Source organism: Carcharodon carcharias, chromosome 32 (genome assembly GCF_017639515.1).
Source record: "Carcharodon carcharias isolate sCarCar2 chromosome 32, sCarCar2.pri, whole genome shotgun sequence".
Classification (NCBI taxonomy): domain Eukaryota; kingdom Metazoa; phylum Chordata; class Chondrichthyes; order Lamniformes; family Lamnidae; genus Carcharodon; species Carcharodon carcharias.
The window spans coordinates 18,829,578-18,892,647 of NC_054498.1; the positions used below are offsets into that span (position 1 = coordinate 18,829,578).

Consider the following 63,070-nt stretch of genomic DNA (forward strand, 5'->3'; position numbering starts at 1 on the left):
CTTACCCCAGGGCTTATTATAGCACAATCATTTATTTTCCTTTCAGTTTTATGTAACAGCATGAGGGAATTGGACATAAGGAGGGGGCAGGAGTAATGTCCTGGTCTGGATTTGGAGGCAGTGCGGTTATTTCTGCATGAGTGAGACAGCAGGCTGAAAATAACAATTGCAATTACTTGTAAAGCCACATTAAATTGTAATATTACTTGGGCTGTCGGAATGAGTAGGCAGCTTTAATGACCTCTTACAGCATCTTTATTTATTCATTCACGGAATGTGGGTGTCACTGGCAAGGCCAGCAATTATTGCCTATCCCTAATTACCCTTCAGAAGGGAGTGGTGGTGAGCTGCATTTGAACTACTGCAGTCCATGTAGTGTAGGTACACCCACAGTCCGGGTTAGAAAGGGAATTCCAGGTTCCTGACCCAGCGACAGTGAAGGAATGGAGGTATAGTTCCAATCAGGGTCATGGATTAGGTATTCAAGGCTGAGTTAGACAAATTTTTGATCGACAAGGGAGTCATGGGTTATGGGGTGCAGCAGGAAAGTGGAATTAAGGCCACAGTCAGATCAGCTACAATCGCACTGAATGGCAGAGAGGCCTTGATGGGCTGAATGGCCTACTCCTGCTTCTATTTCTTATGATATTTTGATTTACAACAATCGCTGCTAGTTTCATGGTCACCATTACTGACGCTAGCGTTCAATTCCAGATTTATTAATTAATTGATTTTATTAATTGAACGAATTTAAATTGCACCAACTGCCGTGGTGATTTGAAATGGTGGTTTGACATTATTAGCATAGGCCCCAGGATTACTAGGACAGTGACATAATTGCGCACAGAGTTATTTTTAGAGCCTCTTCCTCCAGTTAGTTGTTTAATTGGAGTCGTAGAGTTATACAGCACAAAAACAGGCCATTCAGCCCATCGTGTCCATGCTGGCGATCAAGCATCTATCTAGTCTAATCCCATTTTCCAGCACTTGGCCCGCAGTCCGGTATGCTATGGCATTTCAAGTGCTCATCTAAATATCTCTTAATTAGAAAATACTTCTTAATTGTCCATCATCATTCATTGGATAGCAATGCTGCAGGGCTCTGATCTTATCTGTTGGTTGTGGGATCGCTTAGCTCTGTCAATAGTATTATTCATGGAATGTTGCTGTGTGCAAGATGGGCTGCTGCATTTCTCCACATTACACTACACTTCAAAAGTACAGAACTTCATTAACTTTAAAGCCAATGTTCTGGAATATTGTTGAACCATGGCTGAGTTTCAAATTCTCCTGCCTGATGGTAATGGCAAGGTAGCAACGTGAAAGTGCCATGAAAAAACTTTCCACTCCCTTTGTCATTGACCCTTTGTCATTGAAGGGCAAGGGCAACAGATACAGGGGAGCACCACCATCTGCAAGTTCCCCTCCAAGTCACATACCATCCTGACCTGGAACTATATCGCCGTTCCTTCACTGTCGCTGGGTCAAAATCCTGGAACTACCCCCGCCCCCCCCCACCCCCCCAACCCCCGAACCTACCCTGACAACTACAATAGCACTGTGGGTTGATCTACACCACAAAACTGCAGCGGTTCAAGAAGGCAGCTCAACAGAACTTCCTCAAGGGTAATTAGGGATGGGTAGTAAGTGTTCGCTTTGCCAGTAATGCATTTACCCCAAGAAGGAATAAAAAAAATTCTGAAGGGATAAGTGAGCAGAACATATGTTTTTGGCATCAGTTGAAGTTAGACTGAAAAGATGGCAAGTCAATGCACAGCATATGTCTGTAGAGGATCACTATAGCGTGCTTGATGCCTGGCTTGCACATGTTTATATTTAAATTCACTTTTTTACTCCAAACTGGAGGCTTGGTATTACTGTTTGGGAAGCATGGTTCCTTTTATACCTTTGAGATCCCAAGTTGTCAGAATAGAGACAAATATTTAGTAGGGCTGAAACATCTTGATAGATATTTAGTTCTGAAAATGTGGGTGAAAGGTTGTGTATGCAGAAACCTATAGATAGTTTCAGATTAGGTGTAGGGATTGATTTAGGGTTAGGGTTTGGTTTAAGGTTAGGATTATGCTTAGGGTTAGGGCTATGTTAGGGCTAGCGATAGGTCTAAGATGAGGTCTAGAGTTAGGGTTATAGTTAGGGTCAGAGTTAAAATTAGGGTTAGTGGTTGTTTTAATGGTAGTATTAGGGATAGAGAATCTGTGTTACTCTGCGTTAGTGTTATGGTTACGGTTAGAGTTGTGTTTAGTAATATGGTAGAATAATGTTTGGACAAATGTTTAGAATTGCATTTAAATTCAGTTTAGGTTAGTGTTAGTGTTAGGTAGTGGCTGTGATTCTGCATTAAGTTTTGGGTTCATCTTAGGGGTAGGATCAAGATTAGTGTTAAAGTTTGCATTAGGGTTAGATTTGGGGTTAGAATTAGGAATATGGTCAAAGCTAACGTTTGGGTTAGCGTTCATATTAGTATTAGGCTTAAGGTCAGTGAGAAGGTTAGCATTAGGCTTAGCATTAGGGTTGCACTGCATTAGGGTTTGGGTTAGGGCTAGGAGTTTGGTTAAGGGTTAGGGCTATGGTTAGAGTTAGATTAGGGTTAGGTTTATATTTAGGATTAGAATTAGGGCTAGACTGCATTAGAGTTAGTGTTGTGTTTAGGGTTAATGAGTAGGGTTCATATTAGGTTTGTGTTAGGAGTAGGATTAGGATTAATGCATAGGTTAAGGTTAGGGTTATAGCCCCAATTAAATTCATTTCAGGGGGTGGGTGTTAAGGTTAGTGTTAGGGGTTAGTGGTTTGGGTTAGTATTAGGGTTTGGTGTTAACAGTTAGGGTTGGGGGAAAGGGTTTTGGGTAAGGTGTTAGTTTTAGGGTAAGGGTTAGTGTTGCATTTAGGTATTATGTATTTAGGCTAGGGTTAGAGTTATAATTGTCATTAGTGTTAGCATTAGGGATAGGGGGTAGGGTTAGGGATTCAGTGTGACAGTGCATTAGAGTTACAGTTGTGTTATGCTATGGTTAGGGTCAGGGTTAGAATTAGGGTTAGGGTCAAGATTAGCGCTAGAGTTTGTTAGGTTAGGATTTTGATTAACATTAGGTTTGGGCTGCTGTTGCATTTAGGTTTAGGGTGGGGGCTAGGGTTGGGATTAGATTATGATTATCATTAAGGTTGGGGTGAGTTTAGGCTTGAGCTGCTGTTACTGTTAGGTTTAGGTCAAGGGTTAGCATTAATGTTACTTTAAGGTTAGGGTTATGGGTAGGATTAAGGCTAGGATTAGGATCACAATTTAGGTGAGGGTTAACACTGGAGAGTTAAGTTGGGGCTAGTGTTACAGATAGGTTTAGGGATAGGGCCAGCATTAGTGTTACATTATGGTTAGGGTTAGGGTTAGGGTTAGGGTTATGGATACAATTAGGGTTAGTGTCAGGATTTGGGTTAGGGTTACTTTTAGGATTACATTATGGTTAAGGCTAGGCTTTAGTGTTAGGGTTTGGCTTAGGGCTTGAGTTAGGGCATTCCCTTTTTGGGCAGCAGGTGGACCCTCCTCTCTTGTGTTTACTCCCTCACTTCTTGAGCTTCATTCAACCGATATCTGCCACATTACTTGTCTCACTCTTTGTGTTGGTGTCTGCCTAGTTATTCTTGCCATTATCCATACCCATCTGAATTATAATTGAACTTCAAGGCATGTATTGATTATTTTCAAGAGAATGTATTCAACTGAAAGAACACTTACATCCAGGGCCAAGATTTTAAGGGTGAAGGCATTAGAGAGGATTTCGGAGCGTAGTGCGAAGATATGTTAAGTTAGCTGCACAGGGCTTTATTAAAGTTCTTTGGGCTATGTTGGAGTGTGCAGAATACATTTAAAATTAGGATTAGAGCTGGGGACAGCATCAGGGTTAGGATATAATGTGCAGGTTAGGGACTTTTAGCTTAAGACTGTTAAGGTTTATTCAAAACTCTTAGATGTAGCCCATTATGGTTTGTTCGGATCTCTTAGGCTCTTAGGTTTAGGTTATTAAGGCTTTATTATGAATTATTAGATTCTGCCTTTTAGGGTCCGTTAGGGACTCCTAGCTTTAGGCTATTAAAGATTTATTAGGAGCTATTAGGTTTTGCCCATTAGGGATTCTTAAGAACATTTAGGTTTAGGCTATTAGGGTTTGTTAGGGACTATTAGGTTCAGACTATTAAGGGGCTTTTGGAGCTATTAGGTTTAGCCTAATTGGGTTTTTGACGACTTCAGTTTACACTATTAAGTGTTTGTTAGGGGCTATCAGTGTTCTGGCTAGGAAAAGGGTTAGGGTATTGTTTTGGGTTTGGGTGGGAATTCTCCCTTGCTATAAAAATTTAACCTATCGTGGAGGTGACATTTAGATAGGTTCAAAACCTCCCTGATCAATCTTGTCTTCTCTCCAGCCCATTGATTCGATCAGTATTCCAGCTCTGAGTGTGATCTCCTCAATTTCACTGATAACACAGCTTCATCAGGGAGAATGCTGCATGGTGCTCCTGGGAGATGCTGTAAAATACTACAAAGGCAGGCTGACCCCACCCATTTTAGATTTGATTGAAGACAAATTATTACCTGACACTCAAACTGTTACTTATAACAGTGTTGTGGGCCATTTGAAAGTTTTGTTGACACATTTAATCTGCATTATAACCTGCTTTTCTTGGTAAGTGCAACACTGACATCTAGTGAGTTTGTATGGTGTCTATACAGATTATATAAAAATCTATTTTCAAATCTAGAAATAAATGGAGGTTTGAATGAAATTAGCCTGCTTCTCTGAGAGCAATCTCCCAATGCTGCTGCGAGCCTACCACATTTATGTTTAAAATTTTATATTTTATTTACTGCATTTTTCTATTTAAGAGTTACGTAGAGATTGAAAATGCGCCGACTGGTGAAGGTCCTACAGGGTTGAAACAGGGATGTGAATCTAAGCACAACTGCCTCCCCCCCCCAACTTTCACAGAATCTCACAGTGCAGAAGAGGCCCTTCGGCCCATCGAGTCTGCACCGACACGTGAGAAGCACCTGATCTACCTACCTAATCCCATTTACCAGCACTTGGCCCACAGCTTTGAAAGTTACGACGTGCCAAGTGCTCATCCAGGTACTTTTTAAAGGATGTGAGGCAACCCGCTTCCACCACCCTCCCAGACAGCATATTCCAGACCATTACCACTCTCTGGGTATAAAAAGTTTTTCCTCACATCCCCCCTAAACCTCCTGCCCCTCACCTTGAACTTATGTGCCCTCGTGACTGACCCTTCAACTAAGGGGAACAGCTGCTCCCTGTCCACCCTGTCCATGCCCCTCATAATCTTGTACAGGTCAATCAGGTCGCCCCCTCGGTCTTCTCTGCTCCAACGAAAACAACTCAAGTCTATCCAACCTCTCTTCATAACTTAAATGTTTCATCCCAGGCAACACACTGGTGAATCTCCTCTGCACCCCCTCCAGTGCAATCACATCCTTCCTATAATGTGATGACCAGAACTGCACACAGTACTCCAGCTATGGCCTCACCAAGGTTCTACACAACTCCAACACGATCTCCGTACTTTAGTAATCTGTGCCTCGATTGATAAAGGCAAGTGTCCCATATGCCTTTTTCACCACCCCACTAACATGCCCCTCCGCCTTCAAAGATCTGTGGACACACACACCAACGTCCCTTTGTTCCTCAGAACTTCCTAGTGTCATGCCGTTCATTGAATACTGCCTTGTCAAATTACTCCTTCCAAAGTGTATCACCTCACACTTTTCAGGGTTAAATTCCGTCTGCCACTTATCTGCCCATTTTACCATCCCGTCTACATCTTCCTGTAGCCAAAGACACTCAACCTCACTGTTAACCACCCAGCCAATCTTTGTGTCACCCGCAAACTTACTAATCCTCCCCCACATCGTCATCTATGTCATTTATATAAATAATGAATAATAGGAGGCCCAGCACAGATCCCTGTGGTACGCCACTAGACACTGGCTTCCAGTCACTAAAGCATCCTTCTGTCATCACCCTCTGTCTCCTACAACTAAGCTAATTTTGAATTCACCTTATCAAATTTCCCTGTATCCCATGTGCATTTGCCTTCTTTATAAGTCTCCCATGTGGGACCTTGTCAAAGGCTTTGCTGAAATCCATATAAACTACATCAACTGCACTACCCTCATCTACACACCTGGTCACCTCCTCAAAAAACTCAATCAAATTTGTTAGGCATGACCTCCCTCTGACAAAGCCATGCTGACTATCCCTGGTCAAACCTTGCCTCTCCAAATGGAGACAGATTCTCTCCTTCAGAATTTTCTTCAATAGTTTCCCTACCACTGACGTGACACCCACTGGCCTGTAGTTCCCCGGCTTATCTCTACAACCCTTCTCAAATAGCGGAACCACATTGGCTGTTCTCCAGTCCTCTGGCACCTCCCCCATGGCCAGAGAGGAATTAAAAATTTGGGTCAGAGCCCCTGCGATCTCCTCCCTTGCCTCACTCAGCAGTCTGGGACACAAATCATCCGGACCTGGAGATTTGTCCAATTTTAAGCCTGCCAACACCTCCGATACCTTGTCACTTCCTATATCAATTTGCTCAAGAACCTCGCAGTCTCTATTTCATAATGAATATATCCATACTATAAAGAAATATTCTAAGGGGAGGACCCACCATACTTGGTTAACTAAAAAGTTAAGGAAAGCATCAAACTTCAGGAAAAAGCATATAACTATGCAAAGATGAGTGACAGGTCAGATGATTGATCAGAATATAAAGAATGGCAGAGAGCAACTAAAAGGTTAATCAGGAGAAAGAAATTGGAGTATAAGAGGAAGCTATCTAGAAATAGCAAGAGCTTCTGCAGATATTTAAAAAGGGTAAGTAAAATGAGTGTTGGTCCTCTACAGATTGAGAATGAGGAATTAATAATAGATAATAAGGAAATCACAGATGAAATGAACAACTTTTTTTCTTCTGTCATCACTACAGAAGATACAAAAAACATTTCAGTAATAGCTGTAAATCAAGAGGTGGAAGGGAGAGGGGAACTTGGTGAAATTACAATCACCAGGGAAGTGGTACTGAGCAAACTGATGGAGCTGTGGGCTGACAAGTGTCCAGGTCCTGGTGGACTTCATCTTAGGGTCTTAAAAGAGATGGCTAATGAGATAGTAGATGCATCGGTGTTAATTTTTCAAAATAGATTCTGGAAAGGTTGCATCAGACTGGAAAGTGGCAAATATAACCCCTCTATTCAAGAAGGGAGGGAGGCAGAAAACAAGAAACTATAGGCCAGTTAGCCTGACATCTGTCATGGGGAAGGTGCTGGAATGGATCATTAAAGAGGTTATAGTTGGGCATTTAGAAAATCTCAAGGTAATTAGGAAGAGTCAGCATGGTTTTGTGAAAGGGATATCATGTTTAACTAATTTATTGGAGTTCTTTGAAGGAGTAACTTGCGCTTTGGATAAAGGGGAGCCTGTAGACATATTTGGATTTCCAAGAAGGCATTTGATAAGGTTATTGCGGAAAATAAAAGCTCATGGTGTAGGGGGTAACATATCAGCATGGATAGAAGATTGGCTGATTGGCAGAAAACAGAGAGTATGCAATAAATGGGTTATTTTCTGATTGGCAGGATGTAATGAGTAGGGTTCCACAGAGGTGTGTGCTGGGGCCTCAACTTTTTACAATTTGTATCAATGACTTAGATGAAGCGAACAAAGGTATAGTAGCTAAATTTGCACATGACACAAGGATCAGTAGGAAAATATGTTGTGAAGAGGACATAAGGAGGCTGCAGACAGATATGGATAAGTTGAGCAAGTGGGCAAAAATCTGGCAGATGGAGTATAATGTGGGAAAATGTGAAGCTGTTCACTTTGGCAGGAAGAATAAAATAGCAGAGTATTGCTTAAATAGGGAACGACTGCAGAATTCTGAGGTGCAGAGGGATCTAGGTGTTTGAGTGCCTGAGTCACAAAAAGTTAGTATGCAGGTACAACAAGTAATTAAGAACGCTAATGGAATACTATCCTTTATTATGGGAGGAATTGAACATAAGGATAAGGAACGTAAGGATAAGGAACATAAGGATGTTATGCTTCAATTATACAGGGCACTGGTGAGACCACATCTCCAATACTCGGTGCAGTTTTGGTCTCCTTGTTTAAGGAAGGATGTAAATGCGTTGCAGGCGGTTCAAAGGAGGTTTACTAGATTGATATCTGGAATGAGTGGGTTGTCTTATGAGGAAAGGTCGGACAGACTGGGCTTGTTTCCACTGGAGTTTAGAAGAGTGAGGGATGACTTGATTGAAGTAAATAAGATCCTGAATGGTCTTGACCAGGTGGACGCAGAAATGATGTCTCCTCTTGTGAGTGAGTCCAGAACAAGGAGTCACTGTTTTAAAATTCGGGGTCTCCCTTTTAGGACAGAGATGAGAGAATTTTTTCACTCAGAAGGTTGTGCAACTTTGGTACTCTCTGCCTCAGAAAGTGGTGGAGGCGGGGTCATTGAATATCTTTATGGAGTAGGTAGATAGATTCTTGTTAGGGAGGGAAATCAAAGGTTTTCAAGGGTAGATGGGAATGTGGAATTAGAAATACAAACAGATCAGCCATGATCTTATTGAATGGTGGAGAAGGCTCGAGAGGTCGAATGGCCTTCTTCTGCTCCTTTTTCATACGTTCGTATTTCACTGGAGTTTGCCATTTTGAATCAGCTCACTCTTTGCATTGGTGACTCCCCAGATTTTCTTGCCATCATCCAGCCCCAGCTGGGGTTACCATTAAAGGTCAAGGCATGCAATTTTTACTTTCAAGAGAATGGTTGGAGTTGGCATAAGGGTTGGAGCTAGGGATAGCATTGGGGTTAGGGCTGGGGCCAGGGTTTGCGTTCAGTTCAGAGTTAGAATTAGGTTTAGGGACAGGGTTAGGTTATAGTTGGTTAAGGCTAGGGTTAAGGTTAGGGACCCAGTTAAAGTTAGGCTTTGTGTTAAGGAAGGTTTAGGTTGGAGGATTGGTTCTGGTTAGGGTTTGGACTAGTATTAGACCAAGGGCTAGCATTGTGATTAGGACTAGTATTACAGTTAATTTTAGGGTTAGGATTAGGTTTAGTATTAAGTTTGTGGTTAGGATTAATTTTAGGGTTTGGGATAGACTAAGAAATAGCACTAGCATTAGGTCTAGTGTTAGGCTTGGGTCCAGCATCTGGGTTAGGGTTAGCATTGAGTTTATGGCTTGCATTAGGGCTATGGTTATGGTTAGCATTAGGGTTGGGGCTAGTGTTACAGTCAGGGTTAGTGCTATGTTTATAGTTAGGGTTAGGGCTAGGGCCAGTGCTAAGGTGAGTGCTAAGTTTAGGGTTGAGGTTATGGGTTAGGTTAGGGTTAGGCATTGGGCTAGTGTCAGACTTAGGCTTAGGGTTCTGGCTAGGGATAGGTTTATGTTAGGGTTAAGGCTAGGGGCACAGTTAGCACTAGAATTAGCATTAATCAAGGTTTATAGCTGGGTTATGGTTCAGGCTCTGATTAGTGTTAGGTCCAGTATTAGGGTTAGATTAGCCTTAGGTTTAGGGCTTGGGTTAAGGGTTGTGTCTAGCATTAGGTTTAGTTGTTAGGGTTAGGACTAGGTTTATTTTTAGGCTTCAGTTTGGAGTTAGTTTTTGGATTCAGGCTAGGGTCAGGGTTAGGGTTGGTATTAGGGTTAAGGTTAGGGCTGGCGTTAGGGTTAGGTTTAAGCTTAGAATTACGTATAGTGTTGGGGATAGGGTCAAAGCTAGTGTTACACTGAGTTTTAGGGTTAGAGCTGGGGTGGGGTTAGGGCTAGGACAAAGGTTCAGGCTAGAGTTACGGGTAAGGCTGGGATAGGGTGAGGTTCAGGGTTAGGGGTAAGTTTAAGGATAGTGGCATGGTTAGTGATAGGGTTACAGATGGGGAAAGTTTAGAGCTGAAGTCATAGTTTGTATTATGATTAGTGTTGGGGCTAGTGTTATTGTTAAGACTAGGGTTAGGTTGGAATTAGTGTTTATGTTAGGGTTAGGTTTGAGTTAAGGTTAGGAATAGGGTTTGGGGTTTCGGGTTAGGGTTTGTGTTAGGGTTAGGGTTAGGGTTTGTGTTAGGGTTAGGTTTGAGTTAAGGTTAGGAATAGGGTTTGGGGTTTAGGATAGGGTTTGTGTTAGGGTTAGGTTTGAGTTAAGGTTAGGAATAGGGTTTGCGTTAGGGTTAAGGCTAGTTGTTTTGAATCACCTGAATGTTCCTGTTTAGTTCCCCAATGTAAATTCAAACCAATCTCAGCTTGCTCCTGAGTCTAATCAACACTAACTCAGTCTAAATTCCAGGATATCTTGGACCTGAGCGCCTCTACTCTCAAATAGTATATTTTTTTCAAAGTAATAATTATTTGCCTTGACCTTTAATGGTAAATCCCATTTAGGGGTGTTTCCCAGTTAGGGGTGGATGATGGCAAGAAAAACTGGGCAGAGATCAATGCAAAACTTGAGCTGATTCCAAGTGGCGTATGCCAATGAAATAAAACTCAAGAAACGTAGGAGTGAACACAGGAGGAGAAGATCCCCGACTGCCCAAATGCCCTTCCTTAACCCATCCCTCTGACAAGAAAAGATGAAGGTGAGTAAACATTCTAGGTGGAGGATGTGAGCCAAAAAAGGTGGCAAAAACATACTGCCCAAACACCCTCCCCTAACTAAATACTGTAGTGACAAATAGTACCGAAGAACAAAAACCTAGTGGACAATATAACCGAGGTGAAAATCCTCAGAAGTGTTAGGAAATAAAGATAGTTTAAGTATTTGTATTTGGATGTATAAGGAATAAGGTTTATCTTTAAGTTTGAGCTTTAGCTTTAATGTTTCAGTTTTATTTGTATTTCTGTATTTGTGTATTAAGAAAAGGAGAAATTGAGTTTTAGTTTCACTTTAAAAGATGCCTGCATTTCTAATGAGATTTTTATGACTCTTGAAGGGGAGTTAAAGCAGACAAGGGTTGAAAAAAACAGTGCTGTTGCCTAGCAACAAGGGTCCAGAGAGGGAAGCTCCACACACACACACACACACACACACACACACACACACACACACACACACACACACACACACACAAAGACAGAGAAACCAAAAGCAATTTGAGTTCAGTTGGTCATTATGCTATAACTTGAAGGGAGCGGTCTAAGTCTCTCTATAGTTGACATACTCACAGAATGCTGAGGGAAATAAGTCTAAGAATCTTACATGAGAGGTGCTCTAAAATTAAAGTAAGTGAATGTTAAGTGAGTTCTGGATCTTGAAGCAGATACCAAGTTGTCAGCAGTCAACTGGGAAAATTTCCCAAAAAACTGAAAGGTCCCAAAACCAAGGAGTGAAACAGAAAGGACAGGTCAAAGGAAGAACAGGATTCCGGAAAAGATCCTGTTCTGTGGAAGAGAAAATAAGGAGCAGAGAGGAAGACTCCGAGCTTCAAGCTTAAAAAGAAGAAAAGCTGCAGGAAGCAGACTTAAAGCAAAAATGGCTTGTGAGAAGTCAGAAGATCCAAAGAGACAGCTGAAGGTCTGTAAGTCTTTACTGTGGGCACATGTACACAGCAACAGTGTTGACACAGCTGAGTCAGTGAGAGAGAGTGCGTGGAAGGAAGATTGAATACACATGGTGATCCAGGAGAGAGGAATGTTGGAAAGAGAGCTCAAAACTCTGGAGATGGACCCTTGTCTGAAAGAAAGTGTTGTTTGGGAGAAGATACCGGAGTGAGTTCTTCAAGAGTGGAGATTGGAAGCCCTCATGTGAAAGAAGGACTTTAATGAGACTGGCTGGCTCACCATGTGCCAAATGTCTGGGGGGAGTTGAGGAGATCCATAGCATCTGTTTGGGGTGACATCTGTCACTTGGTTTCAGAGTGTGGTGTTTCTGACTACAGGTCACCTTTGGTTTACATGGACTGTGTACTTACTGTGAACATAAGAGTATAAGATAACTTTTATAACTGTGTTATCCTTACAAATCTGTATATATCTGTGAAGGTATAGTTGTAGGTGAAGGAGTATTGTAATATAGTGCATCTTTTCTTGTTTAATAAATGTTTTATTCTTTTGTTAAATGTTCATCAGCTGACTCCTGTGACTCTGTTCAGTAGCTACTCTCCACGTAGCTTAAAAAAATAATAAAAGTTAGGATCTATCAAGCTGGGTTCCACTCTGGAATCTGGCTTGTCCAGTAGTAACATCAGCCAGGACGTATAACAAAAGAAAGGCCCTCTTTTTTCGTTTAAAAAGCAACTGAATATTGCAAAATATCTGGAAAACATTCTCAGAAAGGAAAACCAACTGCAACGCAGGGGCACAGAAAGAGGCCATTTGACTCATCTTACCTGTGCTAGTTCTTTCTGTGGGGTCTGTCGTGTCTAGGCTCATAAACCCGCTTCAAACCTGTCGAATCTTTGCCGGTTGGCACATTTTCAATTTCCATTATAATCCTTAAATCGCAAAACGCAGTGAACAGAATATAAAATTTTAAACAATAAACAAGAATCATAGCATCATTGTTAGATTGCTCTCGGAGAAGCAAGTTAATTTTATTCAAGCTTCCCTTCTTAAAGTAATTCTAACTCATGGTTTTAACACAGACATGACAGCTTCAAGTGAACAATACGTACAGCATTGCATTTTTCAAAACTAAACACCACATCCCTTCCCTTCTTAGTAAGTGAAAGATATAGCATGTTTCAATTATTTGTCTCCAAAGTATAAACAGTAAACAGTAACATATTCTAACATCTGCATTAATTTAACAATGCACTCGGTTATACACACTGAGCTGAAAGATTTGTTCACCAATTGAAAATAGTTCACTTTGTCACATAATCACCTAAGTGGGGTGGACGTTTTCTCTCATGAGTAGGATATCATCTGATATCAGGTGTAGTCTCATTTAACTCATGCTCTTCATTTGAAGTGTTGATGTCGGAATCAGATTCAATGCTTACGAATGGTGGTTCAGTGCTTTTAAGAATTATGTGATTGGTGAACCACCCTGGCAGTGATCATTCATCCTAAGTGTTGGGCACAACAAATGGCTGAGTGTCATTGGGGGTTTGCTTTCCAATGTGACCATCAGGCTTCACAAGCGCTTTATCTCCTGGATTTAATGGTGTGGCTCTGAATTTCATGTTTTGTTCTACATTTACTTTCATTTGGTCCTTCTGTTCTCAATCGCATACGTGTACATGTTGATCATTAGCTCTGCAGGGTAGTTCAGGAAGTCATGTGCGTGCAAAGGTGAGTGTAGGTCAAGGTTTTCCAGTAGTCGAGTGAGGAGTTGCCCTGTAATTGTGAAGAAAGCGATACAGTTCTTGCTTCCATGGCTTACTCTCAGCTGTAGCTGTACGTATCACTTTTTTTAAGGTACACATGAATTTCTCGATGGCTTAATTAGCTGTTGGCCAACGGAGTGTGATTTTTTTTTTGATGAGTGAAACTTAGATGGTTCACAGATTCACTGCTGTTGGATGGGGGCCCATTGTCCCTTCTCACCATTTGAGGGATTCCAAACAAGACAAAAATCTGGTCAAGCTTTGGGATGACTGCTTTTGTTGAAGTTGACATCATTATTCCTATGATTAGGGATCTGCTGTCATGGTCCATGACAACAAGCAGAGATTCACCAGTGTGAAAGTCTGCAAAATCAACACTAACCTCAATCCCTGCTCCAGGAGGTAGTTCAGACGTCTTGAGAGGATCACGAAGATTTGACGTTGTGGTAACCATACTTTTTCCCTATGGAGTTGTTTGGTTTTGACAACTCCCTGGTGACCATGTGCTATACTGACAACGCACTCTCTCAATGATTGTGGAATGACAATGCAATTGTTGCATAACATGTGGTTGCCGAGGTGAGCTCATTTTCAACATTGTGAAGACTTGGTAGTGTGTGAGTGATTTTATTTGCAGACGCTCATTTGATCACATCTTCCATAGCTGTCGTAGTTGTAATGCCTCAACTTGTTTTGTTGTCACTTTGATGTCAGCCAGTTTTAGCAATTCTGGCACTGCATTTGGGCTTACATAGTCAAGATGCTGTTCGGCAACCTTCTCCTCATAACTACTAGGACTGATTGTTGGCAATGGATGTCATGAAAGATAATCTGCTGAGTTGAGCTTGCCTGGCTGATACTCAACATGGAACTCATACTCTTGTAGTTTGAGAGTCTAACATTCTATTTGAGTGGGTAGTTTACGATGTGGATTGCTGAACAAGTTTACTAGTGGTCTACAATCACTTATAACTTCAAACTCAGAGATGAAAATGTAAGATATCCTTTTTGATTGAAAATGTTTCTCTCTCTGTTTGCGAATAACGTTGTTCCACAGGCATTAGCGATCTGCTTGCCATCAAAACGATTGATGGGGTCACTGCCTTGTCTTTTTGCACAAGAACTGACCTAAGACAACCGGGCATGTATCCATAACTAGCTGGGTGGTTTCCACATGGTCAAAATAGGCATTTGTGCAACTTGCTAACAAACATTGTTTGATCTGGTGTACAGCCAGTTTGTGTAATGTAGTCCACTCCCACTTGGTGATGTCTTTTGTCACATCATGTAAGGGGGCAGATAGTATAGTGAGGTCAGGAATGAAATGACTATAGTACATGGTGAGTTCTAGCAAACTCCGGACTTCCTACACGTTTGTAAGGTGCACGGCATTGGCCATAGTCTCAACTTTCTGTGGATCAGGTGATACTCCTTCACCACGGAACACATGGCTGAAGAATTTGAATTTGTTCTCATTAAACAAGCCCTTGAATTTGTTCAAGGTGAGGTTACATTCTGTAAGATGTTGAAGACATGCATGTATGCGTGTCTTGAGTTCACTTTCAGTGTTGATGAGAATGTCATCACTGACGTTCAGCATGCCTTCAAGTCCTTGAAGTGCAGAATCAGGTGCTGAAATACCTCAGCTGTTGAATTGTCTCCAAAGTTGAACTTCTTGCATTGGAAAAAGTCCAATCTGAGTACAGAATACTGTAAGATACCTCAATTATTTTGCAAGCTCAATTTGATGGCATCCTGCATTGAGATTGAGTTTAGCAAAGTGTTTAGCACCTTGCACTTTCTCTATTATGTCATCAATTGTTGGTGTCAAGTGTCTATCTCGTTGTATGGCTTGCTTTGGTGACCACATATCCATGCAGATTCTAATCTGGTTCTCACTCTTGGGCTTCTTGATGACTTGTATGGGTGAGACCTGAGGGGGAGGCTCATCCCCAACTCTTTCAATAATGTCAAGGTCAAGTAGACGCGGAAGTCCCTTCTCAGTCTGCTTCCTGACATGAAACGGTATTTGCCTTCATCGATGCGCTACTGAGGACACCTTGGAATCTGTGTGCAACTTGCATGTAACGTCTTTGACTTCTCTGATACCTGTGAAGCAGTCAGCATACAATTCAAGAATGTTGTCGATAAGCATAGGAATTGCCTATATGACGGCAATCACATGCAGATCTGTTGCTGTGAGGAAACTGATAAGTGTGGTACATCAGTTTTGGTAGAGATAAGAAGTAGGAAGGGTAAGAAGTCACTTGTGGGAGTAGTAACTACAGTAGTAAGGGGGGGAGGGAGGGAAGTGAATGAGTAGGCAATGAAACGGGTGGAGTGACAGGCCAGTGAATGGGACATAGGAGGAAGGGGGCAACAAAAATGCTAGAAAAAATTAGCAGGTCTGGTAGGGAGATAGTGCGAACGTTTCAGATCTTATGAAGAGTCATACGGGCTTGAAATGTTAACTCTCTCTCATTCTCTCACCAGAGATGCTGTCAGGCCTGCTGAGTTTTTCCAGCATTTTTTTGTTTCAGATTTGCAGTATCCGCAGTATTTTGCTTTTATAAAGGAGGTAGGGGAAGGATGAAGGTAGGGGTCAGAGACACAGGGTGCGGAGCGGTAGGATTAGAGGTGGGGTATCTGGAGAGGGGGTGGAGGAGGAGGGGGCGATTAGGGGTGGGGTATCTGGAGAGGGGGTGAAGGAGGAGGGGGAGGTTTAGAGGTGGGGTATCTGGAGAGAGGGGTGAAGGAGGAGGGGGAGGATTAGAGGTGGGGTATCTGGAGAAGGGGGTGGAGGGAGAGGTTTAGGGGTGGGGTATCCAGAGAGGCAGGAGGTGGAGCAGGAGGGGGATGTTTAGGTGTGGAGTATCTGGAGAGGGGGTGAAGGGGAGAGTGATATTTCTACCTTTTAGTATTCCTACACTCCCACTAGAGCTATCTGTACCTTATCTGTCCTGCCTTATAATCTTAATTAGCACATTCCTTTAGATAATATGACCACCTTCAACATCTCTTTGTTCTTTTGTCTGTGACATCTTTTGGTTATCTCCTCCTATCACTGGCTGCTTGTCCAAACAAACCCTCCCCGCCCCACCACCCCCCACCTTAAACCAGCTTATATTCGTTTCCTACTTTTACTTAGTTCTGTTGAAGGGTCATGAGGATTCGAAACGTCAACTGTGCTCTTCTCCGCCGATGCTGCCAGACCTGCTGAGTTTTTCCAGGTATTTTTGTTTCTGCTTTTGTTTTGTGAAGGGGAGGGAGTGAAGTGGTTGGGGGGATGGGGACTACAATTCCCAGCAGTCATTGCGGAGATGACGCTGCGCGCCTCCGTCACGACAGCTCCCGACCAATCGCCTTGCGGACCTGCGGGTGACGCATTTTCCTCGCTCGCCCGCTCTGGCGCATGCGCGGGGCGGCGCGGCGCCGTGCTTGTCCATGCAGCCCGGCCATGGCCCTGAACTATGATCATCTTTTCAAGCTGCTGCTGATTGGGGACAGCGGCGTCGGCAAAACCTGTCTCCTCTTCCGCTTCTCTGACGATGCCTTTAACGCAACCTTCATCGCCACCATAGGTGAGGCAGGAGAGTGGGGGAGGTGAGGTGGGTGTGTGTGGTGGTGCAGGCGGGGCCTGGGGAGTGATTGGGGGGCGGGGGGGGGGGGAGGTAATGAAGCAGGAGCCGGGCCTCCAGGGACCAGGAGGCTGCAAGATAACCCACAGCGAAGCCCTTCAAGATGTAGCCCCCGTTTGTGGGTCAGTAACGCAGGAAAAGTGGTAGCCGTTACTTCGCTCAGCAAGATCCCACAAACAGCAATGCCATAATGACCAGCAGCCTTGTATCCTATGCTGGGGGACAAGGCAGAGATGGATCATCCACTCACCACTTCTGACTGAAATGCTTCAGCCTTGACTTGTACACCGTGCTGGGCTCCCCCCCCCCCCCCATCATTGAGGATGGGGCTATTTGTGGAACCACCACCCCCACCTCCGGCTCATTGTTCAATTGTCCACCACCGTTCGCCACTCAATGTGGCAGGACAGGACTGCGGAGCTTTGATTAGATCAAAGTTGGTTGTGGTATCGTTTAGCTTGTCTAAAGCGTGCTGCCCCGGCTGCTCGGCATGTATGTAGCCCTGTGTTGGGGCTTCGCCGGGTTGGCACCTGCTCCTGGCATGTCCAGCTGCACTTCTAATTGAACCAAGGTTTGGTCCCCTGGTTCGATTGGTAGTGGCAGAGTGAGGGATATGCCAGACCGTCAGGTTGCAGGTTTTGGTTGAATGCCATTATGCTACTGCTAATGGCCTACAGCGGCTCATGGATGCTCAGTTTTGTTCTGCGAGATCTGTTCTGAATCTTTCCCATTTAGCACAGTGATGGTGCCATGCAAAATAATAGAGGGTGTCCTCTGTGTGAAGATGGGACTAGTCTGTGGGACAGCTCTTCCAATACACTAGTCCCCTGATGTTAGTGATGATGGTTTTAGTAGCTCAGCTGGGCAGGGTGCACCTTCATTGTCACTTGTGCATTGGTTGATGCCAGGTGGCCCAATTGGTTTTATTCTTGTTCAGCTTTTCTGAAGTGGCTTGATTCAACTGAATGGCTTGCTAAGCCATTTTGGAGGGCAGTTCACACTATATTGCTGTGAGGTCAGAGTCACCACAAGGTCCACACACCAAGATATTGTATGAGGAACTTGATTTAATCTATGTGGTACTGCTGCAAACAGAACCTCATATATGAATTCTCTATTGCTGTGCCTGAGTAGAATTTTGTGTGTAAATTGTCCTTTCAACTTTAATGCAGCATTTTGTATTTATTTCAATCAAATGTGTTAGATAACTTGATTGGGGTGGGGTTTTTTTTATATTGAAACATAATGAATACCCATGAGTATTGACACGTGCCAGTTAAGCAGAATTTTGCTACCACTGAATGATTTACATGAACATGTGGCATTTCCTACAGCTGATTCTCGCCGCAGTTTATAACTTCTTACAAATTCCGACATCTGTCTAACTGGTTAATGTGCAACTTGGATAATGTATTAATTTGGAACAGAACTAAGTTAGCTAACAGGACATGATATGACAGGGGGGCAGGAAGCTGCAGACTTATCAGGCTGCATGTGTAACTTGCCACTTCCTGTAGTGGTGGCTTATGGCATTTTTACATTTCCAACTCCTTACCTCCAACAAATCTTTAAAAGCACATCTCACGTTACTGCAATACTGCATGTTTATAGATAAAGACTGGCCACTTAAAATCACATTAAAAGCATTGCCAGACAATGACCAACAGGAGAGTATCTGGTCCCCTTGACATTCAATGGTATTACCAATGCTGAATCCTCCACAAAGAACATCTTGGACTGGACTGGATCAGCCAGATAAATATTGTAGCTACAAGAGCAAGTCTGAGGCTGGGCATTCTACCGTGAGTAACTCTCAGAATCTTTACCATGCAGGAGGAGGCCATTCGGCCCATCGGCAGCTACAGACCAGTGGTAGGGAAGCTTCTGGAAACTATAGTTGGGACAAAATCAATAGTCACTTAGACAAGTGCAGGATAATTAAGGAAAGTCAGCAAAGATTCATTAAGGTTTAACTAACTCGCTGGAGTTTTTTGAGGAGGTAACAGGGAAGGTTGATAAGGGCAACACTGCTGATGTGGTGTATATGGATTTTCAAAAGGCATTTGATATTATGCCACACAACAGACTTGTGAACAAAATTCTAGCTCATGGAATAAAAGGGAGAGTAATCACTTGAATAAGAAAAAAGCAAAAAACTGCAGATCACTTGAATAAGAAATTGGCTGAGTGACAGGAAACAGAGTAGTGGTTAATGGATGTTTTTCAGATTGGATGAAAGTTTATAGTGGAGTTCCCCAGCAGGACTGCCCAGTCCCACTCCCTTGCCTTATCCCCATAACCTTGCACATTCTCGCTTTTCAGATAGCAATGCAACTCCTTTTTGACTGCCTCCAGCGAACCTGTCTTCATCACACTCTGAGGAAGTTTGTTCCAGACTCCAACCACCCTCTTGGTGAAAAAATGTTTCCTCACATCACTTTTGCCAATTATTTTGAATCTGTACCTCTAATTCTTGATACTCCCTTGAGTGGGAACAGTTTCTCACTATTTACCTTGTCCATATCCCTCAGGATCTTGAATACCTCTATCAAGTCTCCTCTCAGCCTTCTTTTCTCCAAGAAAACAATCCCAATCCTTCCAATCTATCCTCATAGCTACAGTTCTTCATTTCTGCAATCATTCTTGTGAGCCTCCTCTGTACTCTCTCCAGTGCCTTCAGATCCTTCCTCAAGTATGGCACCCAGAACTGGAGGCAGTACTCCAGATGAGGCCTAATTAGTGTCTTATACAAGGTTAACATGACCTCCTTAGTCTTGTACTTGATACCCCTATCAATAAAGCCTAAGATACTATATGCTTTATTAACTGCTCTGTCAACATGCCCTGCCATCTTCAATGATATATGTACACATACACTGAGGTCCATCTGTTCCTGCACCTCCATTAGAGTTTCTCCCTTTATTTTATACTGTGTCTCCCTATTCTTCCTGCCACCTCACACTTCTCTGCATTGAACTTCATCTGCAACTTGTCTGCCCAATCTACCAACATGTCTGTCCTTTTGAAGTTCGAGACTATCTTCATCACAGTTGACAACATTTTCAATCTTCATATACCTGCACACCATAGTCTAGATCATAAATATGTATCAGGAAGAGCAAGAGTCCCGACACTGACCACTGGGGAATTCCACTACAAACTTTCGTCCAATCTGAAAAACATCCATTAACCACTACTCTGTTTCCTGTCACTCAGCTAATTTCTTATTCAAGTGATCCGCAGTTTTTTGCTTTTTTCTTATTCAAGTGCCTACTCTCCCTTTTATTCCATGAGCTAGAATTTTGTTCACAAGTCTGTTGTGTGGCATTATATCAAATGCCTTTTGAAAATCCATATACACCACATCAGCAGTGTTGCCCTTATCAACCTTCCCTGTTACCTTCTCAAAAAACTCCAAGTTAGTTAAACCTTAATGAATCTTTGCTGACTTTCCTTAATTATCCTGCACTTGTCTAAGTGACTATTGATTTTGTCCCTAACTGTAGTTTCCAGAAGCTTCCCTACCACTGGTCTGTAGCTGCCGGCTTTATCCTTGCACCCTGTTTTGAACAGGAGTGTAACATTCACAATCCTCCAGTTTTCTGGCACCACCCCTGTGTCTAAGGAAGACTGGAAGATTATCACTAGTGCTTCACTCCTCACAGTACCCTTGGGTGCATCTCATCTGGTCCTGGTACCTTATCAATTTTAAGTAAAGATAGCCTTTCTAAAACCATCGTCTCAATTGTAAGTTCGTCAAGTGTACCAGTTACCTCCTCTCTAACCTTGGCCTGGCTAGCATCTTCTTCATTTGTAAAAACAGATGCAAAATACTCATTTAGTACCTCCACTACTTCCCCAGCCTCCACATGCCAGCCCCCTTTTTTTTATCCCTAATTGACCTTATTCTTTCTTTTACCACCCTTTTATTATTTGTATGCTTATAAAAGACCTTGGGATTCCCTTTTATATTCGCTGCCAGCCTCTTTTCATGTTCCCTCCTTGTGTACCTATTCGTTTCTTCACTTTCCCTCTGACCGTTTTATATTCAGCCTGATTCGGCATCGTATTTTCGACCTGACATTTGTCATCCGTGTACTACTTCCTTTTCATCTTCATCTCTATCTCTCTCGTCATCCAGGGCGCCCTGGATTTATTTGTCCTACCTTTCCCCTTCAAGGGAACATACCTTTACATTTCCTGCAATAACTTCTCTTTGAAGGTGGCCCATTGTTCAGCCACCATCTTTTCTGCCAACATTTGATTCCAACTCACACGACTCAGATGTACTCTTATCCCATTGAAATTGGCTTTGCCCCTAATTAATTAGCCCTGCTCTGGATTGTTCCCTTCCTTTTCCATGGCCAATCTAAACCTTATGATGCAATGATCACTAAATGCTCTTCCACTGATAGTTCATCCACTTGGGCCAACTCGTTCCCCAGAATCAGGCCCAACAGTGCCTTCCCTGTCATTGGAGCACAAACATACTGCTGCAGAAATTTATCTTGAACACATTCCAGGAACTCTCGCCCCTCTTGTCCTTTTGCACTATTCCTATCCCAGTCTGTATTTGGATAATTGAAGTCCGCCATTGTAATTACTCTATGATTCTTGCACCTCTCTATAATTTCTTTGCAGATTTGTTTCTCCACATCTTTTCCATTAGTTGGTGGTATATATAATTACACAAATCAATGTCATTGCACCTTTTTCGTTCCTTACCACAAGCCAGAGAGATTCCGTCCTTGACCCCTCTGGAACATCCTCTCTCTCCAGCACTGTAATGCCATCTGTAATCAATACTGCCATTTCCCCTCCCCCATTGACCAGAAACTGGACTGGACCAGCCAGATAAATATTGTATCTACAATGCAGGTCAGTGGCTGGGAATTCTGCAGAGAGTAACTCACCTTCTGACTCCCCAAAGCCTATCCACCATCTACAAGGCACAAGTCAGGACTGTGATGGAGTACTCTCCATTTGCCTGGATGAGTTTAGTTCCAACAACACTCAAAAAGCTTGAGACCATCCAAGACAAAGCTCACTTGATTGGCACCCCATCCACTCCTTCCACCACTGACGTACAGTGGCAGCAGTGTGTACTATCTACAAGATGCACTGCAGCAACTTGCCAAGGTTCTGTCACCAGCACCTTCCAAACCCATGGCCTTTACCACCTAGAAGAACAAGGGTGGTAGACGCATGGGAACACCGCCACCTTCAAGTTGTCCCTCCAAGTCACACACCATCCTGACTTGGAAATAGGTTACTGTTCCTTCACTGTCACTGGTCAAAAACCTGGAACTCCCACCTTAACATCACTGTGGGTGTACCAACACCAGATAGCACAGCAATTCAATCAGACAATTTACCACTGCCGCCACCATCTCAAGGGCAATTATGGATGGGAAATGTATGCTATATATAAACATTTAAAGAAAACTTTCTGCATAAAGAACAATGCTGGATTTTTTTTCCCAGCCTGGGTTAGTTCCAGTTTGCCATTTAACACAGGTTTGTGTGTCCAGTGCTGATTGTTGTCCCTGATTCATGCAAACAAAGGCTTTTGTGAGGAAATGTCAATTAAAGGTCAGAAACTCCCTCCCCAAAAAACTTGCATTAATATATTACCCTCAACTCCATGAGCCACTATATTAGTTAATGCGCAATATAAGGGCCCATGGAATTCGGGGTAAAATATTTGCATGAATAGCAGATTGGATAACAGGAAGCAAAGAATAGGGATAAATGGGACATTTACAAGTTGACAGGCTGTAACTGGAGTGCCATAAGAATCAGTGCTGAGGCCTCAGCTATTTATAAGCTATGTTAATGACTTAAGACAAAGAGACAGATTGTAATATATGTAAATTTGCTCATGATGAAAGCTAGGTTGGAATGCAAGCTGTGAGGAGGACACAGGCTGCAAAGAGATACAGGCAAATTAAGTTAGTAGGCGACAGAGGGAGTTAGTGAGCTAGTGGGTGACAGATGGAGTATCAAATGGGTAGGTGCAAAGTTATTCACATTGAGAGAATATAAACGTACAGTATTTTTTAGAATGTGTGAAACTTGTAAATGTTGATGTTCAGAGGGACTTAGGTGTAGGCATGCAAAGGATCCAGAAAGTTAACATACAGTCAGGAAAGCATATGGCATGTTGGCCTGTCTTGCAAAGGGATTGGAGTGCAAGAATACAGAGGCCTAGCTACAATTGTACAGAGGGTTTTGGTTGAGATCACAGCTGAAGGACCATGTGCAGTTTTGGTCTCCATATTTAAGGAAACATATGTGTGCATTGGAGGCAGCACAGCAATGGTTCACTAAATTGTTTGTGCGATGGGAAGGTTGTTCTCTGATGAGATGCAGAGTAAATTGGGACCATACTCTGTGGCGTTTAGATAAGTGAAAGGTGACCTCTTTGGAATGTGCAACATTCTGAAGGGGCTTGACAGGGTAGATGCTTGTTCCAGTCCTACTCCGGCCCCCTCCCACAACTCTTTCTCCGGTACCTCGATTATTCTTCGGTGCTGCTTCTTGCTCTCGTCGGGACTTGGAAAAATTTATTAATTTTGCTTCCAATCTCCACCCCTCCATCATTTTCACATGATCCATCTCTGACACATCCCTTCCCTTCCATCACCTCTCTGTCTCAATTTCTGGTGATAGACTGTCCACCAATATCCATTACAAGCCTACCGACTCCCACAGCTACCTCGACTACAGCTCCTCACACCCCGCTTCCTGTAAGGACTCCATCCAATTCTCTCAGTTCCTTTGCCTCTGTCGCATCTATTCTGATGATGCTACCTTCAAAAACAGTTCCTCTGACATGTCCTCCTTCCTTAAGCGAGGATTTCCACCCACGGTCGTTGACAGGGCCCTCAACCTTGTCCAGCCCATCTCCCGCGCATCCGCCCTCACGCCTTCTCCTCTCTCCCAGAAACACGATAGGGTCCCCCTTGTCCTCACTTATCACCCCACCAGCCTCCGCATTCAAAGGATCATCCTCCGCCATTTCCGCCAATTCCAGCATGATGCCACCATCAAACACATCTTCCCTTCACCCCCCCCCGGCGGCGTTCTGTAGGGATCGTTCCCTCCGGGACACGCTGGTCCACTCCTACATCACCCTCTACTCCTCAACCCCCACCTATGGCATCTCCCCATGCCCACGCAAAAGATGCAACACCTGCCCCTTCACTTCCTCTCTCCTCACCGTCCAAGAGCCCAAACACTCCTTTCGAGTGAAGTAGCATTTCATTTGCATTTCCCCCAACTTAATCTACTGCATTCGTTGCTCCCAATGCGGTCTCCTCTACATTGGAGAGACCAAACGTAAACTGGGCGACCACTTTGCAGAACACCTGCAGTCTGTCCGCAAGAAAGACCCAAACCTCCCTGTCACTTGCCATTTTAACACTGTACCCTGCTGTCTTGCCCACATGTCTGTCCTTGGCTTGCTGCATTGTTCCAGTGAAGCCCAACACAAACTGGAGGAACAGCACCTCATCTTCCGACTGGGCACTTTACAGTCTTCCGGACTGAATATTGAATTCAAGAACTTTAGATCTTGAACTCCCTCCTCCATCCCCATCCCCTTTCCATTTCTTCCCCCTTCCTTTTGTTTTTTCTAATAATTTATATAGATTTTTCTTTTCCCACCTATTTCCATTATTTTTAAATCTTGTATGCCCTGCTAGTCTTTCCACCCCACCCCCACTAGAGCTGTACCTCTTTTGAGTACAAACACGTTTCCATCTGTTTCAGATGAAGTTACATTGTTTCATAGTTTGCCATTGTGAGATTTGAACTCTTGATCTTAGGGTTACAAACCCAGTACCATAACCACTTGGCCATTTAGGCCACTAGAGCTGTACCTTGAATGCCCAGCCATCCATTCTTAATTAGCACATTCGTTTAGATAATATCACCACCTTCAACACTTCTTTGTTCCTTTGTCTGTGACATCTTTTGTTTATCTGCTCCTATCACTGCTTGCTTGTCCCTACAACCACACCACCCCCACTTCTCTCTCCCTCCCCCCCACCCCAAACCTTAAACCAGCTTATATTTCACCCCTCTTCTAATATTCAATCAGTTCTGTTGAAGGGTCATGAGAACTCGAAACGTCAACTCTTTTCCACTCCGTCAATGCTGCCAGACCTGCTGAGTTTTTCCAGGTAATTCTGTTTTCGTTTTAGATGCTGATGAGTTGTTTCACTTTGCTGGGAAATCAAAAGATCTCGGAACCATAGTCTCAGGATAAGGGGGTGATCATCTGGATTGAAAGAAAGGTGAAAATATCTTCACTCAAAGGGTTGTGAATCTTTGGAATTCTGTACCCCAGAAGGTTGTTAATGCTTCATTGTTGAATATAAGGCTGAGGTAGACAGATGTTGGGTTTCTTGGAACTGAAGGATATGAGGATAGTGTGAGAATGTTGAAGCCACAGATTGGCCATGGCAGAGCAGGCTCAAGGTGCCTGCTACTCTTCCTGTTTTTTTAAGTTCTTATTATGCCTTTCACAATCTCTTTATCTCACAAAGGGCTTTACAGTCAATGAAATATTTTTTGAAGTGGAGGCACTGTTGTACTGTAGGAGATGAGCTGGCCAATTAGCAAATAGCAAGCCCCCCCCCCCTCCCTTTCCAAGAAGATCTGACAGCCAGACTGTCACAGTCCTATCTACTAGTTTGATAAGTTATAGTGCCTCACTCCAGCCGGAAATGCTACTTGTTGTGAGGAAGCTGAGAATTGGAAAGGGAATGCTTCCGGAACAGGAGCTTTGTAAGAGCTCACTTTGTCGAGGGAAGGGTATTCTACCAGGAATGTAACCTAGTTGCTTGTGAATTTTGAAAGGTGTTGCCTTGCATTTCAGCTGCCTTAAATTAAAGACAAGCAGGTTACAATTTCCCAAAGCAGTTTCACTATGCTTCATACAACTACTCTTTTAATCCATTCTGTTGAGACCAGAACTTCAGTGGAATTGGAAATGCAGAATTATTGCTTTTATTTTTATTTCTTGAGAGGTTAGCATCGCTACAAGGCCAACATTTGTTGCCCATCCCTAATTGCCCTTGAGAGCTGGTGGTGAGCCATTGTCTTTGAGCTGCTGCAGTCCCTGTGGTGAAGGTACACTCAAAGGGCTGTTAGGGAGGGAGTTCCAGGATTTTGACCCAGCGACGGTGAAGGAATGCTAATATAGTTGCAAGTCAGGATGATGTGTGGTTGGAAGAGGAACTTTCAGGTGGTGGTGTTCCCATGTGCCTGGTGCCCTTGTTCTTCTAGGTGGTAGAAGTCACGAGTTTGGAAGTGGTGTTGAAGGAACAGTTGGGTTGCTGCAGTGCATCTTGTAGATGATACACACTGCTGCTACTGTGCGCTGATGGTGGAGAGGGTAATGTTAATGTCGATGAATGGGCTGCTAATGAAACGGGCTGCTTTGTCCTGGATTATGTCGAGCTACTGAACGGTTATTTGGAGCCGTGCTCATCCAGGCAAATGTAGAGTGTTCAATCACACTCCTGACTTGTGTCTTGTAGATGATGGACAGGCTTTGGGGAGATGGGAGGCGAGATACTCTTCACAGAATTCACAGCCTCGGACCTGCTCTTGTAGCCACAGTATTTATATGGCTAGTCCAGCTCAGTTTCTGGTCAGTGGTAACCCCCAGGATGTTGGTAGTGGGGGATTCAGTGATGGTAATACCATTGAATGTCAAGGGTAGATGGTTAGATTCTCTCTTATTGGAGATGGTCATTGCCTGGCACTTGTCTAGCACAAAAGTTAATTGCCACTTATCAGCCCAAGCCTGAATATTATCCAGGACACAGGCTGCTTCAGTATCTGAGGAGTTGCAAATACTACTGAACATTTGGCAATCAACAGTGAACATCGCCATTTCTGACCTTATAATGGAATGAAGGTCATTGTTGAAGCAGCTGAAGATGGTTTGGCCTAGGAGACTACCTGGAGGAACTCGTGCCGTGGTGTTTTGCGGTTGAGATGATTGGCCTAGAACAACCACAAGTCACAATGTGCTAGTTGTGATTCCAATCAGTGGAGAGTTTTCCCCCGATTCCCATTGACTCCAGTTTTGCTAATGTACCTTGATGCCACACTGGGTCAGATACTGGCTTGATGTCAAGGGCAATCACTCTCACCTCACATCGTGAGTTCAGCTCTTTTCGCCCATGTTTGGACTAAGGCTGTAAAGAGGTCAGGAGCTGAATGACCCTGGTGGAACCCAAACTGAGGGTCAGCGAGCAGGTGATTGCTGAGTAATTGCCACTTGATAGTACTGTCAGCAATGCCTTCCATCGCTTTACTGATGGAGTGCTAATTGGCTGGATTGGATTTGTCCTTTTCGTGGACAGGAGATAACCGGACAATTTTCAAATTTGTGGGTAAATGCCAGTGTTATAGTTGTACTGGCACAGCTTGGCTAAAGGTGTGGCTAGTGCTGGAGCACAAGCCTTCAGTACTACTGCTGGGATGTTGTCCAGGCCTAAAACCTTTGTGTCTTCAGCCATTTCTTGATATCACGTGGAGTGAATTGAATTGTCTGAAGACTGGCATCTGTGATGCTGGGGCCTTTGTGAGGAGGCCGAGATGGATCATCCACGTGGCATTTCTGGCTGAAGATGGTTGCAATTCTTCAGCCTTGTCATTTGCACTGATGTGCTGCGCTCTCCCATCATTGAGGATGGGGATATTTGTGGAAACCCCTCCTCTGACTTGTTGTTTAATTGTTCACTACCATTAACAATTGAACATAGCAGGCCAGTAGAGCTTTGATTTGATAGTTGGTTGCGGTTGGCTTAGCTCCATCTATTGAATGCTGCTTCTGCTCTTTGGCATGCATGTATTCTTGTGTTGTAGCTTCACCAGGTTGGCTGCTCAGTTTTAGATAATCTTGGTGCTGCACCTGGCATGCTCTTCTGCACATAAAAACAGAAAATGCTGGAAAAATTCAGCATCTTGGAGAGAAACAAGAGTTACTGTTTCAGGTCAAGATGACCTTTCATCAGAACTGACAAAAGATAGAAACCTAAGAGTTTTTAAGCCAGTGGAAGTGGGAAGGAGGCAGGAAGAAGACAAGAGAAGGTCTGTGATAGGGTGGAGGGCAGGAGAGATCAAATGGCAAATGATTTCATGATGCAACAGCCAAAGAGAATGGTAATAGGTGTAGTAAAGAAACAAAGGTTGCATGATTGACTATATAAAACTATCTGAATGGAACAGGAAGTGATAAAAAAAAGAAATGAGTCCAGACCAACCCAGCAAAACAAAAAAAGGGGAAAAAAGCATAGAACAAGATGAAGGCGGAAGTTATGATCTAAAATTGTTGAACTCTGTGTTGAGCCCAGAAGGCGGTTGAGTGCCAAGTCGAAAGATAAGGTGCTGTTCCTCAAGCTTGTATGGAGCTTCACTGGAATACTGCAGCAGCCGAGGACAGAGAGGTCAGGGTGGGAGGAAGGTGGAGAATTAAAATGACAAGCAACTGAAAGCTCACGGTCATGCTTGCGGACTGAATGAGGGTGTTCCACAAAGTAGTCACCCAGTCTGTGTTTGATCTCCCCATTGTAGGGGACAGCGCATTGTGAGCAGCGAATGCAATATACAGAGCGCTGTATACTAAATTGAAAGAAGTGAGAGTAAATCACTTTCACTTGGAAAGAGTGATTGAGGCCTTGGACAGTGAAAAGAGAGAATGTGAAAAGACAGAGGTTACATCTCTTGTGCTTGTGTGGAAAGATGTCGCAGGGAAGGGAGGGGGTGTTAGGGGTGACTGAGGAGTGGGCCAGGGTTTTGCAGAGGGAACAGTCCCTTTTGGAATGCTGAAAGGGGTGTGCAGGGGAAAATGTGTTTGGTAGTTGCATCCCACTGGAGCTGACGGAAAGGAAGGAGGATGGTCTGTTGAATACGGAAGCCAGTGGGTGGAAGGATGGGAAGCCAGTGGGTGGAAGGATGGGAAGCCCCATCAAGGTCCTGGAAGGGAGGGAAAGGAGTGACAGCAGACATGTGTGAAATGGATTGGACACGGAGAATCCTGTCAACCACACTGGGTCGGAGTCCTCAGTTGAGGAAAAAGGAAGGCATGACAGAAATGCTTTTGTGGAAGGTTGCATCATTGGAACAGATGCAACAGAGATGGAGAAACTGGGAGATTGTAATGGAGTCCATTCAGAAAGCAGGGTGATGAATTGTAGTCAAGGTAGCTGTGGGAGTCCATGGGTTTGTAGTGAACATTATTTCTGAAGATAGGCTATCAAGTTTCTGCACATTGAACCAAGGTTGATCTGCTATCTTGATGGTAATGGTGGAGTGGGGATATGCCAAGCCATGAGGTTACAGATTGTGGTTGAATACAATTCTGTTGCTGCTCTTGGCCCATGGTGCCCAACTTAGAGCTGCTAGATCCGTTCAAAACCTAACATATTTAGCATGGTGGCTGTGCCATACAAGGTGATGTATGTTACCCTAAGTGCAAAAATGAGACTTTGTCTCCACAAGGACTGCATGGTGGCCACTCCTACCAATGGACAGATGCATCTGTGACAGGTATATTGCTGAGTGTGAGGTCAAATTGGTTTTTCCCCACTTGTTGGTTCAATTTATCATCATGCAGTTTATAGGACCAATATTTGTGTTTAGCGCCTCGACTTCTGCATTAACATCGTTTTGCACCAGGTGCGACCCAATTGGCGCCATTTTGAGCCGCCGTGAGGAGACATGCTCGATTGCACTCCAAGGAACTGATTTTTTTTTCTAAAGTCTCTGCAGCACAGTTGTGTATGAAATGAATCCAAACAAACAGAACTTTGTTTTTTTAGAATGGGGAAGTTGAAGCCTGGATTGCTCATTTCTTTGCAAAACAGGTCCATTTCTTGACCCTGCAAGCCAGTTTTAATTTTGGAGCCCTAAGTGTGCCTGCTGTGGAGCTTTACATTGGGTGAGGCCGAGAGACCATTTTAAAGCCTGAGAGAGAGGCATTGGCTACTGTGCAAAGGTAAAGTTGCTTTCCTGGACTTGTTTGGGTGGAAAAAATACAGGGTGCAGTGTTTGCCCTTCAGGAGACTCTGCAATCTTCTGATTAACCTTGGAGCCCCATGTCTGGCCCTTGTTCAACTTTGCTGCAGGTGAGGCAGAGAAGCCATTTCAGTGAACTTTGAGATTGTTTTGGGTTTGTAATTTAGTGCTGCAATCCTCAGGAATCACTCTTAAACAAGTGTCAGAAACACCCAGCAAGTGATAAGTGGGCCTGCTGCTGCTAAGAAAACAAGAAAAACTGTAACCTTGGCAATGAAATTGGAGGTTTTAAAATGACCAAGTCAAACAAAGTGCGCAAGGGGTGACACCTTTTAGGTGCTAGCAAGGTAAATCGGACTAGAAGCATTATAACGAACATTATGGAAAGACTCTTGGCAATCTGGAATGAAGACCAAAACCAGTGCCAGGTGCCTCGTTGGTTATCCAAGCAAAAGCTAAAAGCCTATATAAGACGACTTACAGAATGAGCAGGGTCAGAATTCACAGTCGGAAAGTTCCAATGCTAGTCGCGGATGGTTCGAACACTTCAAAAAACATTCCTGTTTGCATAACATTGAAGCGACTAGTGCCAATACAGAAGCATCTGCGTGTCATTTGGTGTCAAAATAAGAAAACCTGGATGATGGGGGCACTCTTTCAAGAATGGTTTTCTTTGTATGCCACCCCTGCCTGGAGTGCACATTGCACCAGAGAAAATATCTCCTTCAAGATATTGCTCCTCTTATATAATCGCCCAGGTCATCCTGTCAATCATGAAGACTTGTCCAAAAATGTGAAGGTGATTTTTCTCGCCACCCAACATGTCATCATTTCTACAGCCCATGGATCAATAAGTAATAGCAATATTCAAGGCCTACGACCTCTGCTGTACCTTCTCGCAGCTCATCAAGGCAACAGCTGGTGAGAATGCGCCATCAGTGTGGCGTGTGAACAACATCCTCAAGAGCATCGATAATATCACTGATTCATGGGATGAGTCATTGGTCTGAGCAGTGTGTGGAAAGTGTGGCTGGAGTGGGATAGTGACCATGGAGGATTTCATGATGCTGTCACTGAGGTCCAGTGTGAAATCATCGCCTTGGCAAGCAACGTTGGCTTTGAAGTGGATGAGGCTGATGTGGTGGAATTGCTCAAACCCTACAGAGAGGAATGGTCTAATGAAGACTTAATTCAGCTGGAGAGTCGACGAGCTGAAGAGGAAGACCACACCAAAACATCATCCCCTCAAATCTTGTCAATGAAATGACTGTCGAGTTTTCCATCTCATCGCAGAGGCAATGGAAATCTTTGCAGAGGATGACCCAAACAGAGAGCAAAGTGCCAGAGTGAACAGACAGATCAATGGCTACAAGTAGATCTACTGCCAAAAGAAATAAAACAACAGTCCTTGGATAAATTTTTTAAGGTTGTTGAACTCCACCAGGATCTGGTTGTTCAACAGTGCAACCAACATTACTCCAACTTCAGTGACTGAGTTTCTGTAAGCAGAAGATGCTTGTGTCTGCACTCATGAGAAAATGGGTCTTTCACCACCAACACCCAGAAAATAAAGGGTCTCTTCCAACCAGCTCCCACTTCATGACACCTCCTGTTGATTAAGATCAATGTGGATCATTTTCCATACTTTGTGAGCCCCTTTGACAAAGGCAGACATAGATGATTAAATTCTTCAGTGCCGCTAACTCAGCCTTCGGTTGACTGAGAGTAAGAACATTTGAGGACCAGGATCTCAAATCCAAGATTAAGGCCATGGTTTGGTGGGCAGCAGTGATCTCTGCACTCCTACCTATGTTTCTGAGACTTGGAAAACCTGTAACAGGAAACTGGAAGCACCACCAGCATTTTCTTCCAACGGTTCTCTAAATCCAGTGGCAAGAAAGGTGGTCCAACAGGAAAGTCTTCTCCCAAGCCAACATGTCCAGAATTGGGGCACTAATTACTCAAAACCACCTCTGCTGAAATGCTTTGGAGATGTCCTCAAAGCATCCCTGAAGAGGTCAAACATCTCCACCAACTCATGGTGACTGATCAAAATGGAGAAGATTTGTTTGGGAAAGCACCAAGCACAGTGAGACTTCCTTTGGGAATATACAGAGGTGAGTCCAAAGCGACAGAGAGAGTACACTACCTTCCGCATAACTCAGCTGTCTGACTCTTCAAGCAACACCTGCCCCACATGTACAGTACCAGGTCACATATTAGACTCATCAGCCATCTCGGAACCCATTGAATCAGAGTGGAAGCAAACTATCCCCGAAGCTGAGGGACTGCCTAAGAAAAGAGAAGACTGGTGACTGTTATTGAGTTTGAATTTATATGGTATTTCTTTTATATGTAGTGATTTATTTTATTTTACAAGTTAATTCAGCTAGGAACGCACAATACCACACATGTACAGACATGTCCAAAAGAACCTAGCTCTGTTTTTAACACTGATTCCCATGGGAACCTCTGATTCACTTAAAAGTTGTTTCATGAGTATTGCTGAAAAAAGAGCAGTCTCTTCTCATACAGTGTAAATTGTTGTTTTCCCCTTACAATGGTTTTCTTGCGAAGTGTCCTGATGAGTACAAGACGAAAAGCTTTGACATGTCTTTTTTCAGGAATACTCAATACTTAAAGTTGGGATTTTAAGGAATGCATCTAGGACTTTAAGTGAGAGGTTACTGTAGTAGAATGGATTAATAGAATAGTTATACTAATGAGTTAGTGAGGTAGGTCATGATGTCACATGTGACATCGGCAGTCATGTGCTAGAGGCTCTCTACAGAGAATGATACAATTTGTGCTCATGAGAGATATGCCTACTCTGTAACCCATCTTGTATATTGTGTTAATAGACCAGTTGGAAGTAACTACCTGAGTTACTCAAGATAGACCACGCAACCAGTATATGAAGCAATTACTGTACACAAGCAGTGAGATTTATGTGCTGTGAAATGGATCATGTTGCCAGATTGTTCAGTAGGGATCTGTTTTCTGAGAGACTACCAGTGGGGTTTTCCATACCCGCCTGCCGTGATCTTCCAGTCCCGCCGCAAGTCAGTGGGCACCTGGCTGGCGCACCGCCTGGCCCACACCAACGTGTGGGGGGATTCTGGTTGAGCAGTAGGGGAGAGTGTTGTTCACAAGTTTCAAAAATATATACATTTAAATGTTCCACATGAAATATCTTATACTTTGTATTCATTTAACACATTTCATCCTTTTTACAGGAATTGATTTCAAAGTAAAAACAGTGGAACTAGATGGGAAGAAAATCAAGTTACAGATATGGTGAGTGCGAAAGGTTCAGGATAAGCGTAGTTTTCAAGCGGTCAACTTTACCTGATAAATCAAACGTAGGAGTTACTGATACAAATGTGTGTGTGTGTGTGTGTGTGTCTATAGCTATGCAATCTTAGATAATAACAGATCATAGGTAGGCCATTTAGTATCAAGAGCCTATTTTGCCATTCAAGGAGATGATGGTTGATCTGCGACCCTGTTCTATATTCCTTGATTCCTTTGGTGAACAATATCTATCAATCTCAGTTTTAAAATTAACAATTGACCTAGCATCAGAGAGATGAAGAGAGTTCAAACTCTTACTTTTGTCTGTAAAAGTATACCCTAATTTCACCCCCGAAAGGCCTGGCTGTAATTTTTAGTCTAGGCCCACCCCCAGCCTTTCCCGTTCTAGCCTCTCCAGCCAGTGGAAGAAGTTTCTCCCAATATATCCTATCTATTTCCTATAATATCTTGAAGATTTTGATCACCCCTTCATCATCTAATTTCCAGGGAATTCAACCCCAGTTTGTGTAATCTTTCCCCCCTAATGTAACCCTTGGAGTCCAAGTATTATTCTGGTAAGTCTATAGTGCAAGGCCAATATTTTTTTTCCAAGGTGTGCTGCCCAAAACTGCTCTCGGTACTCAAGGTGTAGGTTGACCAGGGTTTTGTCTCACTGATTATGACCCTTGTTTTTGTCTAGTCCTCGAGATTTCCAGCATCCCCTTAGTCTTTTTCATTGGTTTCTCTACATGTTCATGACATTTTAATGACCTGTGTACCCAGACCGCCAAGTCTCTTTGGACCTCCACTGTTTTTAACTTTGCACAATTTATCAGGTCCCCTGTTCCAACCTTTTTAGGCCCAAATAATGGAAATTCCCAGCGGGTCAGACAGCATCTGTGTGGAAAGAAATAAAGTTAATGTTTCATGTTGATGACTTATCACCATTCTGATAGATTTGCTCTTGAATTTTAAAAGTAACAACGAGGTTATACCTGAACTAGGGATTTTTCAGCTATCCTCAGGTTCTGACAAAAATGATTACAATTATTACAGTCTGGCTGTATGTAACTGTTAAGTCATCACATCCTAATGGTCTGTATAAAATAATGACAATTTTAACATTGGTTACCCAGACTAAATCTATTCCATCTAATTGATTATTGTATTCATTTGTGGTTTTATTATTTGAGGAGCTTTTGTCCTTTTTTTCTTCCATCATCTCTCCATTTAGGTTGCTTCCGCCCGGTTTCTTCTCTTGGCAAAGGCTGGGTAGGTTCTTTACAAGCATCGCCATTGATGTTCTGAGATTTTATTTGATGAAATGAGAGTGACCCATGTTGTCTAGGCCTCGAAATCTTTTTCTTTCGTGTGAACTTGTGGGGAATGCATGAACGAACACCTGCCTTAGAGCCTTGGTTTCTCAGGTTGGACATTGCCTGCACTGTGTGAACACGTGTACTTGTGTACACCATAAAATTCCTTTCAGCCCTATCTAGTCTTACAGTTTTGTTTAAATGAAATAGCTACCAATGCTTCCTAAGAGCTTGTTTAATCCTGCACAAGATTATTTTGAACATATTTTAGCTCTTGTCATGCAGATCTTGGGAAGCAGTGTTGACAAATTGAGTCTGAAGGAGAGGACCATAGAATATTATAACATAGAAACAGGTCTGTAAAGTGTATGTTCCCCTTCTCCCCATCCCCACACCAACACCCCTCCAAACAAGCCAATTAGCTGATAAACTAATTCCTCATTTTCCTCACTTTCTTCCCTTTTAATGCCCTTTTCCAAGTAATATCTGATTCCCTTTTAAAACAATTTATGGACTCTGCTAAATCACCAGATAATGGTGGAGAATTCCACATTCCAACCACCCTGTGTATATTATTTATTTATAAAGATATCCTAACCTCTTGCTAATTAATTTTCTGATTATCTTACAATATTGACTATTGCTGGAAAGTTTTACTTTATAATAGCTTTCCAGAGTACAGATGACCCTAGAATCCCTCTTGAGATATTAAACTAAGGGGCCCTCTCCATTGTCACAGGTGGATGTAAAAGGTCCCGTGGTACTATTTCAAAGAGCAGGGGAGTTATCCCCGATATCCTGTCCGATATTTATCACCAATATCACAGACAGATCATTTGGTCGTTATGGCATTGCTGTTTGTGGGAGCTTGTTTTGTGTAATTGGCTGCCATGTTTCCTACATTATAACACTTTTTGGCTGTAATACGCTTTCAGATGTCCTGGTGTTGTGAAAGGTCTCTCCTCATATCCTCTTACTGCTCCTCTTGTTTTTGTGACTCTCTTTCTCTTCCTTCAACCCTCTTTCCACTGAACTGATGATATTGTTATTGGTTCCCTCTTCAGATACTGTCCTTCTCACCTTCAGATCTGTCATCATAACTCCTCTCCACAAACCAACCCTTGACCATCCTTGTGCACTTCTGCCCTACCTGCAACCTCCCATTCCTCTCAAGTTCTTGAGTGTACAAATCTATGCCCATCTTTCTCAGAATTCCATGTTTGAATCCCTCCAATCAAGTTCCCACCCCCTGCACAGAAACAAAATGACTTCAGGTCATCTCCCTCTTAACCCTTCTTGACCTTTGACATAATCAACCAACCCACCCTCCAATGCTCCTCCTCCATTGTCCAGCTAGCTGAGGCTGTTGTTGCCTGTTTGTATTCTTATCTTTCTAACTGTAGATAGATAATTATGTGCAGTAGCTTCTGTTCTGCTCCTGCATTGTTGCCTCTGGCGTCCCCCCAAGGACCTATCTTAGGCCCCCTCCTACTTCTCATCTCAGCAATACTGTACGAAAGCATTAGTTTTCACTTGTACGCTAATGAGATCCAGCTCTACATCACCAGCATTTCTATTGACTCCTCCACTATTACTGAATTATCAGAATCCTTGTATTGGATGAGCAGAAATTTCCTCCAATTAAACATTGGAAGACTGAAACCGTTGACATTGGTTCCGCTACAAACTACATTCTCTAACCACTGAGTCAATCCCCTTTTTTCGAAACTATTTGAAGCTGAGTCAGGCTGTTTGCAAACTTGGTGTCGTATTTATCTTGTCTTTGCCTCAAGGGACCCATTTCTACTTTCACTACTTCTTGTATCTTTTTGTATATTTGTAAAAGCTCCTACAATTTGTTTTTATATTTCTTAGTTCACGCTCATTTTCTATTTTTTCCCTCATTAAAACCCTCTCAATCTTCAACCTTGCTACTCTTTTTGGCAACATTGTAAGCTGCTTCCTTTACTCTAATTCTCTCCTGCCTTTCCTGACTGCAACCAATTGATCTACCGTAGACCCAAATACACTAGCTGCAAATGCTCCCCTGACATTACTAAAGGGCCCTTCCTGCCTCACTGGTCAAAGCAGTGAGAATGAGAGGCAATGTGCAATCATATTGAGCAATCCTGCTGGCAGACACGAGCTGATTCAGTGGTTCAAGCATGCTATTGTGACAGTGAGAGGGCTCACGTGTTGAATTCAATACCAACTCAACAATGTGGTAGATACGAAGTGGAGGACCCAGTGATTGGAGTAACAGTCAGGTAGGTAAGGCAGCTCCAGGCTGGCATCAGCCATTCTGGTGACAGCTGCTCACTGAGACCTCCGACTCCTCAATGTGTTCTTAATAATAACTGGGTAAATTGAGGTTCCATCAGGCAGTGTATCATTTGCGGCGCACCATTCACTACGACAGAACCGGAAGTGGGAGATTCTTTCACTCCCTCCCTTTTTGCCAGCTCCCATGTAATTCTAATGAAAATTTAAACTGACAGTGGCCAACATGAGCGATCACACAGCAGGGGAAACCTTTCATTGGTGAAACCTGCCATCACCTGACAAGGCAGAAGGTATGGGCAGACTATCAAAGAGCCTCTTGGACAAACGGAGACTCTGCATTAGGGCCACAACTTTGCAGACAAACGCCAGTGCCCTTCTATGATGTCATCCATGGATGGCTGCATCCTGACCAGCCTTTCCCTCTGGTGCTGCCTGCGGCTGGCGTTGTGGCCTCTGTTGTTGACCAGCAAGAGCCCTTCTTTGGTCACATCCTCTCCACCTGCTCCTGAGTGTGCAGGGATATTGGGTGTATGAGACCAATAGGTATTTCAGCGATTGAACTGTGTGAAGAAGGCAGACAGTGAGGTGAAAATGTGTGTCCATGGATATCACCCATAGAACTAATGAGCCATGAGATTTTCAACTTCTTCCATCGTCCACTACCAAAACCCACCACACATTGGGCTCCTCCCACTTCCATCGCCAATCCTCACACCACGTGTGCTTTTGGAGACATTGCAAAAATGAACATCATAAGGTTTGCGCTAAAACACATTCCCCTCCACCCTCCTCCACACTTGTCCCCATCACTCTTGACCCTCCCAACATCACTTTGTGCCTTCCTTCTACAACTCTTCACCCTCCCCCCCACCACCCCCATTACCCTGGACCTTCTCACCATCGACTTGGAAATGCCATCTCTCTCCCCTGAGCCTGCACCTGTCCCAGTTGACATTCCCCCTCTGATCCTAGACCCTCCCTGCATCATCCTTAGAGTTTTCGTTAGATTTCATGACCTGTCATACAAGACCCAACCTCAGGCTGGACCTGCTCCTCTACCAAATTGACCTCCCCCTTATAACTGTCAACATTCCCTCTGCCAGCCAACACCCTGAGATCAATGCACATGTGGATAGTACTGAGCCTGAACTTTAGGCCCCTTTTCTGCACCACTATCTCTTCTCTCTCCCCCCCCCCCCGCCCCCCAAAGCACACCCAGGACACTAGGTCCCAGATCCTCACCTACTGTCTTCTCTTGGATCCCTCTCCAACTCTTCCATGCCCCTGACCCCACTCTACACCGAATCCCCACTCACCCTTGCCTCGTGCTTGCAGGCCCCAAGCCTCCGTTCATGTTGCTATTCTCCTGCAACCACCCCCCCCCCCCCCCATGTGCCGCAGAGTTCGACAGAGAATACCGCTGACCTCAGACACAAGCGCACAAAGCCGACTGTTGCGCGCCATCTTTAAACCAGCAGGAACTGGGCGCCACGAGATTCTCGTGCGTCGTTCATGAAGGTAGGACTTAATTACAAAAGGTTTTAGTGCAATGAGTATTGATGGCATGCAAATATATTACAAGTAAGAACCCGTCACGGGTGACAAGAGGCCTGACCTGCCAGTGCCATGCTGCTGACTTAATCTCCGCACCTCAACCTGCCATCAGGAAGCCAAAATTTCAGCTCCCGCCTAACTAAACCACCCCGTCCGCCTTGTTGCCCACTCATGCTGACCTCGTTAAAATTCAATCCCATTATCTTTATACTGGTTGATATCTCGATTCTCATTTTATCCATTTTCTCATTTCAGGGACACGGCAGGTCATGAAAGATTCCGTACCATCACATCAGCATACTACAGAGGAGCTATGGTAAACTTATACAGTATGCTGTATTATGAATTAGCTTCTCCCCACAAAAGAACCATTTCAAATTTACATCTCTTTTTGATTTCTAATCTAATAGGAAATATTAAACAACTTTCAATTGCCTAGTTTTTTTTTTTAAATGTTACCTATCCCATTTTGAGTGTCCAGTGAGTCGTGCCATTGTTAAGATACTCCCACAACAACACTGAGGTTAAATAATAGCTTATCTGCCTGATTATATAGGATTACACAGGATACATAGCACAGAAACTGGCCATTTGGCCTAACCAGCCCATGCAGTGTTTATGCTTCACTTGTGCCTCCTCCCATCTTTCCTCATCTAAACCTACCATTGTAAGCCTCTATTCCCTTCTTCCTGATATGATTGGCTAGTTTCCCCTTAAATGTATCTATTCACTCCAACCATACCCTGTGGTAGCAAGTTTCACATTCTCACTACTTTTTGGGTATAGAAGTTTATTATGAATTGCCTATTAGATTTTTTAGTGACTATTTTATATTGATGGCCTCTAGTTATGCTCTTCCCCACACGAGGAAACTTTTTTGTATCCAGTCCATCAAAACCTTTCATAATTTTAAATACCTCCAATAGGTCACCCTTTAGCCTTTTTTAAGAGAAGAGAAAAGAGACCCAGCCTGTCAACCCTTTCCTGATTGTATACTCTCTCACTTCTGGTATCATCCTTGTAAATCTTTTCTGCACCCTCTCCAGTGCCTCTATCTTTTTATAATACGGCGACCAGAACTGCATGCAGTTTTCTCAGTGTAGTCTAACCAAGGTTTGAGACAGGTTTAGCATAACTTCCCTACTTTTTCAATTCTATCCCCCTCATAATGAAGCCTAGTGCTTGGTTTGCTTTTTTATGGCATTGTTAACCTGTGCTGCAACTTTTAGTGATTGGCACATTTGTACTCCAAGATCCCTTTCTTCCTCTACTCCTGCTCAATTCACACCTTCTGCACAATAAGTGACCTCCCTATTCTTCTTACCAAAATGTACTACCTCACGTTTATCTGTATTGAATTTTGCCAATTATTTGCCCATTCTGAAAGCTTATTAATGTCCTGCCCCCACCCCCAATTTGGTGTCATCTATAAATTTAGAAATTGTGTTTTTGATTGCAAAGCCCAAATCATTCAAGTGAATTAAGGACAGCAGTGTTCCCAGCACTGATCCCTTTGGAACACCACTTCCCACCTTCTGCCATCAGAATCACTACCCTTTACACCCTCTCTCTGCTTTCTGTCTTGAAGGCAGCTAGCAATCCATTCTGCCACTTGTCCCTGACTCCATATCCCCTGCCCTTATCCATTAGCCTATTATGGGGCACCGTATCGAGGACATTTTGAAAATCCAGATAAATTGCATCTAGTGTTGACTCTGTCTGTTACCTGCTCCAAAAATTCAATAATGTTAGCCCAGCGGGATTTTTCTTCTCATTACTAGATATGAAAATATGTCAAAATAATTTGAGCCAGTTGTGCAAGGCACAGAGAGTTAACGCACTTCAAAAATCAAATATCTGCCTGGATACATTGGACTGGCAGAAGACAGTGCATTGGACCAGCAAGGTGCAATTTTTTTTATATGTTCTTGGGATGGAGCTTCGCCGGCAGGGCCAGCACTGAATGCCCTTGAGAACTGAGGGCATTTAAAAATCAACCTGGAGTCACGTGTAGGCCAGACCAGGTAAGGACGGCAGTGAACCAGATGGGTTTTTTTACAAAAAATCATCATTAGACTTTTAATTCCAGATTTTTTTTATTGAATTCAAATTTCACCATCTGCCGTGGTAAGTTTTGAACCCCAGGTCCCCAGAGCATTACCCTGGGTCTCTGGATTACTCGTCCAGTGACAATGCTACTGCCTCCCCCATGCCTATAATTTCTGCACATTGCATTCAGCCAGTCTCTAGTTGTTTGAGGAAGGCCATTGTAAGGAGAGTACTCTGTTCTTTTGGTTGCTTCGTTAGTAGCTGGTGATTGAGTGGAAGTTGCCGAGATTGAGATGGGCCGTCTGCCAGGCTCTTCAACTGGGAGACTATATTAGTTTCAGTAAAAATTATGCATGATCATGTTTTTGATTAGGTTTTTATTGTCCTGAAACCTTTGTTAGTGGAATAATTGCACTTCATAGGGGCTGAATGTAAACTGCAATCTTTCCATTAACTATTTCCTATAAAATTGCTCTGAATAGTCTGTACTGATAATCTACAGACTGTAGCCATCGGTGTCTCAAGGCAAAACGAGGTGATGTTGCTAGGTGTTCAACTACGTATGCAACTGTTCCCTCCCTAAACTTTTCCACCTTTGTTTCCTCCTTTACAATGCTTCGTAAAACCTACCTCTTTGACCAAGCTTTTGGTCACCCCTCAATATTTTATGCAGCTGAAATTTTGTTTGCTAACACTTCTGTGAAGCGCATTAGGACATTGTACTATGTTCAAATCTTATATAAATACAAGTTGTTTTTGTGATATGTACTACTTCGATGGAAGAGTTAGTATAGAAATGTATTCCGTCCAATCAGTGTCATTTGATTTGTCCTGCGTTTCCAGGGAATAATGTTGGTGTATGACATCACACAAGAGAAGAGTTTTGACAACGTAAAGAACTGGATAAGGGATATTGAAGAAGTGAGTAATGTGCTCTGTTAATGCCTGCTATCTGCCAGTATTAACCAGAAGATTAATGCATACTGCAATTTTCCACAGGTCACTTAGTGCTGCAATAGTGGATTTATAACTTGTTGCTAGGCATTTTGCGTTTAACTGTTGAATCTTATTTTGACTCTACTGAGATGGTCTTTGTCAACAGATGTATAAATGGTGAGCACTATCTCAGACTGATGGGCACCGTGAGGAGAATGTTGTTATTTTCAGCTTTGATTCCTAGGTTTGAATCGAACCCATACTGATGATGATGATGCATCAGGTCTTTCATGAAAACAGTTGCTCGAGTTTGAGAGTTCATGGCTTAAAACTGGCGAACAAATTTCCATTCTCGCTTATTACGAAGGCAGCTGGTGTGAAAAATTCCCAGCAACATGCCTGCAATGCTAAGGTGAAGGAGCTTTACTTTGCTTATGATTTGTGATTTTTTTTTTTAAGCCAAAATGGATGGAATTGCAGAATGTGATCTCTAAAACACTGGATGTTGCTTGGTCGTGCAGAACTTGAATCTTGTTGAAAAGAGAGACATGTGGGTGAAGCTTCTCATCTTGCACCCATAAGGACAAACACAAGAATGCCAAATTTCAAACAGTCAAAGCAATTTGAACTGCAGGAGGAAAGGGTGCTGATTGGTTAGCAAGTCGACTGCAGTTGTGGCGTTGCCATGGAGAAAGCAACAGGGAGCTTTGAGGAGCCTCTTGCCACCTTAGACCACCTTCTAAATGAAAGCCAGCACACTTGACTATTTCTCCCTTTCCTCAACGTTTGCTCATTTGTCTGATGATGGGATATCATGGGTGATTGTATTTTCTGTAGAATAAAATATTGTTTAGCATATTGTGCAGCCATTGATTATTAATTCCAGCAAAAATTTCATTTTTTCTCAGCCAAGCTTGATTCAGGCCTATTAGACTAGGGCTGAGTGGCCAGAAATATCTGATCTAAACAAACTTAACATTTCACGTGACATTGGAATCCTTGTGCTCACTTAGACTCCATTTTTACAAAATTTATTCACAAGACACAAAATGATTTGCAAAAATAATTCTGTTCAGTGTTTAATATTTGTTCACTGCACCCACATAACATTTGGAAGTACTGACAGCAGAGCATTGCTCAGTTCTCTCTGCATGCTGTATTCAGAAACATAGGAACATGAGTAGGCCATTCAGACCCTTAAGCCTGTTTCACAATCTCTTTGATCCATAATTTTCTTCAGCTAAAGGCTTAAGTTCTGTTTTGCACCAGCCATCTTGTATTCCCATCCTTTCCTATATCCCAGATGTGGTAGGAATATGAACTCAACGGCCATGGGCTACAGGGAAGGAATCTAAGAGTGTTGCTGGGTAGCTCACTGAAACCAATAACATTGTGCATTAAAGTGGTAATGAAAGACAAATGTCACTTAATTCTTTTGCTTGAGGGATAGAATATAAATGCCAGGAGGCACTAAAATGGCCACAGCTGAAGTACAGTACAATGTGCAGTTCTGGTCAGCATATTACAATAAGGATATGGATGCTTAAGCAGAAACGATGCATCCAGGCTGAGGCCCAGTTGTTGAAGAGCATTGACTGATGGTTGCAATTTCTTCTCCAAAGTAAGCAAGTACAGAATTCAAAATTCTGAAGTGAATAGATAAATTGAACTTGCAGTCAGCTTTACCATGTGTTGGTTTTTTTGTCTGACTTGTGATATCGAAAGTTTAATAGGGCATTAAAGTATTTTTACCTCATGTTGCTAACATTTTTGCTACTTGGCAAAGCAAAAGCAAAGTTCCATAAATGCAACCAGTTGTGAATGGTGGTGGAAAATTAAACAACTAGCAAGAGGAAGAGGCCCCACAAATATCCCCATCCTCACTGACGGAGGGTACCAAAGTGTCAGTACAAAAGAGAAGGCTGAAGCATTTGCAACCACCTTCAGCCAGAAGTGCGGAGTGGATGATCCATCTCAGCTTCCTCCTGAGGACCCCAGCATCACAGATGCCAGTCTTCAGCCAGTTTGATTCACTCCATGTGATATCCAGAAATGGCTGAAGGCACGGAAAAGGCTATGGGCCCTGACAAAATCCCAGCTATGGTGCTAAAGACTTGTGCCCCAGAATTAGCTACACTCCTAGCCAAGCAGTTCCAGTATAGCTATAACGCTGGCAACTATCCGACGATGTGAAAAATTGCCCAGGTGTGCCCCTTTTACGAAAAGGACAAATCCAATCCAGCCAATTGCCACTCCATCAGTCTACTCCTGATCATCAACAGAGGGATAGAGGGGTGGTCAACAGTGCTATTAAGCAGCACTTACTAAGCAATAAGCTGCTCAGTTTTTTCCACCAGGGCTATTGACCTCATTGCAGCTTGGTCCAAGCATGGACAAAAGAGCTGAACTCCAAAGGTGAGGTGAGAGTGACTGCCCTTGACATCAAGGCAGCATTTGACCGAGTGTGACATCAAGGAGCTCGAGCAAAATCTAAGTCAATGGAATTGGTGAAAACTTTCCACTGGTTGGAATGTTACATGCCACTTAGCAGCCCAATCCTGACTATCGTCCAGATCTTGCGGCACGTGGACATGACTGCTTCAGTTTCTGAGGAGTCACAAATGGTGCTGAACACTCTGCAATCATCATCAAAAATCCCCATATCTGACTTTATGACGGACAGAAGGTTATTAATGAAGCAGCTGAAGATCACTGTGCCTGTTGGAAGTCGATCATCTCAGCCCCAACGCATCATGGGTTGGCGGAAGTTGGTAATTCTATTTTAGGCAGCCAACTTTTGAGTTTGTGAAGGCACATGGGTCAGAATGAACAGTGCACGGTTGAATTTGCTATTGAGCAACTGCCTGATTTTAATGCTCCAATTTCTCTCAGGTCATAATTGTTAGGGACAGGAGGGGGATTAATTTAAACAGTCCTGATTTTCCCTCTCTCTACCCATCTGTAAACAGATGTTTTTGATTTCTGATTTCCCCTTTTATAAGTGGTGGTATGTTTTCTAGCCCTTCAGTTTGGAATAATCCAATCCTCTTAATAACCCCACAGCAAACTCGAGATAAGGTAAAATAAGAGGGTTGGTTTATTTTACACACATACAACGTGGAAGGGGTTTTGCAACATCCGCCCCTATTGCACTTATACAATAAAAGAGGAATAAGGGAAAGAACGGAGTACATGACAAGACCACAATAAAAATAAAAGTTATGGTTTCACGTGAGTCCAGAATAAAAAGTCCAGTGGCGCATTCCTTCAGAGGTTAACAGGCTGAAACTGTTGCAGGGTGATAGTCTTTCCAGAAGCAAGTACTTCCATGATCGAAGAAGGTACGTAGAGATGAATGAGTCTTATAGGCACCAATACAGGAGTTCCAATATTCCAGTAGTACAAGTGTAAATGAGGGCCAGGCAATTTACCTGGACAGAGCTCTTTCTGCTGCTACCTGTTAGATAGTAAAATGGTAGACTGCCTGGGTTCAGTTCCACATGGAAATATTATAGGTTCTAGCAGCTTTGGAAAGGTCATGTGACATACCTCCTACCACTTCTCCTGCGTGTTGGACTCAGGATGTATTTTCCCAGGTCTGGAATCTTGAAGTGTTTATTTAATAGAGTAGAAGAGTCGAGGTCCACTTTGTCCTTGCAGACATTCCATCTTCGTTGGCCAGCTCTGCCTTAGAAATGTAAAGGTTGTTGGTGCATTTCTTTGGAATTTGATTTTCTGCAGTCACAGGGGCATTCATGCCTCTTTAGTGATAACAAGGTCCCTGCTGGTTTCTGAAGGTTAGAAATTCTTCTGGTATGAGTCATGGCTAATCAGGGAAAAGCCTTTGTCCATTTTTAAAAATTTAATGGAATAGCCAGGTTGGTGTAGAGATATAAATTTTCCTTTCTTTCTTCTGGACAGGACATAATGTACTGACATCGAGAGGGTAATGGTGCAAAATAATTTTATAAAAATTTAAAAAGCTCCCCTTCTCACGGAGAGGGAGTAGAGATAGAGAATGAATCATTGTCATGTGCACCATGCCTGTTCAGTGGTGCGGGCTTGCCTCTTGTTCAGATTTGCAAGAGTTGGGCAAGTTATTTCCTCAGTTACTTTGGATTTTGTGCAAGAGTAGCAGAGTGAGCTGAGATAGTGTGAACCGTTCCTCACGGCTTTGGCTGAAGCAAGCGGGTGGGAGGGGGGCTGCTTTAATGTAAAAAAGAAACAATGTTTTCCAATTACATATCTATTCTGAAATAGCTGCACGTTCTAAGCTCAGTTGCCTATATGTGGCCATCTTATCCACTTTGGTGTCTGAATCCCAACAGAATGAGATTTTAAAGTTGAGCTGTATAAACTGCTGTTTACTAAGATTAATAGCAAAGCGTTGAAGAGGAGGTATTACACTTTCTGATCCCGCAACGATCAAACAAGACTCGGGCTTCCTTTTAACCGGTTTTATTCAAGCATATGCAAGGGAGCCGCAATCATCCCTAAGAATGAAGACCCAGCTCCCAGATCGATTACATTTCATTACTTTTGTACTTATCATAATCCATTTGAGTACATTTGAATACATCCAATCGGCAACCGACACACTGGTTCCATACTACCTCTATCCTGTTGAGTACATAAACATGTGATTTTGCTATCCAATTATTCTAAAGCATGTATACATAATTATTCTATCCAATCAGGATTAAGGCACGTATACATGAACCTTGATTCTTGCAACGGAAGACTGTATGTATTTCATCAAAGCCCCCTCTTTGTCCATTGTTCATCTTTCCATACCTAAGCTAAGACCATCTGCCCCTTCCCAATCTGAGAGAGGAGTACACTTAACCTAATTTATGTCATACTTTTGTCTCCAGTCTGACTCTCAAGGCTGTGCAATGTTCTTTGGTAATCTTCAACTCTTAATATGTTTAGCAGCCATATCTGCCTGGAGAGTTTAGGGGTTTTTCAGTAAATTATTACTGTATTCTCTTTTAGCATTTTTAATTTCCTGCTAACAGTGTCCTTATATCTTTTTAGCATGCACCTACAAATGTGGAAAGAATGATTCTGGGCAACAAGTGTGATGTGAATCAGAAAAGGCAGGTGCCAAAAGAGCGAGGAGAGAAGGTAAGGTTGTAAGATATTATTCACCTTTAATTTAAGGTTGAGTACTACGGCTCGAGTATAAATTGGCCTTATTTCTGCTGGATACTTATCATTATTGTTGCTTTTCCAGTTAGCGATAGATTATGGGATTAAGTTCTTCGAGACCAGTGCAAAATCCAGCTTGAATGTTGAAGAGGTAAGAAATCGGAGGAAATATTTGCGTACTGATCAGTTCACTAACAAATTTACACATTCGTTACAGTCTGAACTAAACCAATCAGTTTATATATTCCTGAAATTCTGAAGTGTAACCACAATGTGGCAAGTTTACAGAGGCAGTTTCCATTCTAAATATAGACACTTCTAATGGAAACTTAACAGTGCATACACATTCTTATTATAAGTATAGAGAACTATGTTCATGACTATGTTCCATAATTTAGCGAATCTCTTGCAAGCAAATCTTTGCCCTATGATCTGACAGACGAGAGTTTATCAATATCTAGCAAAGGCCTGCAAAACATTTGCAGTCAAGTTTGTATCTCTGTTGCAACTGTACTAATTTAAATACGGAATTTCTAGTTATTGTTTCACCAGCTTTTAACAGAATCAAAAATTTCTCAGTCTGGAAAACAGCTACAAGCTGTCCATGTGTAAAACCAGGCCCAGGAATAAAATAGAAATTTTGTTAAGAGTCTGATATTGTAGCTTGCATACAGTCATGGAATATGAATGTCTAATTAGAAACTAATTTCTCTTGAGCTGAAAAAGTTAGCATCTGATGGGCTCAATATGATAGAGGAATAAACACTTTATAACAGACAGATTCCAAGTAAATAACGTCATCTACCATCGAAGAACACATTAATGCCCCTATTAATAAGGTCTAGGATGCTGGATGCTTTCTTAACTGCTCCCTCAACTTGCCCTGCCATCTTCAATGATTTACGCTCACATAACCAGGTCTCTACTCCTTCACCCTCTTTAGAATTGTACCCTTTTATTTTATATTATCTTTTTATATTTGTTTGTCGGATGTGGGTGTCACTGGCTAGGCCAGCATTTATTGCCCATCCCCAATTTCCATTGGGAAGGTGGTGGTGAGCTTGAATCACTACAGTCCATGTGGTGTAGGAGCAATGACAGTGCTGTTAGGAAGGGAGTTCCAGGAATTTGACCCAGCGACTACGAAGGAACAGCGAAATAGTTCCAAGTGAAGATGGTGTGTGAATTGGTGGCGGGGAGCTTCCAGGTGGTGGTGTTCCCATGCATCTGCTGCGCTTGTTCTTCTAGGTGGTAGTGGTCGTGGGTTTGGAAGGTGCTATCGAAGGAGCTTTGGTGAGTTACACACTGCTACTACTGTGCCTTAGCGGCAGCAGGGACTGAATGTTTAAGGTGGTGGAAGGAATGCAAATCTGGTGGACTGCTTTGCCCCAGATGGGGCCGAGCTTCTTGAGCGTTGTTGGAGCTGCGCTCATCCAGGCAGTTAGAAAATATTCCATTACACTCTTGCCTTGTAGATGGTGCACAGGCTTTGGGGAGTTGAGATGTAGGTTCCTCCCCACAGAATTCCAAGCCTCTGACCATCCTTTGTAGCCACAGTATTTATATGGCTGACCCAGTTCAGTTTCTGGTCAATGGTATCCCTCTTGATGCTTATAGTGGGGGATTAGTGATGGTGACGCCATTGAATATTAAGGGTAAATGGTTAGATTCTCTCTTGTTGGAGATGGCCATTGCCTGGCACTTGTGTGTCACTAATGTTACTTGCCACTTATCAGCCCCAGCCTAAATATTGTCCAGGTCTTGCTTTATGGATATGGACTGTTTCAGTATCTGAAGAGTCACGAATGACGTTGAACGTTGTGCAATCATCAGCGAACGTTCCCACTTCTGATGTTATGATGAGGGGAGGGTCATTGATGAAGCATCTGAAGATGGTTGGGCCTAGGACACTACCCTGAGGAACTCCTGAAGATGATTGACCATCAACAACCTTTGTGCTGGGTATGACTCCAACCTGCGGAGAGTTTTCCCATTGATTCGGTAGAATGCCATCTTGATGTCAAGGGCATTCATAAGACCATAAGACGTAGGAGCAGAAATTAGGCCATTTGGCCCATTGAGTCTGCTCCGCCATTCAATCATGGCTGATAAGTTTCTCAACCCCATTCTCCTGCCTTCTCCCCATAACCTTTGATCCCCTTACCAATCAGGAACCTATCTATCTCGGTCTTAAATACACTCAATGACCTGGCCTCCACAGCCTTCTGTGGCAGTGAATTCCACAGATTCACCACTCTCTGGCTAAAGAAGTTTCTCCTCATCTCTATTCTAAAAGGTCTTCCCTTTACTCTGAAGCTGTGCCCTCGGGTCCTAGACTTTCCTACTAATGGAAACATCTTCCCCAAGTCCACTCTAACCAGGCCTTTCAGTATTCTGTAAGTTTCAATCAGATCCCCCCATATCCTTCTAAACTCCATCGAGTATAGACCCAGAGCCGTCAAACGTTCACTCTCACCTATACTCTGGGGTTCAGCCATGTTTGGGCCAAGGCTGTAATGAGGTCAGGAGCTGAGTGGACCTGGGAGAACCCAAACTGAGATTCAGTGAGCAGGTTGTTGCTGAGTAAGTACTGCTTGTTATCACTGTCAACGATACTTTTCATCACTTTGCTGATGATCAAAAGTAGACTGTTGGTTGTAATTGGCCAGGCTGGGTTTGTCTTGCTTTTTATGGACAGGGCATACCTGGGCAATTTTCCACATAGCTGGGTAGATGCCAGTTTTGTAGGTGTACTGGATCAGCTAGGCTAGGGATGTGGCTGGTTCTGGTGCACAAGTCATCAGTACTATATCCTGAATGTTGTCAGGGCCCGTAGCCTTTGCAGTATCTCATGCCTTCAGCCTTTTCTTGATATCGTGTGGAGTGAATCAAATTGGCTGAAGTTTGGCATCTATGATGCTGGGGACATCAGGAGGAGGCTGAGATGGATCATTCACTCAGCACTTCTGGTTGAAGTTGGTTACAAATGTTTCAGCCTTGTCTTTTGCACTGATGTACTGGGCTCCCCATCATTAAGGATAGGGATATTTGCGGAGCCTTAGTTGTTTAATTGTCCTCCACCATTCACGACTGGATGTGGCAGGACTGCGGAACTTGGATCTGATCCGTTGGTTGTGGAATCGCTTAGCTCTGTTTCATGCTGCTTATGCTGTCTGGCACGCAGGTAGTCCTGTGTTGTTGCTTCACCAGGCCGACACCTCATTTTTGAGTTTGCCTGGTGCTGCTCCTGCCCTCGACGTGTTCTTCCTACCAAAATGAAACACTTCACATTTATCTGCCACTTGTCCACCCATTCCACAAACCTGCCCATGTCCTTTTGAAGTTCTACACTATCCTCCTCACAGAGTTTCCATGTTTGGTATCATCTTCAAATTTTGAAATCATGCCCTTTACACCAAGTTCTAGATCATTACATAATCAGGTTGGTGTAACTTGTCAACACCCAGGGACAATGCGGTAACATAATTTTACGTATTAAAATCTTGGGACAGAAAAACACCCCCCCCCCCCCGCCCTGGTTCTCTCTCGCTCGCTCTCTCTCAGGTGAGGTTTTGCCAAGGTAACCTGGTCTGTTTCCGGTTCCATACCTTCTGCCTGTTTCAGTCCTGGAGTGAGAGGAAAATGCTCAGCCAACATTCCTAGCACTTTAGGCTTTTTCGCCTTTTGTCTCTCACTAACTTCCACCTGTTTAGCTACTGCTCTGAGCTGTTCAATTGTTAAGATTCTTGAGTTTATGTTAAATTCAAACATTCTGCTTTCTACTGTTAATATACGTGAAGCCTGCTGATGTAGTGTTTTTATTTTAAAAAGCAGCAATTTCAGTCTTTGTCTATTGCACTGATCTGCTGGGCGCCCCCATCATTGAAAATCGGGATATTTGTGGAGCCACCGCTTCCAGTTCGCTGATTAATTGTCCGCTATCATTAACAACTGAATGTGGCAGGACTCCAGAACTTTGTTCTGGTCGGTTGCCTGTGGGATCGCTTAGCCCTGTCTGTAGCATGCGGCTTCTGATGTTTGTCATGCAAATAGTCCTGTGTTGTAGCTTCACCACATTGGCCCCTCCTTTTTCACCACATTGGCCCCTCCTTTTTAGGTATCCCTAGTGCTGCTCCTGGGCATGTGGATCTGGAGTCACATGTAGGCCAGAGCAGGGTAAGGAACAAGATTTCCTTCCAAAAAGGACACTAGTGAACCAGGTGGGTTTTTATGAAAGTCCAATAGTATATAATTCCAGCTTTATTAATTAATTTTAGTTGAAATTTCACCAGCCACTGTAGTGGGATTTCAACCCGCATCTCCAGATCATTAGTCTGGACCTCTGGATTGCTAGTACATTAGCATTACCATTATGTTACCATCGCCATTTCTTTAATTGCTGGTCTCATTACTTAAGCAAGACTATTTATTTGCAACCAGAGGATTTAGAAATTTAACTGTGAGATTAATGACCTTTTGAAATCTAACCTCCCATAGCAATGGAACAAAGCAAATTTCCCTCCAAGATTGCAAACCTTTGTAGCCTTTGACAGAAACTAATGGGACGCATTGGGTAAAACCAAAGGGTTTCTGAAAAACTGGGACTGCATTGTCACAGAATCGCTGGTTATGGCACAGAAAGAGGTATTGTGTCTGTGCTGGCTTTCCTCAGGAGCAATTCATCTAGTGCTACTCCCCTGCCTTCTCCTTATAGCCCTCTGCATTCTTCCTTCCCAGCTAATAAATGTTTCCAAAACCATGACCACTTTTAACTTTGAGAATTAGTTACATAATTCCAGAGGTGCCCATGAATTATTTTCATCTTCTGAACATTTCAATCAAAACCTTCCTGCCCAGTAAAGTGTTTTTTTTTTAAACAAGAGAGAAACTAAGTTTGTAAGGAAATGCTGCTGTTGTGTGGTGTGAACCCCAGTTTTCGCCAGTAATCTCATGGAATTGCAGAATTGTTACAGTGCAAAAAGAGGGCCATTCAGTCCATTTAGTCTGCACCGGATCTCCGAATGAGCAATTCACCTAGTGCCATCCCCCCCCCCCCCCACTGCCTTCTCCCTGTAACCCTGCACATTCTTCCCTTTCAAGTAACACTCCCAATTTCCTCTTGAATACCTCGATTGAACCTGCCTCCACCATGCTCTCGGGCAGTGTATTTCAGACCTTAACCACTCGCTGCACGAAAAGATTTTCATGTCCCTTTTGTCTATTTTACCAATTACTTTAAATCTGTGCCCCCTCATTCTCGTTCCTTTCATGAGTGGGAACAGTTTCTCCCTATCTACTCTGTTCAGAACCTTCATGAGTTTGAATACCTGTATCAGACCACCCGTTGTGCAAGATTAGGGCCTGTGGGATTGGGGGTAATAGCATAGATTGAGCATTAGTTAAAGGAACTAACACTTTACACATCAATTTGAACACTCAAATAAAATCACACACAGTACCCTTGTGAAAATATCCATTTTGTCCTTTGTCACCTGCAGACAGAATGAGCATTCATGGATTTACCCCACTTCTGAGAAAAAGTTCACTGCAGACTCACCTCTTCGTGGTTTTTCTGGATGGGAAGTGTGGATGGCTCACATCGGAACACTGAAACTGTCAGCAAACTGTATCTCGTCTTTTTTGGGGTTGTGGTATTAAACATGCAGCATTTAGCATCATAACTTTATTTCCTGAATGACAGGTGCATTGAAAAACAGTTACATGCGTGTCAATAATTCATTCTTTTTTTTGCAGGCGTTTATTACACTTACACGAGATATCATGACAAGGAGCAACAAGAAAATGGTATGTAAATATTTATAAAACAGCGAGGCTATGTTTTGGGAACTCGGTATCCGGATGCATTTTGAAATGCTGAGAAGTGGCTGTACCCACTTAAGAGTGCCTGTAAATACCAGTGATCTGTTGAGATCTCACGAGAACTTCTTCTGGCCCCCCTCTCTGCGCCACCCACCCCCCCACCGCCTTTTCTTCACTCTACTACATGTCTTTCCATGTATGAAGGCCTCTGAACTTTTCTCTGGCTTCCTTCAGTGCTGGAGTGTGACAAGTGAGCAGAAGCTGGTATTGCTGTAAGTCTGCTTCCATTCCTCCAGTGTGACCAGTTTGTTCATGTGAACAGTGACAGAAGCAATGTACTTGCTCACACTTGAATTGTCCCCCAGGTAAGCTTCCAATCCATTGGCAATAATCCATTTGTGCTGGCATTTATTTTGTGGCTGCTCTGGCTGGTTCTTTGAGAGCTCTTTAGTTTGCTGTTGTACACATATTTTAAATTAATCTGGAACTAGTTTTTAATCTGCGTAACAGGTACGGTACTTCAAAAGGAATCCATTGATTGTAAAGTGATTTCAACGTTCATCAGGTGCTATTTAAACACAAGTTTGTTCTTCTAACTGTTACCCACAGTTACTTTGTAAAAGCTCAAATGCATTGCAGGTAACACTTGAACAAAGCTGTAAGCTCCCCCTTCACGGATTTTTTTTCTTTATTCTTCCATGGTATGTGGGTGTCGCTGGCAAAGCCTAGCATTTGTTTCCCATCCCTAATTTCCCTTGAACTGAACCTTTCAGAGTCAGCCACAACGCTGTGGGTCTGGAGTCACACGTAAGCCAGACCAGGTAAGGATGGCAGATTTCCCTCCCTAAAGGACATTTGTGAACCAGATGAGTCTTCACAACAATCGATGATAGTTCCATGGTCACCGTTACTGAGACTAGCTTTCAATTCCAGGTTTATTAATGGAATTCAGATTCCACTAGCTGCCGTGGTGGGATTTGAACCCATGTCCCCAGAGCATCAAGCTGGGCCTCTGGATTACTAGTCCAGTGACATTACTGTTATGCCACCATCCACCTCCCCCCCCCCCCCCCCCCCAACCCCCCGCCAGATAATAGGTAGGTAAGCCTCACAACAAAGAAATACTGACTCCTCAGCTTTAAGAGACTTGGCAGAGCCCCTCCACTTCCACTACACGTCCATATGGACTTCTTCAAAAGTTTCACTGCAGCTGTTGTTCTTACAGAAAGAATGTGGCTTGAGAGGGTTTTCCTTTTGAAATGACACTGCTGAGTGGACGGGCAAAGCATCATGCCAGGCAATTTCTCCTTCAACTCCTCTCACTTCCTCCAAATAACAGGTGTGGCTATGGGTACCCACATGGGCCCCAGCTATGCCTGTCTCTTTATGGGGTATGTGGAACATTCCTTGTTCCAGTCCTACTCTGGCCCCCTTCCACAACTCTTTCTCCGGTACATCGATAATTACTTCGCTGCTGCTTCGTGCTCTCGTCAGGACTTGGAAAAATTTATTAATTTTGCTTCCAATCTCCACCCCTCCATCATTTTCACGTGGTCCATCTCTGACACTTCCCTTCCCTTCCTTGACCTTGCTGTCACAATCTCTGGTGATAGACTGTCCACCAGTATCCATTACAAGCCTACCGACTCCCACAGCTACCTTGACTACAGCTCCTCGCACCCCGCTTCCTGTAAGGACTCCATCCCATTCTCTCAGTTCCTTCGCCTCCGTCGCATCTGTTCCGATGATGCTACCTTCAAAAACAGTTCCTCTGACATGTCCTCCTTCTTCCTTAACCGAGGTTTTCCACCCACGGTCGTTGACAGGGCCCTCAACCGTGTCCGGCCTATCTCCCGTGCATCCGCACTCACGCCTTCTCCTCCCTCCCAGAAACATGATAGGGTCCCCCTTGTCCTCACTTATCACCCCACCAGCCTCCGCATTCAAAGGATCATCCTCCGCCATTTCCGCCAACTCCAGCATGATGCCTCTACCAAACACATCTTCCCTTCACCCCCCACTGTCGGCATTCCGTAGGGATCATTCCCTCCGGGACACCCTGGTCCACTCCTCCATCACCCCCTACTCCCCAACCCCCACCTATGGCACCACCCCATGCCCACGCAAAAGATGTAACACCTGCCTCTTCACTTCCTCTCTCCTCACCGTCCAAGGGCCCAAACACTCCTTTCAAGTGAAGCAACATTTCACTTGCATTTCCCCCAATTTAGTCTACTGCATTCGTTGCTCCCAATGCGGTCTCCTCTACATTGGAGAGACCAAACGTAAACTGGGCGACCGCTTTGCAGAACACCTGCGGTCTGTCTGCAAGAATGACCCAAACCTCCCTGTCGCTTGCGATTTCAACACTCCACCCTGCTCTCTTGCCCACATGTATGTCCTTGGCTTGCTGCATTGTTCCAGTGAAGCCCAACGCAAACTGGAGGAACAGCACCTCATCTTCCGACTAGGCACTTTACAGCCTTCCGGACTGAATATTGAATTCCACAACTTTAGGTCTTGACCTCCCTCCTCCATCTCTCTCTCTCTCTCTCTCTCCCCCCCCCCACCTCTGTTTCTTCCCCCTTCCTTTTGTTTTTTTTCCAATGAATTATGTAGATCTTTCTTTTTCCCTCCTACTTCCATTATTTTGAAATATTTTTAAATCTTTTATGCTCCCCCCACCCCCACTAGAGCTATACCTTGAGTGCCCTACCATCCATTCTTAATTAGCACATTCGTTTAGATAATATCACCAACTTCGACACCCATGTGTTCTTTTGTTCTGCTGTCTGTGACATCTTTTGATGATCTGCTTCTATCACTGCTTTTGCCTACAACCACACCACCCCCCTCCACTTCTCTCCCCCACCCAAAACCACCCCCCACCCCCACCCCCACCACCTTAAACCAGCTTATATTTCAACCCTTCCTGGGATTCACCTAGTTCTGTTGAAGGGTCACGAGGACTTGAAACGTCAACTCTTTTCTTCTCCGCCGATGCTGCCAGACCTGCTGAGTTTTTCCAGGTAATTCTGTTTTTGTTTTGGATTTCCAGCATCTGCAGTTTTTTGTTTTTATTTTTATATTTTTATGAAAGCTGCCTTGCCCAAGTACCCTTTGGAAGGGGCAGAAAAAAGCAAGAGTGTCACAACTAATTTGCTGCACAATTGCACCAAGTTTTACAAGTATCGAACTCTCCATTCTCATGCATAGAAACTGTAGTAAACTCAATCTGAACTGTTCCCACGTGAGGATGTGCTCAGTGGAGACCCAGCACTTCCAAAGGAAGAGTAGCTCATCCTAATGCTTTGAAGACAATATTATAAAGACCTTTCCATAGAACTCTACTGGAGAACCTTGTGCAGCCGCATAGCACATGAATGCAAATGTGTGCTACTCACATGGGATATCAGTTTTGGAATGGCGACTGATGTAGCAGGCCCAGCTTGAGTTCCTTGGACATTGCTTGCTAAGTTCCAGCTGTCCATCAGGTTTCCACAGAGTGTAAAAGCCATTACTGAAAAAGCAAATCTCAACCAAGAGCCAAAGGTGGCCTGGAATGATGCATCTTGGTCTCATACTATGTGGGGAATTAGTCATTGCCCCAAGATCCCAGGTCAGCCCCTGGATCAAATAGAAGAAACTTGGCACGCCTTGTATTTATGACACGCTATCTCGTACCTGGGTAAGAGATATCAGTCCTGGGGATTATCCTGAAAATATCAAGGAGTGTCTCACCGGGTTTAAAGGCTTCAATTATATGGAAGTTCCTCATCTGGTCACTTGTTATCCACCAGCGCTATATAGAAGATTACTCATTTCAAAGATCGAAAGCTATTGGTAAAAGATAACTGCCAAACTCAATAATGAATGACACACATGCTTTAAAAAAAAGTGTTGATTTTTAACAGCTCAGATGGGTTTTGCCTGGCTTTTAATAGAACACCTTAGAATATGGTCTCGATTGGAGATCAAAAGATAACGTGATTCTTTTTTAAAGTCTAAACACATGATACAAGTGTGATGTTTATATGATTATGTTTTAGGATTGTATCTTTTACATGGTGGATAAAATTATGCTGGTTTGGGAACTATAGTTTAAATGTTGGACAGTTGAAAAAAAACCTGATCTGATGGGCCCATCAGGCAGGCCTGGAGCTGCAGGTCAAAGGAGAAGTCGTATTGTGCTGCTGGGATGGTGGCGAGAGGGGTTATTCACATCTAGGGTAATAGTGGCCTCTCCGAATATCTCTTGAAGAGACAGTCTGTCTGTGGGGTATTTTGGGGCATCTTGAAATGACAATATAAACTGGGTGGGTTAAATTATTCATGTAGTTTCCCAGACCAGAAAAGGGATTGAAAGCAACTGGTAACAAGTAAGGTTTTGAAGTATCCATATACTTCTCAGATCAAAGGGAAAAGATAAAAATAATTCATTTTCATTTCTATCTGAAAATGAACCCTTTGTGTCACGTGTGTCATGGAGCTGGGTTGAGAGAGGAAGGTTTCTTTGTTTTAATATATCTCTGCTGTTTTTGCCGACTGTGCGACAGTCAGTCTGGGAGCAGTCTGTAAGAAGGCAGTCGGTGACTGGAGCAGCTTGACTTAGGCTGAGAGAGTGTCTGCCAGAAGCTGAGTCAGGGGCAGCAGAGATTATGGATGTTTCTATGGGGGAATACACAAAGATGTGAAGGAAGTCCATGCTCAGAATGAAAAGTCCAAATTTAAGATTGCCATATCTGCCTAGTGAAGGTGGTGGAAAAGATCAGCAGTTGAATCCTCACAGAACGAGAGAGTTCCGGAAGTCTAGACTGGGAGACTAAGGAAGCTCAGCATGTACTCCTGGGAGCTGAGACACACAGTGTTTGGTTCCAGGAGAATTGAATAGACACTCAAGAAACTGTAACGTAAAAAGGAGTTTTCCTGAAATTATAACAGGGTGATTAACTCTGGGGGGGTAGGGCGTGGGGTACAAAGTAAGGGCCACTTTGGTGTGGGCCTGTGCGAGTAGGCAGGGTTTGCTGGCAGACCTGTGAAAGCTGCTGGGGCAGCCAGAACTGCACAAGTACTTTACATGCGCAAAATTTAAATGCCTGAAATACAGCACCCCGGCAAGCTTCAAGCCGGGACATGGAACAAAAGCATCGATTACAGGGCAAACCTGCAAAATCCTGGACAGTTGGTCACCTTGATTATAAGTAGAACGGGGAGAGTTCTGTTCAGAATTTTTGGTTTTAAGTATAATTGCGTGCAAGATACGGTGTTAAGTCAAAAGAGCTTGTTTTTTTTCTTTAGTGAATAAAAGTTTTTCCCCTTTTAAAGCATGAAATCTTGTTGTGTGGTCCTTTACAATTATTGACTGGATGTTTGAATTTCTCTAAATCGTTATGTCTCCACGAGATGGTAACAGTTACTATATCTGATGGTACTGATGCCAAAAGTAGAAAATGAAAAAATAATGTTAGTGACTTGTCACTGATGTCTTACAGGTCAACAGTGGTGGAGTGATTTGTTCCCTATCTCTGTAAGGATAGTTGATAAAATTACTGAACCTGATTATCCACCAGCTTCATATTGTCTTGGAAACTGTAGTTTTGCTTTCATAAAACCATTTGGCTCCTGTTTCTTATGATCCACTTGCCCCCACTAGTGGAAGAATGGACATGGACATTGGAATAAACAGAGCCACACTAATCTAAATACTTAGACTATTACAGAATCTTGTACTGTGATGGTCTTGGAAAGATTGCAGGGTTTGGAGATACGGAATTTTGATGAGATGAAAGCAGGAGTCGAGATTATACTTCATTGTATGATGAGCACTATTTATCGATAAGACCCTTGGTTGACCAAAGGTGTTAAGAGATATAGGGCAATGGCACTTAATGTGGAATTAGATGGCAAATCAGCCATGATCTCATTGAATGACAGGACAGGCTCAATGGGTTAAATGCCCTACTCCTGTTCCTATGTTCCTCGTGCCTGCATATAACAACTAGCTTTTATATATTTATAACGGCCATTTATCATTTTTTTTAAAGAATGAAAACCGTCCTCCTGGAAAGAGTGAGAGCGTTAGGATGACTACAAAGAGCCAGTCAAAGAAAAGAAGCTCCTTCCGATGTACGCTGCTTTGATGGGCTTAAAATGACAGACCGCAGCAAACTCTTTTGCTTCTCTGAAAGAACAGTGCTGATCAGCCTCTCAAATAAATTCCACCTTATGTTCGCTGTTTGCAGGCGACATGCTGGTTTCTGCCCATTCGGCTGTGCAGGCACATGTGAGTGCCCCACCCCCCATCCCCCGCCCACCGCTGCCACTAGCCAGTATTAACGTGACAAAAATGGGAGCCACTGAAATGGAGCAACAACAACTTGTATCTATGTAGTGCCTTAATATAGTCACATGAGCCAAGAAAGTTGACAGGTGCAAAATTGGATATCGAGCCACAAGGAGATAATATGGGCCAGTGACCAAAAGCTTGATCAGTGAGGTAGGTTTTAAAGAGCATCTTAAGGAAGGAAAGGTAGAGGGAGGGGGAAATTCCAGGGCTTAGGGACTTGGCAGCAAAAGACAAAACTGGCAAAGGTGGAGCAATTGAACTCAGGATGCTCGAGGGCAGAATTGGAGGAGTGCAGATCTCCCAGGGGGTCGTAGGACTGGAGGAGATTACAGAGATAGGGTTGAACATGGCATTGAAGGGGCTTAAAATAAGGATAAGAATTTAAAAATCAAGACACTGTTTTATCTAGAGCCAACGTATGGAAGAGGATTTCAGCAGCAGCTAAACTGAGGCAGGATGGAGGTATGCCATGTTATGGAGGAGAAAATAGGTGGCCTTAGTGATGGCATTAATACGTGGTTGGCAACTTATCTTGGAGTCATATTAGACACCAAGGTTGTAAACAGCCTGGTTCAGCCTTAAGACAGATGTCAGGCAGAGGAAGAGTGAGTGAGTTGGTAGCTATGGAACAGAGCTTAAGGTAGGGATTGAAGACAATGGCTTCAGTCTTCCCAATATTTTATTGGAGGAAATTTCTCATCCAGTACTGGATGTCAGATGAGTACTCTGACAATTTAGAGACAGTGGAGTGGTCGAGAGAGGTGGTGCTCAAGTAAAACAGGGTGTCATCAGTGAACATGTAGAGATTGATTTTACTGAGGGACAGCATGTAGATGAGATTTGAAGATGGACCAGTCTGTGTAGACTTATGTCCAACCTGAACTGCCTGCTGCCAAAGCTGTCGTCTGTGTCTGGAACGATGCATAAAACATGTAAGCTGTAAAAAAAAAAAATCAACCCCTGCACCCAAAGAACTGCTTGCCAGTCTTCGTCTATTCCAAGAGCCCACCCTAAAAAGTACTTTAATCTTTGATGTCTTTCCCCTCTATCCACATTCCTCACCAAAGAAAAAAATTTGAATCTCATGCTCTTACTTTCAATTCGGATAACAGAGATTGAAGTATCTAAAACTAATGTGAGCAGAAAATGAATATTATAAGCAGCAACACTTGGTCCTGAACAGATGGGGCTTCTCTACCTACCCCTCACCCCTGCCTCCATTTTAATGAAACTATTTGTGTGAGGAGTCCTTGGGGGGGAAAAGACGGGTTAGAATTTTGGTATGGTGCTCCCTCTGGTCAAATAGCCTGATTCTGTTCAGAGCTCAGACTTGAACTGTGGCTACTTGGTGATCTAGCGCAGTATGCTCATGGGCCGATATCCCACCAAATAGTGTGTGGCTGGTTTTGAGTATTGACTGAGTGCAAGCTGTCCCCCCGGTTCTGCTGGACAGACTCCCTGTCCCACTCCCTCTTTGGAATCCCCACTCGAGAGACCACACTATCTCTGTGCTGGCCAGAACAACTGTTGAAACTACAGGTGTGTCCTCTTGTGCTGCCTCTCTTCACCCCTTCATGGACTTTCGAACCCCACAATCTCATTGGTAAGCACACTTCATTAACACCCCCTCTGCATTTTGTACTCTTACCTTTAACTGCCTCAGATCCTAACTTTGCCTCTGGCTCTCCTGATACATTGTAAGCTACATAATCAGATACAAGTGGCTTTCTCTTATAGTGCCAAGTTCCACGTGCACTAACTGCTAGAGCGTCACAGAATGCCGTAGCTTTATGCATTGTATAGCGGTAGCAGAGTATCTCTGAACTGTTTTTTTTACATATCAGACTGTGCAGTAGTACACTTATGGACTGTCTTGTAGAATTTCAAAGTGCATTCAAAGATATTTAACTAATTTCTTTATATAAAAAAACTTTTTAAATAAACAAACTGGTTATTATCTAAACTCACGTTAAATTTCAGTTGCAACTTGGGTATTTTAGAAGTTGTTGTAGTCATCTGTCCATGACAGCGTTAGGCGTTGTTGTAGTAATCTGTCCATGACAGCGTTAGGAGTGACCATTGCACAGTCTTTGTAGAAACAAAGTCCTGACTTCACATTGAGAACAATATTCATTGTGTTAAGTGACACTACCACTGTGCTAAATGGGATAAGCTCAGAACAGAGTTAACAGCTCAAAACTGGGCATCCCTGAGGTGCCTTTTGTCATCAGGAGCAAAATTGTATTCCAATATAACCTGTAACCTCCTGGCCTGACATATCCCCTCACTCGACTATTACCATCAATCCAGGAAACCAAACCTGGTTCAATGAGGGTTGTAGGACAGAATGCTAGGAATGGTACCAGGCATATCTAAGAATGAGGTGCTAACCTGGTGAAGCTACAACCAGAACCTCCTGCATGCTAAACAGCAGAAGCAGAGTGCGACAGAACTAAAAGAAATCCTACAACTAACGGATCAGGTCAAAGCTCTTCAGTACTGATATTCATGAATGGTGGTGAACAATTAAAATAATGGGAGGAGGAAGCTCCGCATGAATCCCCATCCCCAATGATGGGAGAGCTCAGCACGTCAATGCAAAAGATAAAGCAGAAAAGTGTTTGCACTTCTGACTGGACATGGTGGAGTAGATAGTCCATCGCAGCCTCCTCTCCACATCCCCAGCATCACAGATACCAGTCATCAACCAGTTCAATTCACTGTACATGATATCAAGAAACAGCTGAGCAAAAGCTATGGGCCTCTACAGCATAGCGGCTTTAGTATTGAAGCCTTCTGCTCCAGGACCAGCTGCATCGCTAGCCAAGCTGCTTTAGTATAGCTGTAAGACTGCCATTTACCCAACAAAGTAGAAAATTGTGCCACTATGTCCTGTCCACAAAAAGCAGAGCAAATCCAATCCAGCCTACAGTGTCCCATCAGACTTCTCTCAATCATGAGCAAAGTGATGGAAGATGTCATTGACAGTGCAATCAAGTGGCATTTACTCACTAATTATCTACTCACTGGTGCTCAGTTTGAGTCCTGCTGGGACTGCTTAGCTCTAGGCCTTATCAGGGTCTTAGTCTAAACCTAGACAAAAGGGCTGAATTCCTGAGGTGAGAGTGACTGCCCTTGACATCAAGGCAAAATTTGACCACGTGTGGCATCAAGGAGCCTTAGTAAAATTGAAGTCAATGGACATCAGGGGAAAATTCTCCATTGGTTGGAGCCATACCTAACATAAAGGAAGGTGTTAGAGGCCAATCATCTCAGCCCCAGGACACTGTTGCAGGAGTTCCTCAGGGCAGTACCCTAGGCTTAACCATCTTCAGCTGCTTCATCAATTACTTTCCCGCAGTCATAAGGTCAGAAGTGGGGATGTACCATTCCCACCACACAAGTGCCAGGTAAGAGAATCTCGGCACCTCCCTTGAACACTCGATAGCATTACCATCACTGAGTCCCCTACCATCAACATCCTGGGTTTGCCATTGACCAGAAACTTAACTCGCTACAAGAACAGGTCAGAGGTGGGAATTCAGCAGCAAATAATGCACCTTCTGACTCCCCAAAGCCTGTTAATCTACAAGGCACAAGTCAGAAGTGTGTTGGAATGCAGCCTACTTGCCTGGATGAGTGCAGCTGTAATAACAGTCGAAGCTCAATAGTATCCAGGACAAAGCAGCCTGCTTTATTGGCACCCCATCCACCAACGTAAACACACTCTGCATCAAAGTGACAGCAGTGTGTACTATCTACAAGATGCACTTCAACTCATTAAGTCTGCTTTGACAGCACCCTCCAAACCTGCAATCTCTACCACCTAGAAGGACAAGGGTAGCAGGCGCATGGGAACACCACCACCTGCAAGTTTCCCTTCAAGCCAGACACCATCTGGACTTGGAACTATGTCGTTGTTCCTTCGCTGTTGCTGGATCAAAGTTCTGGAACTCTCTTACCGAGAGCACTGGGGGTTCAGGCATGTGGTTCACCACCATATTTTCAAGGGCAATTAAGGATGGGTAATAAATACTGGCCCTGCGAGCAACGCCCACGTCCCTTGAACGAATAAGTAAAAGCCTGTTCACTTCTAAAATGGAAAATAATGAGATGTTTTCTACAGCCTTACAAAAAATTTGTTGAAGACATTTAATACAGACCATTGTTCTTTTAGTGCATTGTGTTCACAGGTTCATCAGAACATACACCCTTCCTCCTTTCCAAAAGAGTTTTGGAAATTTTATTCTAACCCATCCATAATCACATTTGCAAGTCTCTGCCAGTATTGTATGTTGCA

At 43.4% G+C, this 63,070-nt stretch overlaps 1 protein-coding gene across 2 annotated transcripts; it reads left to right on the forward strand.

The window, feature by feature from the left end:
• The first annotated feature begins 16,755 nt into the window (after positions 1-16,755).
• Positions 16,756-60,733, forward strand: LOC121271997 (ras-related protein Rab-8B-like). Of its 2 annotated transcripts, XR_005941832.1 has the most exons (9): positions 16,756-16,926; positions 33,258-33,318; positions 38,724-38,784; positions 41,361-41,438; positions 46,491-46,580; positions 46,690-46,755; positions 50,722-50,824; positions 52,359-52,409; positions 58,469-58,557. XR_005941832.1 is itself a non-coding variant. In XM_041178299.1 (8 exons), exons 1-8 carry the CDS (start codon positions 16,758-16,760, stop codon positions 58,562-58,564), a joined length of 672 nt encoding a protein of 223 aa, XP_041034233.1. In that variant the 5' UTR covers positions 16,756-16,757; the 3' UTR covers positions 58,565-60,733. The 2 variants fall into 2 exon arrangements, 1 of the variants encoding a protein (XP_041034233.1); XM_041178299.1 differs by lacking the exon at positions 50,722-50,824 and having other exon boundaries at positions 58,469-60,733.
• Positions 60,734-63,070: the final 2,337 nt, after the last annotated feature.

What these genes read in the sequence shown, in the direction of transcription:
- LOC121271997 (XM_041178299.1), top strand. Translation starts at nt 16,758, where the DNA reads ATGCGCGGGGCGGCGCGGCGCCGTGCTTGTCCATGCAGCCCGGCCATG. An exon ending in AAAATCAAGTTACAGATATG is followed by an intron (nt 33,319 to 38,723) that starts GTGAGTGCGAAA and finishes TTCTCATTTCAG; the next exon opens with GGACACGGCAGGTCATGAAA. An exon ending in CAAGGAGCAACAAGAAAATG is followed by an intron (nt 52,410 to 58,468) that starts GTATGTAAATAT and finishes TTTTTTTTAAAG; the next exon opens with AATGAAAACCGTCCTCCTGG.